This window comes from Callorhinus ursinus, unplaced genomic scaffold, assembly GCF_003265705.2.
Source record: "Callorhinus ursinus isolate GAN/ISIS: 27379988/994484 unplaced genomic scaffold, GSC_fseal_2.0 scaffold57, whole genome shotgun sequence".
Lineage (NCBI taxonomy): Eukaryota > Metazoa > Chordata > Mammalia > Carnivora > Otariidae > Callorhinus > Callorhinus ursinus.
In genome coordinates, this window is record NW_027397119.1 from 9,316,779 (window position 1) to 9,382,021 (window position 65,243).

General features: G+C 35.6%; 1 protein-coding gene across 4 annotated transcripts; it reads right to left on the bottom strand.

The window, feature by feature from the left end:
• Positions 1 to 548: 548 nt before the first annotated feature.
• Positions 549 to 58,185, bottom strand: LOC112811205 (complement factor H). 4 transcript variants are annotated; one of them, XM_025855186.2, is made up of 10 exons: positions 57,807 to 58,185; positions 38,631 to 38,816; positions 38,205 to 38,310; positions 34,161 to 34,237; positions 32,502 to 32,693; positions 30,704 to 30,874; positions 27,935 to 28,108; positions 15,798 to 15,992; positions 15,186 to 15,362; positions 549 to 754 (listed from the first exon to the last, which is right to left on the bottom strand). In XM_025855186.2, the coding sequence occupies exons 1-10, from the start codon at positions 57,862 to 57,864 to the stop codon at positions 564 to 566; spliced, it is 1,527 nt and encodes a 508-aa protein (XP_025710971.1). In that variant the 5' UTR covers positions 57,865 to 58,185; the 3' UTR covers positions 549 to 563. The 4 variants fall into 4 exon arrangements, with proteins under 4 accessions (XP_025710971.1, XP_073740635.1, XP_073740637.1 ...); XM_073884534.1 differs by lacking the exon at positions 57,807 to 58,185 and adding an exon at positions 56,130 to 56,260; XM_073884536.1 differs by lacking the exon at positions 57,807 to 58,185 and adding an exon at positions 55,042 to 55,178.
• Positions 58,186 to 65,243: the final 7,058 nt, after the last annotated feature.

Genomic DNA, 65,243 nt, shown 5'->3' on the forward strand with positions numbered 1-65,243 from the left:
CACAGCTGCATTTGGTACTATCTGGAAACATTTCTGTCTCCACTAATGAGATGTTTATGAAGATTTCCTAAGGGAGAGGGTTTTTTAGAAGTGGACCTACCCTGGATCATCAAACATGTAAATTCTACAGGTTAAATTAAAATTATGCACTATGGACCCTGATCTTGACTTAAAAACATAACTTTTATGTCTAGGAAAAAAGACTGACATAAAAGTTTAATCACCTAAAAGCAGGTACAATAGGGCACAAAGATGTCAGCCGAAAATAAATGAGTTTATAGGAGAACACACAGAAGGCTCCCTATCTAGTTTCCAAATCACAGGATGCTTTATTTAACTTAATTAATTAATTAAATCACAGGATGTTTTAAAGTGGAAGAAAACTTGAACTGAAAGATAGACTGATACTCCACCCTACAAGTGATTAATCTTAATAGTAAAAAAAAATTATATATTTTTTCATTTATCTTTTCAAATGGGAACCACGTCAGCCCCTCCCCCGAGAAAAGAATTAAGTTAAACTTTAAACAATGATCATGAGGATAATGAATATGAACATAAAATTACTCACTAATACATGTGGGTTGAGGTGACCATCCACTATGCAGACATGTAATTGATCCTGAAGTTTTACCATCTGGTGTTACATATCCTGATTTACACTGATATTGTGTTTCTTTATTCAAGGGATATGCAAATTCATATTCAGAAAAAAATCCATTTTCAATTGTTATATCTGATTTTGAACATCTTTCTGAAAGGGAGACAGTATAAGGAAAAGATAAGCGTGTAAATAAGCATTTTCATAAAGACTCAAATAATATAACATATAAAAAATAAGGAGTTACTTATAAATGAAAACCCAGAAAATCCAAATCACCCAAATTCTTGTGACAGGGAAAATAAGCTATGAATTTCCAAAGATATTAAATCAGGATAGTTCATTAAAAATTTTTTTTTTGGAATGAAGAAGCAAAATTTAGAATGCTCAGAATCCCTTCTAGGAGATTATTAGAAATTTGTTTGTCTAATGGATCTGGAATCCTACAGCATGCCAGAACGATACTGGCAATGGATCCTTTCCAGGCACTTGTTTTAAATATTGTGTACTCAGGATCTCTTTAGCAACCCCAGCATTCAGTTAACTAACTGGGGTATCTCAGATCAGGTGATGATCTCAGAGAATTTGCTACCATAGCTACCACAACTCTGAGAATTTGAAATGTCTGTCATCATAACTGGGTGCTTAAAACCATATGGATACATGGAGTTCAATGAGTCTGACACAGATCAACACATTACATTCATTTATCTTCTAAGACCAAAATGATGATCCTCAAATTATGTATAACTTAACTTGAAACAATAAAGAAGACTTTTGTCAGTTACCAGGTCTCTCCACAAAATTCAGCTTTATTTATTGACTAGTCCATGAATAAAGAAGAAATCAAAGGGGAAAGCATGAAGTATATATTTTTTCATAATTGGTAATTCTATTCCTTCATTTGGGGCACCCAGGAGACTGGACATGGGATACTTGGAATATTAAACACTCAGGATATGGAATTAAAGTATATAATCTTAAAAAAAAAAGACATTAAAGCAGCGCCTGGGTGTCTCAGTCAGTTGAGCATCTGACTCTTCTTCCCAGCTCAGGTCTTGATCTCAGGGCTGCAAGTTCAAGCCTGGTGTTGGGCTCCACGGTGGGCATGGAGCTTACTTAAAAAGTAAAAAAAAAAAAAGATATTAAGTCTTTTGAATTAAATGATAAAAAACATTTTAAATAAAATTTTGTGAGATGATACTAAAGTAGTGCTGAGGGGAAATTTTACCATTATATAGATATAATAGAAACGAATAGGGGTGCCTGGGTGGCTCAGTCGTTAAGCGACTGCGTTCGGCTCAGGTCATGATCCCAGGGTCCTGGGATAGAGCCTGAATTCGGATCCCTGCTCCAAGGGAAGCCGGCTTCTCCCTCTCCCACTCCCCGTGCTTGTGTTCCTGCTCTCGATGTGTCTCTCTCTGTCAAATAAATAAATAAATAAAATCTTAAAAAAAAAAAAAAGAAAATAGATTGCATACCAACTCATTGTTTTGCTTTAGGAAATTAAAAAAAGAAAACCCAACATGCGCATAAACTTGAAAAATAGATTGTTGTTAGTGAGATGGTGGAATAGGATGCTTTATTGTTCTCTATTTGATTTATTTCTGTTCTAATCTTTATTATTTCCTCCCTTCTAACTTTGGGTTTGGTTTGTTTTTCTAGTTCCTTGAGGTATAAAGTTAGGATATTTATATAAGATCCTCTATTTTAATGTAGGCACTTGCAACTAAAATCTTCCTTCTTCCCACTGCTTTTGCAGCATCTCTAAATTTTGTTACATTGTGTTTTTGTTTTCATTTGTCTCAAGATATTTTTAAAGATTCTCTTGCACTTTCTTCTTTGACCCAATTGTTTGAGAGTGTGCTGTTTTCTTTCCATGTATTTGTGAATTTTCCCATTCTTTTTGCTGTTACTGATTTCTAGTTTTACTCCACTGTGGTTGAGAAAGATACTGTTATAGAATCTTTCATGTGCCGTTGAGGAGAATGTACACTGCTGGGTGGAAAATTCTGTATATAACTATTAGGTCCATTTTGTTTATATTGTTGTTCAAATCTAGAGCTTCTTTCTTGAATTTCTGTCTGGGTGTTCTATCCATTATTCAAAGTGGGGTAATGAAGTCTCCTAATATTATTGTATTGCTGTCAATTTCTCCTCTTTAGAGTTGTGAATATTTGTTTTCTATATTTAGGAGTTCCAATGTTGGATCCACATATGTTGAAAATTGCTACATCTTCCTGTTGAATTGACTCTTTTATTATTATATAATGACCTTCTTTGTCTCCAGAGACAGTTTTAGACATAAAGTCCATTTTTTTTTCTGATAGAAGTATAGCCACTCCAACATTCTTTGGTTGCCATTCACATGAAATATCTTTTCCCATTCCTTCACTTTTAGCCTACTGTGTCTTTAAACCTAAAGTGAGTTCTTGTTTTTTACCTATTCAGGTACTGTATTCCTTTTAATAGTAAGTTTAATCCATCTACATTTAAAGGGATTATTGATAGGTGAACACTCACTATTCACATTTGGCTAATTGTCTTCTGTTTTGCAATTGTTTTTTCAATCTCTTCCACTTTTGATGACTTCCTTTGCTATTTGATTATGTTTTACAGTTTTTTACTTTGATTTTTATCTCCTTATCTTTTGTATGTCTATTATAGGTTTTCCTGCTTACTTTATTGAAGTATAATGGATAAAATTGTATATAGAAAGTGTACAATGAGATGACTTGGTACACATATACATTTGGTAATGATTTCAAAATCACATTAATCACCTCACATACTTTTTTTTTTTGTAGCTGGAATGCTTAAGATTTACTCTCTTAGCAAACTTGAGCTATACAATACATTATTGTTAACTACATAATATTACTAACTACATGTACATTAGATCTTCAGAATTATTCATCTTGTAACTGAAGGCTTACAGCCTTGGACCAGCATCTCTTCATCCCCCCCCTCATCTGCAAGCCCCTGATAATTACCATTCTACTCTCTGCTTCTATGAATTTGACCTTTTCTTTTTTTCTTTTTTGATTTTATATACAAGTTTAATCATGAAGTGTTTGTCTAACTCTGGCTTATTATGTTTAACATAATGTCCTCTAGGTTCAACAATGTTGTAAATAGCAAGATTTTCTTTTTTCTTGTGGTTGAATAATATTCCATTATATATATAGATATATATCTATATATATAATCTCACATCTTCCTTATCCATCAGTGGACACTTAGGTTGTTTCTGTATGTTGGCTATTGTGAATAAAGCTATAATGAACAGGAGGGTGCAGATATTTCTTCAAGATACTGATTTCATTTCCTTCAGATATATACCCAGAAATGGGATTGCTGTATCATATGGTAGTTCTGTTAAATTTTTGAGGAACTTGCATATTGTTTTCCATATGCCTATAACAAATTACATTCCCACCCAAAGTATACAAGAGTTTCCTTTTTCCACCTTCTCACCAACACTTGTTATCTCTTGTCTTTTTGATAAAAGCCATTTTAACAGGTATGAGGTGATAGTTCATTGTGGTTTTGATTTGCATATGCCTGATGATTAATGATTTTGAGTACCAATTGGCCATTTGCATGTATTCTTCGGAAAAATGTCTATTCAGATCTTTGCCCATTTTTAATTGGATTTGATTTTTTTTGCTACTGAGTTGTATAAGTTGATATATATATATATATCCAGATCTATGATTTGCAAATATTTTCTCCCATTCCATAGGTTGCCTTTTCATTTTGTTGATTTGTTGAATAGAAGCTTTTTCATTTGATATAGTTTTATTTACTTCAGCTTTTGCTGTCTGTGCTTTGCTGTCATATCCAAAAAATATCATTGCCGATATTTCCCTATGTATCTTCTAGGACTTCTATAGTTTCAAGTCATATTTAAGTCATCTAGAGTTAATTTTCATCAGTGGTTTAATATTGTGGTTTCATTTTTTTTTTTGCTTGTGCTGAAGACACTACTCTCCTCATGTGTATACTTGGCACCATTATCTAATTTTAATTAAGGATATATGTGTGACTTTATTTCTGGTTCCTAATTTTATTCCATTGATCTGCCAATATGATATTATTTTCATTTTAATCACTTTATAATATAGTTTGAAACCAGGAAGCATGATGCCTTCAGCTTTGCTCTTCTTTCTCAAGATTGCTTTGGCTCTTTGGGAGTCTTTGTGGTTCCATGTAAATTTTAGGAGTGTTTATTCTACTTCTGTGAAAAATGCCAGGGCTATCTTGACATGAATTGTGTCTATTGATCGCTTTGGGTAGTATGCACATTTTAACAATATTGATTCTTCCAATCCATGAACATAGGCTAACTTTCCATTTATTTATATCTTCTTCAATTTATTTTATCATTGTCTTATTGTTTTCAGGATACAAGTCTTTCATCTCTTTGGATAGACTTATTCCTAGGTATCTTATTATTTTTGATGCTATTGTAAATGGTATTGTTTTTTAAATTTCTCTTTCTGATAGTTCATTATTCATTACACAACAGATTTTTGTGTATTGATATTGTATCCTGCAACTTTACTGACTTCATTTATTAATTCTAACAGGTTTGTGTGTGTGTGTGTGTGTGTGTGTGTGTGTGCGTGTGTGGAGTCTTAGGGTTTTCTCTATATGTCATCTACAGACAGAGATAACTTTACTTCGTTATTTTTTATTTGGGTACCTTTTATTTCCTTTTGTTCAATAGTGGTGAAAGTGTGTATCCTTGTCTTTTTCCTGATCCTTGAGGAAAAGCTTTCCGCTTTTCACCATTATATATGATGTTAGTTATAGGCTTCTTATTCATGGCCTTTATTATGTTGAGGTATATTTCTTCAATACCTAATTGTTGAGAGTTTTTATCATAAATGGATTGTGAATTGTGTCAAATGCTTTTTCTCTATCTATTGGGATGATTATATGATTTTTAACCTTTGTATTTCTAATGGGGTTTATCACATTACTGATTTGCATCTGTTGAACCATCCTTGAGGCCCATGGATAAACCCAACTTCATTATGGTGTATGAATCTTTTAATATGCTGTTGAATTCCATTTGCTAATATTTTGTTAAGCATATCTGATCTATGTTTATCAGTGATACTGGCCTATAATTTCTTTTTTCTTGTAGTGTCTTTGTCTAGCTTTGATCTAATCATGCTGATCTTGTAAAGTGGTATTGGAAGTGTCCCCTGCCCTCAAATTTTTGGAATGGTTTGAGAAGAATTGGTATTAATTCTTCTTTAAATTACAATGAAAATTTCTGGTCCCAGACTTTTTTTTGTAAAGATATTTTAAATTAATGATTCAGTCTTGTTGCTTGTTATTGATTTGTTCAGATTTTCTATTTCTTAATGATTTTGTTTTGGCAAGTTTTGTATATCTAGGAATTTATCCATTTCTTCTAGGTTATCCAATTTGTTGGTGTGTAATTGTTTATGCTTGTCTCTTATGAACATTTGTATTTCTGTGGCATCAGTCGAATGTCTCCACTTTCATTTCTCATTTTGTTTATTTTATCTTCTCTTTTTTCTTAGTTTATCAGCATTAGGTTTGTCAATTTTGTTTATCTTTTCAAAAAGGTAGGTATTAATTTTGTTGATTTTTTGGGGTCTTTATTTCACGTATTTCTTCTCTGATTTCTGTTATTTCCTTGCTTCTGCTAATTTTAGGCTTAGTTTGTTCTTCTTTTTCTAGTTTTTTTGATGTATAAAGTTGGTTGTATATTTGAAATCATTTCTTTTTCTTATCACTATAAACACCTCTCACAGAACTGCTTTTGTATGTGAGGCATTTTTTCCTCTCTTGCTGCTTTCAAAATTCTCTCTTTGTCTTTGGTTTTAGCTAATTTTATTGTAAGGTGTCTTAGGGACGATTTCTTTAGGTTGAATCTGTTTGGGGACTTATGAGCTTCTTGATTTTGATAGTCCATATTTCTTCCTAGATTGATAAATTCTCAGCCATTATTTCTTTAAGTAAACTTTCTGCCCCTTTCTCCATTTCTTCTCCTTTTGGGACTTACACAATGCCTAAAATGTTTCCTCTGATAGTCTCCTATAATTCATATGGGCTTTCTCTACTCTTTAAGTCTTATGTTTTGTTCTCCTCTGACTAGAAAATTTCAAATGACCTCTCTACTTCACAGATTCTTTCTTCTGCTTCATAAATCTGCTGTTGATGCTCTTTGTTGTATTTTTCATTTCATTCATTGTATTCTTCAGTTCCAGAATTTCTGTTTGGTTCCTTTTATGATTTCTATCTCATTGTTTTCCTGATTTCTTTGAATTCTCTTTCTGTGACTTCTTATAGCTTGCAGAGCTTCCTTAAAACTACTGTTTGAATTCTTTATCAGGAAAATCATAGATCTTCATATTTGGGGGTAAGTTACTGGAATATTATTGAGTTCCTTCAGTGGTGCCATGTTTCCTTGATTTCTCATGTCCCTTAAAGTCTTGCATTGCTGCCTTCACCTTTGAAGAAGCTCTCACTTCCTCTAGTCTTTTCTGACTGACTTTGGGAGAGAAATACTTTCTGTCACACATGTTAGGGATTTTGAGGCTTTTTAAAGAACTTTTTAATGGATATACCTGCTCCCTATGTTTTGCTACTACTTGGGAGGGAATTCTTAGATTGTATGCCTTCTTTCAATCCTGCAAAGCCAGTCAGGTTCCTGACAGCTTCCTGTTTGCTGGGTGCAGTGCTGAATGCTCAGGTATGTGCTTTGTACCATTCCTATGGAGTCAGTTTGGCTTTCTAGGTATGCGCACTAGCCATCTAAAATTGCTGCATTCACTACCTTTGGGGCATACACAAGGAGCTGGCCAATGGGTAGCAGGTGTGCAGAATGTTGGGGGTGCCATTAGGTGAGGAGGATCTGCAGGCAAGTCATCCCCAGTGGTTAGTGGGTACATCAGGGTACTCCCTGATGTAGTTTGCAAAGTGCTTAATAGGATCTTTGTCCCTTGATGAATTGAGCCCTGATTGCTGTGCTCCAAGCTTTCTTCAATCCCTTCAGTCATGAAGATCAATCTTAGAATTCTGGATGTGGTGAGAAAGAAAAGGGCCTTTTGGTCAGAGACACACACCTGAGGAAGCCAGATGCTAACTCACACACTCTTTCCCTCAGTGGAGAAATGGCAGGCTGAGTGGGTCTCTCTTGGCACTGAACGGTGCCACTTTGTGGAAGGAGTGACTCAGATAATTGAAAGTGTTCCTCTCACCCACTTCAATGCACCCACTGTTGGATCTTTTTGCTCTAATGGTGTGCTGAAACACCATTAGATTCTTCTGCTAGATTCCCAGACTCCCAGAAAGATGCTCTTGTCTGTGGGTGATTGTAAAAATTGGTGTTCTTTGGCACGAAGAATAGAAACTTGTATTCTGCCATCTTGTTGGTGTCACTATTTTTTTCTTAAATTGAATGTAGGTATGCATGTATGCATTTAAGCTTTTATTTTAATACCAGTTGGTTAACATGCTCATCAAGACAAGTACAATCCTTAATCTCCATCACCTATTTCACCCATTCCCTTTCCCCTGTCACATCTCTCCCCTCTGGTAACTATCACATTGTTCTTTACAGTTAGAGTCGTTTTTTGCTTTTTGTTTTTTTGTTTTTGGTTTGTATCTTTCTCTCTCACTTTCCCCCCTTTACTCATTTGTTTTGTTTCTTAAATTCCACATATGAGTGAGATCGTATGGTATTTGTCTTTCTCTGACTTATTTCACTTAGCATTATATTATCTAGCATCATCCATGTTGTTACAAATGGTAAGATTTCATCCTTTTTATGGCTGAGTAATATTCCATTTTATACATATACCACCTCTTCTTTATCCATTCATCAGTCAATAGACAGACTGCTTCCGTATCTTGGCTATTCTATATAAGGCTTCTATAAACATAGGGGTGCATGGATCCCTTTGAATTGGTGTTTTTTTTCTTTGAGTAAATACTCAGTAGTGTGATTGATGGGTCATACAGAAATTTTATTTTTAACTTGTTGAGGAACCTCCGTACTGTTCTCCAGAGTGGTTGCACCAGTTTGCATTCCCACCAACAGTGCAAGAGGGTTCTCCTTTCTCCACATCCTTGTCAACACCTGTTGTTTCCTATGTTGTTGATTTTAGCCATTCTGACAGGTGTGAGGTGATATCGCATTGTAGTTTTGATTTGCATTTCCCTGATGATAAGTGATAATGGATATCTTTTCTTATGTCTGTGGGCCATCTGTGTGTCTTCTTTGGAGAAATGTCTGTTTATGTCTTCTGTCCATTTTTACACTGGATTATTTGGTTTTTGAGTGTTGAGTTTTATAAGTTCTTTATATATTTTGGATACTAATCCCTTACCAGGCATGTCACTTGCAAATGTCTTCTCCCATTCCAAAAGTTGCCTTTTAGTTTTGTTCATTGTTTCCTTTGCTGTCCAGAAGCTTTTTATTTTGATGTAGTCCCAATAGTTTTTGTTTTGTTTTGTTTTGTTTTTGCTTTTGTTTCCCTTGTCTCAGGGATCTATCTAGAAAGTTGCTGTGGCTGATGTCAGAGAAGTTACTGCTTGTGCTCTCTTCTAGGATTTTTATGGTGTCAGGTCTCACATTTAGGTCTTTTATCCATTTTGAATTTTTTTGGTATATGGTATAAGAAAGTGGTCCCGTTTCATTCTTTTGCATGTTGCTGTCCAGTTTTCCCAACACAATTTGTTGAAGAGACTGTCTTTTTCCTAATGGATTTTCTTTCCTGCTTTGTCAAAGATTATTTGACCGTATAATTGTGGGTTTATTTCTGGATTTTCTATTCTCTTCTATCAATCTATGTGTCTATTTTTATGCCAGTATCATATTGCCTTGATCACTACAGCTTTGTAATATAACTTGAAGTCTGGAATTGTCATGTCTCCAGGTTTGTTTTTCTTTTTCAAGTTTGCTTTGGCTATTCAGGGTCTTTTGTTGATCCATATAAATTTTAAGATTGTTTATTCTAGTTCTGTGAAAAATGCTCTTGGTATTTTGATAGGAATTGCATTGAATGTGTAGATTACTTTGAGTGGTGTAGACATTTTAACAATATTTATTCTTCCAATCCATGAGCAGAGAATGTCTTCCATTTCTTTGTGTCATCTTTAATTTCTTTCATCAGTATTTTATAGTTTTCAGAGTACAGATCCTTTACCTCTTTGGTTAGGTTTATTCTTAGGTACTTTATTATATTTTGTTCAATTGTAAATGGGACAGTTTTCTTAATTTTTCTTTCTGCTGCTTCATTACTGCTGTATAGAAAGGCAATAGATTTCTGTACTGTGATTTTGTAACCTACAACTTTACTGAATTCGTTGATCAGTTCTAGCAGGTTTTGATGGAGTCTTTTGGATTTTCTATATAGAATATAATGTCATCTGCAAACAGTGACAATTTTACTTCTTCCTTACTGATCTGAATGCATTTTATTCCTTTTTGTTGTCTGAATGCTGTGGCTAGGACTTGCAGTACTATGTTGAATAAAAGTGGTGAGACATCATTGTCTTGTTCCTGACCTTAGGGGAAAAGCACTCAGTTTTTCCCCATAATGGATGATGTTAGCTGTGGCTTTTTCATATGTGGCCTTTATTATGTTGAGGTATGTTCCCTCTAAACCTATTTTGTTAAAGGCTTTTATCATGAATGGATGTTGTACTTTGTCAAATGCTTTTCCGAAATCTGTTGAAATGATCATATAGTTCTTATCCTTTCTTTTACTGATGTGATGTATCATGTTGATTGATCTGTGAATATTGAACCACCCTTGAAACCCAGGAATAAATTCCACTTGACTGTGGTGAATATTTTTTTAAACGTATTGTTGGTTTCAGTTTGTTAGTATTTTATTATGGATTTTTGTGTCATCAGAAATATTGACCTGTAGTTCTCTTTTTTGTGGTGTCTTTATTGGTTTTGGTATCAGGGTAGTGCTGGCCTCATAAAATGGATTTGGAAGCTTTCCTTCCTTTTCTATTTTTTGGAAGAGTTTGTGAAGAATAGGTATTAACTCTTCCTTAAGTGTTTGGTAGAGGGCTGCCTGGGTGGCTCAGTCAGTTAAAAATCCGACTCTTGATTTCAGCTCAGGTTGTGATCTCAGGGTCATGAGATCCAGCCCTATGTCAGGCTCCGCACTCAGCAGGGAGTCTACTTGGATTCTCTCTCTGCTCCTCCCTCCCCACCCTCTCTCAAAATAAATAAATAAATCTTAAAAAAATGTTTGGTAGAGTTCATCTATGAAGCCATCTGATCTTGGACTTTGTTTATTGGGTTTTTTTGATTATTGATTCTTTTTCTTTTTTTTTTGCTTGTAATTGGTCTGTTCAAATTTTCTGTTTCTTCCTGTTTCGGTTTTGGTAGGTTTATGTTTCTAGGAATTTATCCATTTCTTCTGGCTGTCCAATTTGTGGGCATGCAGTTTTTCAGAATATTCTCTTATAATTGTTTGTGTTTTTGTGGTGTTGGTTGTTATTTCTCCTCTCTCATTTGTGATTTAATTTATTTGGTTCCTTTTTCTTTTTGATAAATCTGACTAGGGGTTTATCAAATTTATCAGTTCTTTCCAAGAACCAGCTCCTGGTTTCATTTATCTGTTCTATTGTTTTTCTATTTATCATTTACTTCTGCTCTAATCTTTATTATTTCCTTCCTTCTGCTGGTTTTAGGTTTTTTTCTTATTGTTTTTCTAGCTCTTTTCAGTGTAAGGTTAGGTTCTTTATTTGACATTTTTCTTGCTTCTTGAGCTAGGCCTGTATAGTATAAACTTTCCCCTTGTAACCATTTTTGCTGCATCCCAAAGATTTTGAACTGTTGTGTTTTCATTTTCATTTGTTTCCATGTACTTTTTAATCTCTTCTTTTATTTCCTCTTGACCCATTCATTGTTTAGTAGCATGTTACTTAACCTCCATGTATTTGTGATCTTTCAGATTTTTTTCTTGTGGTTGACTTCTAGTTTTATAGCGTTGTGGTCAGAAAAGATGCATAGTATGACTTTGATCTTTTTGAATCTGTTGAGGCTCGTTTTGTGGCTTAATATGTGTTCTATTCTATGTGCACTTGAAAAGAGTGTGTATTCTGTTGTTTTATGATAGAATGTTCTGAATGTATCTACTAAATCCATCTGGTTCAGTGTGTCATTCAAAGCCATTGTATCCTTGTTGATTTTCTGTTTAGATGATCCGTCCACTGATGTAAATGGGGTGTTAAAGTCCCCTATTATTGTATTATTATTGATTAGTTCCTTTATGTTTGTTATTAACAGTTTCATGTATTTGGGAGCTCCCATGTTGGTTGCCTACATATTTACCATTGTTGTATCTTCTTCTTGGATTATCCCCTTTATTAGTATATCTTGCCCTTCTTTGTCTTCTGTTATACTCTTTGTTTTAATGTCTATTTTGTCCAATATAAGGATTGCTATCCCAGCTTTCTTTTGACACCCATTTGCATGATAAATATTCTCCATCTCCTCACTTTCCATCTGCAGGTGACTTTTGTTCCAAAATGAGTTTTGTAGGCAGCATATAGATGGGTTTGTTTAACCATTCTGCCAACTTGTCTTTTGATTGGAGCATTTAGTCCATTTCCACTCAAAGGAATTATTGATATATATATATATTTATTTATTTATTGCCACTTTATTACCTGTTTTGTGGTTGTATTTATTGCCACTTTTTTACCTATTTTGTCGTTGTTCCTGAAGATTTTCTTAGATCTTTTCTTGTCATTCTCTCTTTTATGGTTTGCTGGTTTTCTTTAGTGACATATCGGATTTCTTTCCCTTTATTCTTTACATATTTATTAGTGGTTTTGATCTGTGGTTACCATTAGGTTTGTACATAATATCTTCTGCATATAGCGATCTATATTAATTTGATGGTCACTTAAGTTTGAACCCATTCTTACTCCTCTCTTCCCCAGGTATATTGTGTCATATTTTACACCCTTTTATTTTGTGAATTCCTTGACTGAATTTTTTTTACAGAAACATTCATTTTTACTGCTTTGGGTTTCCTACATTCATACTGTCACTTTTGGTCTCTTCTTTTCACTCGGGGTCCCCTTTAATATTTCTTGCAGGGCTGGTTTAGTGGTCATGAACTCCATTAATTTTTGTCTGGTAAATTCTTTATTATTTCTTCTATTCTGAATAATAGGATTTCTGGATAGAATATTCTTGGCTGCAGATTTTTCCCATTCAGCACTTTGAATTTATCATGCCACTCCCTTCTGACTTGGATATTTCTGCTGAAAATCCCCTGGTAGCCTTATGGGTTTTTCCTTATATTTTATTGTCTTTTTGTTTTGTTTTGTTTTTGTCTTGCTGCTTTTAAATTTTTTTTCTATATCACTATGTTTTGCCAATTTAATTATAATATGTCTTGGTATGGGCCTGCTTTTCTTGATTTTTGGGGGTTCTCTATGCTTCCTGGATCTGGATATCTGTTTCCTCCCCCAGATTAGGGAAGTTTTCTGCTATTATTTCTTCAAATAAATTTTCTGCCCCTCCCCTTTTTTTCTCTTTTTCTTCTGGGACTCCCATAATAGGAATGTTGTTGTGTTTGAGGAATCACTGAGTTCCCTATGTCTATTCTCATTTTGCATAATTTTTTTCCTCTCTTTTGTTCAGTGTGATTACTTTCTGTTACTCTGTCTTCTAGGTCATTAATTCCCATTCCTCTGCTTCTTCCAGCCTGCTGTTCATTCCATCAAGTGTGTTTCTCATTTTGTTTATAGAGCCCTTGATCTCTGCTATGTTATTCTTTATCTCTGTGTTAAAGGTCTCACTCATGTCTTTGACTTTTTTCTCAAGTCCAGTGAGTATCTTTGTAATATTATCTATCAGGCATATTGCTAATATATATTTTACTTACATCTCTGGCTGTGGCCTTGTATTGTTCTTTCATTTGGGACAAATTCTTCTGTTTTCTCATTTTGTCTAAATTTCTATGCATGCGTCTTTGTTCAGAAAGTTAGCTACTTCTTGGGGCGCCTGGGTGGCTCAGTTGGTTAAGCGACTGCCTTCGGCTCAGGTCATAATCCTGGAGTCCTGGGAACGAGTCCCACGTCAGGCTCCCTGCTCAGCAGGGAGTCTGCTTCTCCCTCTGACCCTCTTCCTTCTCGTGCTCTCTATCTCTCATTCTCTCTCTCTCAAATAAATAAATAAAATCTTTAAAAAAAATCTTAAAAGAAAGTTAGCTACTTCTCCTGTTCTTGAGGGTAATGGCCTTATGAAGAAGAGGTTCTATAGTGCTCTGCAGTGTTGTGACCACTGTCCCCCAGGGCCTGACACTTCAGGGAGTGTCTGCAGTGTGTGCTGTATGCACACTGCTGTTGTGTCCTGACTGCTTTATCCTTCGGGCCAATCATCTGCAGAGGCTCTCTTTGCCTGTTGTGGTCAGTATTTGGTCCCTGGCCTGACTGTGGTGAGTTTTAATTTTAGGTGTGCTCTGGTCTGCTTGTGAAATGAGACCTCTTATCACCACTGCTGGAATCAAGGCTTCCCAAAACTCCCAGGTCGGGAGAGATGGTGAGGGCAGGGGTTTGGCTTGGTCTTCTGGGGGAGAATGCTGGCTGCTCAGGGACTGAGGCAAGCATGACCGGGAAGGGTGGTTCCACTGGAGCACAGGGAGGTGGGACTTGGTGCAAGCAAGTTAAGTAGTGAGTGCTGGCCCTGTGCTGGTTCCCACAGGTGGCTCTGTGTTTATGCTGAAGGGTAGGGGAAGGCAATGGCACCTGCCAGTTCCTTTGTTCCCAAAGGGCTCTCTCTGTGAAAGCTGCCTTTCTGCAACATGCTCCTCACTGTGTGCCCTGCGTGCTCTTCAGATTGCTCTTTCCAGCTGTATGTTGACAGGCTGCTTGGTTGCCTTTTCTCCAAGCCCCAATGTCCTTTGAGCTGTCCCAGAGCCAAGCACACTGACCTTGAAAACCCCAGGCTTTAAACCCCACTGGTTATAAGAATTATGAAATTTGGCCTCTCTCACTTTCCAAGACAATTGCTATGGTAATTCATTTTTCCCATGTGCTCCCTTGTGTGTTAATCTGTCCCTTGCCTTTCTCTGTGACCATGGCTCTCTCCCCACCTCAGTGGCCACAATCCGTTTCTCTCAAACTGTGTACATCTTATTTCTTCAATGTGGCCTCTTCTTGACCTTTAGTTGTGGATTTTGTTCTGCCGGTCTTCAGGTTGATTTCTGGGGTACTTAGGATGGTTTGATGGTTATCTAGGTGTATTCATGGGACAAGGCGAGGCTAGGTTCCTCCTTCTCCACTGCCATCTTCTTCCCTCCACTGCTGGTATCACTCTATTATTACAGGTTTCTTCTTTGTGTTTTACTGTTTTCTTGACTAATACCTATCAGTAGACATCTATTTTGCTGCATATGTATCAAGAAATGTGTATATCCACTCATACATACTTGGAAAAAATAAAGCTAAGTATATCTATTGGCAGAAATAAGAAAGTTGATATAAAATTTTGCTACAGTTAATAAAGATGCGGGTTAGAAAACCATAAATATACTGGGATCTCAGACCATTTACTTACTGAGAGGGATGCATTCTGGAGGAGGGAACCAGCCATTCTCTGTACATGTCATTATAGTCTGCTCATTTTGAAGACTGTAACCAGAATTGCATTTAACTCTCACAGTTTCATCTTGGAGAAATGTTTGTTCATACCTTGGATAATCTCCATTTTTCAAATAATTGAAAATACATCGTCCTAAAAATCATAAAAATGATGAACAAAAAATTTTAAAAACCCATAAATTCAGGCAAAATCATAAGTTAAAAACTCTTTGTACAATATTAAAACTATAATGCATAAGTATCCAAAAACTTAAGAAAAACTAAAGCTATTACCAAATGTGTAGAAAGAAAAAAATCAATATTCAATATTATTTATCTTCAGTTTTTATAATTAAAATTTGTATGAATGATATAGGTGTTTTTGAAAAGCTTCTATCTTTATCTGTAATATGATTTTTATGTAGAACTCCTCATTAAAGGAAAAACCTATATTGGTCTTTTTGCTCATAAAACTCATCCCTTGGCCTCATTTTTGTCATACAAGGCTTAATTGTACTCACTTATGTGTTTTTCCCCCTCTACTATTTGAAATATGTACACATATACAATTATAAAAAGGTTTACTTACTGCGGCATGGTACTTCTGGTTCCCAACCTTTGTGTGTGCAAGTAATGTATTCCCACTGCTTTTGTGAAGGAGTCGCAAAATTGGAATCACAGGAATAGTAAAACTTTTGTCCTATAGCTGCTGGAAAGGATGATCTATGGTAGTTTTCCTTGTATAAACTTCCATATTTTATTTGTGGAAAATCACAGGGCCTCACTTGCAATACAAACAAAAGAAACAAAAACAGTATAAATAATATTTTACCTTAATAAAAAAATCAATTTAGAAATGAATTGTTTCATTGGTGAATTACATCCTCTTATTAGCATAATTTCGCTCATTGCAACAAGGTTTCTAGGACAAGAAAAGTTATAAAATTCAGATGACAGGGATATATAATGAAGTCATTGCTAATGAAGTTAAAATTATATCTGTGGGTCATATTATTATAAACTTGTACAAAGACTCTTGAGGAATAAGACTGTACAGACCTATTTAATGAATTCTCCTTGAGTATATACATCTTAGCCCTGGTTGATTAAATGAGCATCTTGGTTGAGAGATGAAAGTACTGATTTTATTGCTCAGATCATCTATTCTTTTCCTTTCTTTTCTGTTCTCAACAGAAATCAGAGCCCTGCCTTTTCTTCTCAAACCAACTCCATGTAGGGAGATAGTGGGATTTTTCTGTAGATTAACATTCATTAATTTATTTTTCTTCTTATTGTAAATAGTATAGGAAACATAGAGAAACACAAAAATTTTCCATTTGCCACATTATGCAGAAAAATAATATTCTTATTAATGCCTGAAATCAGTCATTGAGGCAAGTTTTCCTCTTTTTATTTAATCAAAGAAATGGACTAAAAATATTTCTTAATATCTAAATAGTTAATTAAGATTATGGTAAACATTTGATTGTTATTACTAATTTTAATTGGAGAATGAGGTATTTTAAAATATGTCATACATACATCATAATATATATAACATATTTCATACATAATATGTCATACTATATATGGTATATTTGACACATATATGTCACATATAATGTGACATATATGTCATAATATGTATATATCATGTATGTGAGGTGATTAAAATATGTCACATTTACATAATATGTCATGTATACCATATATAGGAGATTCTTCAAATATGTCATATAAGTCATAATATGTATATTTTAAAATAAAACTGAATATTTGATGCCATTATAGTTTGATTCTTTTTAAACACTAAAATGTCCTATTTTTATTGAGGTACAATATAATTGTATTTTATTGAGTTGTTCTTATAAATTGAATATTTTTGACATATATGTTCCAGTGTTCTGTTGTTTATAACACATTTATATATAATATTTTCTAGAAAAATTTCCCTTTTTGTTGGATGATTTAGAGATAATCTAGTGCTTTTAATACATATGCTGTTTTTCTTTAATAAAGATTTTTAAAAAGATTTGACTTATTTATTTGAGAGAGAGAGAGTGTGTGCACAAGGGGTGGGGAGGGACAGAGAGAGAAGCAGACTCCCCGCTGAGCTGGACCCAGGGATCATGACTTAAGCCAAGAGCAGAGGCTTAACCAACTAAGCCATCCAGGTGCCCCTTTAATAAAGATTTGTAAATGATGCCTTCTGTAGGTATAGATTTTTGGCCTCCATAGCTCTCATTGATAGATTTTCCCCCCCACTTTTTTTAAGCTTCCAATGTTGATATTAAAATGCTCATTTACTCTTATACCTTTTAAGCAAACTTCTAGGGTTTTTTTACCCCCTACTAATTTTTGAATATTTAGATTATTTTCTCTATCTCTTGAATGAATTTCATCATGATACATAAAGATGTGTGTCATTTAACAATAATTTTACCTTGGGCAAGGTTCAGTCTTTGGATTTGCAGGAACTGAGTCTTAAAGAACTCAATTAAATTAGCTGTGAAATTGTAAAGGAGAGATTTGAATCCTGGTGGTCTGATTTCAGAACAACTACGGTTATCCACCTATTATGGTGTTTCAGAGGATATGAATTAAAGAAAACAGCCTGCTGAGATTTCTTTTCAAAAGGTATGCAAAGGGGATAAAATTAAAAGTAGGTATTATTATTATGACAAGCTTGGATCCCTTTACTATCTTCCTCTTTCATCTGGGCACACTTAAATATGTTTTTATACTCTAACAAGATCATCTCTGAAGCAAATATAACATTTCACGTATGGTCTGATCAGCACTGAGATTGGCAAGACTTAGCAGAGCCTCATTTTACCTTAGACTTCTGTCAATGCAGGTTGTGGTCATACTAACAGTACTGGTGGTTCTATCATAGTTTTGACTCAAATTAATCTCAAAATTGATTAAAATATTCACTAATTTTTTTTAAGTAGGCTCCATACCCAGCATGGGGCCCAATGTGGGGTTTGAACTCATGACCCTGAGATCAAGACCTGAGCTGAAATTAAGAGTCAGATGCTTAACCAACTGAGGCCTCCAAGCATCTCAGATACTCAATAATTTAAAAAATATTTCTAATCTCTCTGTACTTGTACAGCTGATTCCTTTGACCTAAGCCCAGTATCTTATAGTTGTCACTACTAAATGTCATGTTATTAGATTCAACCTAGCACATAGGATTCTTTTTGAAGAATGAATCTGTGCTAATGCAGATTCACTATCACTATCCTGAGAAATTCCCCTTGTAAATTTGTACTATTTCCCCTAAACAAATTAAACTCTATGATAACAGAAATGAGTCATGAAAATAGTCCTGAGAACAAAGTCCTGAATCTGATACTTGGGTGAGGTTATTTAATGAAATTACCAACTATCTCATAAACCATCTAACTGGTCAATTTCCCCATCTTGTCCAAAAGAACTTCATAAGGTCCCTTGGGAATAACCTTGCAGGGGCCCACATACAGTTGAACTGATCCACCATTTCCATAAGCCAACCATAAACATGATTAAATATTTTCCTTATGGAAGTGGTTCAAGATGGATATGTACGAGATGCTGAACACATCTCTACCCTTGAACACACTGAATCTACAGTTACATATGGAATAATTTTTTTATTATGTTATGTTAAATCACCATACATTACATCATTAGTTTTTGATGTAGTGTTCCATGATTCATTGTTTGCGTATAACACCCAGTTCTCCATTCAGTATGTGCCCTACATATGGAATAATTTTGTCTGAACCCCCTCCCCCCCAAACTAGCTGAATGGTTTCTACACATTGGGCAAATGAGAAAAAAACTACATCAAAGTGGGTAGAAAAAATTGGGACACAATCTGACCATAAACCTCATCCCCAGCATGACGACACACAATTGGGAGGGAACTCCAAACCCCAAGCTTCTCCCTAAGGATTTGAACCTTACATCTGGAACCCCGATTTTAAGATTGGCACCTGACAGACAAGCCCCCAAAACATCTAGCTTTGAAAGCCAATGGGGCTTGTGTCCATAAGACCACAGGCCACAGCTAACCGAGAAATAGTTCTTAAAGGGTCCACATGCATGGACTCACCCACTCTAGGGCCCCACATAGGGGAAGCCATCTGAAAAGTGCCCAGACTTTCTGTGAAAGAGACTTATTTGCCTATCTTAAAGCATTGGCCTGAGGGGCAAGCATTTAATTTGATACACATATAGGGGCTTACTAAAACTCTCTTCAAAGACAGAGGCCAGCAGTCACCTTCTTTATGCTCTCCCTCTGCCTAATTCCAGCTCATTGGTATCTTCAGGAAAGGAGCTTGTATCCTCTTTAGACACCCCCTAATTTTTACAGCTGCCACCCAGGAGACACCTCTAGATCACATGGCTGTGGTGGCCAGTGCGTCCTGCAGGACTATAACAAATAAAGAGAGTTCTTAACAGGACACCACCCCCAGGGCACAGGAGAGAGTCACAGATTGAAGCAGCCATCTTTCTGTGGAAAAGGTTTATTAGATTAATCTTCACTGCTGGGGCCTGAGGGGCAGACTTCTAATTAAACAATTGAGGGCCAACTATAATCCTCTATAAAAACCTTGGAGGATAGGCACTATCTTCAGGTCCTCCTTCTGCTGCCCTTCAGAGCACTGGTAACTCTAAAGGGAAGTTTGTACAAGGATCTGGTGCCCCAGTTTTTATGTCTGGGGCACTGGATTTTGTGGCTGCCACCCAAGGGACATTACTTGACTGATGGCCAGTGGGGCTTGCATTCATAGGTCCCACAGGACTGCAACAAATGCAGACAGTTCAGGGCTGGCTTCCACCCCCAGGGCACACTATAGATAGAGACTGAACTATGAACTCAGTCTTCCTACAAAAGAGGACTGTTAACCTTTCCTGAAGTTTCAGCCTGAGGGACAGGCTTCTGGTTTGGCACACACGTAGGGGCCTACATAGGTGTTCTCTGGGGGATAGGCCAGTGGAGGCCAACTTTGTGATCTTCCTTTGCCTCACTCTAGGTCAATGGTATCTCCAGGAAAGAAGCTTGTTCTTTTCCATGGTGCCCTCGCTTTAGTGGCTCCCAGCTAGGGTATTCCTCTAGACTGCCTTCCTCTGGTGGCCAGCTGGGCTTATGATTGTGGTCCCATAGGACTGCAACAAATGGGGAAAGAATTCTAAACCGGCTACCACCCCAGGGCACAGCAGAGAGGCAGGAGACTAAGGAATCTATTTTTTCTTGCAAAAGAAGCCTGTTGGCCTGTCTTCATAACTGAATCCTGAGAGGCAGGCTTCTAATTAAACTAAGGGCCAACTGTAATCCTCCCAGAAACCTCTAGAGATCACAGCTCTCTCTTTGCTGCACTCCAGAGTGCTGGTATCTTCTAGAAGGGAGCTCATACACACATCTGCTGTCCAGCTTTTTCATATGGTGCCCTGGTTTTTGTGATTGCTGCCCAGGTATTGGCCTTTGATTGCCTGCCCTTGGTGGCCAGCGGGGTTTGTATTTGTGAATTCAAAGAGATGGTGGCAGAAAAAGAAACAGATCTTAACTGGCTATCACTCCATTGCTCAGTTCAGAAGGAGCAGACAGAAATGCCCATCTCCCAGTCTTCCTCTGAAAGAGGTATATTTGCATACATTAAACATTGCCGCCTGAGGACCTGGCTTCCTATAAGCCTGAACTAGGTGCTGACTGAGATCCTCCCCTTTGGGACACTGTCCAGGTCTTGGCACACTCTCAGCTATTGAGAGCTACTAAACATAAGTAGGGTGATGGACAATCACAAGGCTTGAGAGATAACCAAAAGTAGGGCAGGGTTAATGGTCATCTCCTAAGTGAGGCCATTCCTTCAAGACTAGGAGAGGTGGCTGTTTTATCTCATGCACAGAAATAAACAGAGAATGAAGGAAAATGAAGAAACAGAAGAACATATTCAAAGTGAATGAACAAGATAAAACCTCAGAAAAAGCCTTTGACAGAATGAAAATAAGTGGTTTACTTGATAAAGAGTTGAAAATAATGGTTATAAAGATGCTCACTAAGCTTGGGAGAAGAATGGATAAACATAGTAAGAATTCCAACAAAGAGATAGAAAATAGAAGAAAGTACCAAGTAGAAGTCACAGAGCTGGGGAATACAATAATTGTCCTGAAAAACAGAGTAAAAAGTTTCACTAGCAGACCAGAGAAAGCAGAAGAAAAGATTGGGAACAGGATAGTGGAAGGTCAACTTTGATCCTCCCCGAAAGGATCAGGAAGACAGGATAGTGGAACTCACTGAATCAAAGGAGCAAAAAGAAAAAGGAATACAAAAGAGTAAAGGTGGGGACTGATGGGACAACATCAGCAGACCAAATTCACACTATAAGAGTCCCAGAAGAAGAAGAGAGAAAGGGGCAGAAACTTATTTGAAGAAATAGGGACTGAAAATTTCCTTAACCTGGGGAAGGAAATAGACATACAGATCCAGGAAACTTACGGAGTTGTGTATAAGATGAACTCAAAGAAACCCACGCCAACACACATTATAGTTGAACTGTCAAAAGTTAAAGACAGGGAAAGAATCTCAAAAGCAGCAAGAGAAAAACAACTTGCTACATAGAGAGATTAAAATGTTTACAAGACAAGCAAAAGCTAAAGAAGTTAATCATCACTAGACCAACACTATAAGAACTGTTAAATGGGATTCTTTAGGTTGAGGTAAAAGGGTGCTAATTATTAACAGGAAAACATATATATGTATAAATCTCATTGGTAAAGGCAAATATATGGTAAAATTCAGAATAATCTAATATTGTAAGGGTTGATCACTTATAAAGTTAGGAAGAAGGTTAAAGAGACAAAAGAAGTAAAAATATGTATAACTATGATAATTTATTAAAGGATGCACAAACATGTAAACTGTGACATCAACAATATAAACATGGGGGGAGTAAAATGGTAGAGCTTTAGAACATAATCAACATTAAGTACAGTGTTATAAATATAAGTTGTTTTATGTAAGTCTTTTGGTAACCACAAAGCAAAAACCTTTGGTAGATGCACAGAAGTTAAAGAAAAAGGAATCTAAGCATACTCTACAGAAAATAATAAAATCACAAAGGAATAAAGCAAGAGAAGAAGAAAGGACCAGAGAAATTACAAGACAGTGGGAAAACAAATAACAAAGTGGCAATAAGTGCACACCTATCAATAATGACTTTAAATATAAATGTACTAAATCTTCTAATCAAAAGATATAACATGGCTGAATAGATTAAAAAAAAAAAAAAGACCCATCTATATGCTGCCTACAAGAGGCTCAGTTCAGATGTAAGGACACATAGACTGAAAGTGAAGGGATAGAAAAAGATATTCCATGCAAACAAAAACCAAAAAAAAAAAAAAAAAAAAGAAAAGAAAAACTAGTGTATTTACACTTAGACAAAATAGACTTTAAAGCAAAGCCTGAAATAAAAGACAAAGTGGTCATTACATAGAAGGGCTCATCCCACAAGAGGATATAATACTTGTAAATTTTAAGCAGTCAACATAGGAGCTCCTAAAATGTAAAGCAAATATGAACAGAAATAAAGGGAGAAATAGCAATACAATAAATTAATTCTCCCTCTTTCACCAATGGATAGATCATTCAGACAGAAAATCTATCAGGAGACACTGACATAAAGCAACATGTTAGACCAAATGGACTTAACAGACATACACAGAACATCCATCTAAAACTATCAGAATACAAACTCTTATCAAGTACACATGGAACATCCTTCAGGATAGACATATGTTATATCACAAAACAAGTCTTAATAATATTAAGAAGATTGAAATTGCATCAAATATCTTTTCTGATTATATTTATAATCAGATATATATATCAGAAATGATATATATATAATCAGAAATGAAAGAGGAGGCATACAACTGATATCAGAGAAATATAAAGGCTCATAAGAGACTACTATGAACAATTATACACCAATAAATTAGACAACATAGAAGAGATGGATAAATTCCTACAAATATGCAACCTACCAAGACTGAATCATGAAGAAATAGAAAATCTGAAAGACCAATTACTAGCAAGGAGATTAAATCAGTAATCAAAAACCTCCCAACAAACAAAAGTCCAAGACCAGATGGCTTCAGTGGTGAATTCTACCAACATTTAAAAAGGATTAATGCCAATCCTTTTCTAACTCTTCAAAAATATAGAAGAGGAGGGAACACTTCCAAAGTCATTTTATGAGGCCAGTGTTACTCTGATACCCAAACCAGAGAAAGACCCCAGAAGAAAAGACAATTACAGGCCAATACCTGAAAAACATAGGTGTAAAAATCTTCAACAAAATATTAGCAAACTGAATTCAACAATACATTAAAAGGATAATACACTTTGATCAAACAGGATTCATTCCAGGGATGCAAGGATGCTTCAATATCCACAAATCAATGTGATACACCACATTAACAAAATGAAGTATAAAAAGCATATGATCATCATCTCAATAGATGCACAAAATGCATTTGATAAAATTAAACAATTTTTATGATGAAACTTTTAACAAAGTGGGTGTAGAGGGAACATACCTCAATGTATAAAGCCTATATATGACCAGCTCACACCAACTTTTTACTCAATAGTGAAGAGCTTTTCCTCTAAGATCAGGAAAAAGATAAGAATGCTCACTCTCACGACTTTTACTGAGCATAGCATTAGAAGTCTTAGCTAGAGTAATTAGGCAAGAAAAAGAAATAAAAGACATCCACTCAGAAAGGAAGAAGTAAAACTTTCACTATTTTCAGATGATGTGATATTATACACAGAAAACCCTAAAAACGCCACCAAAACTTGTTGAATTAATAAATGAATTTGGTGAAGTTGCAGGATACAAATCAATGTACAAAAATCTGGTGTGTTTCTATACACTAATAATAAACTATCAGAAAGAGAAATTAAGAAAATAATCCCATTTACAATAGCATCAAAAAGGATAAAATATCTAGGAATAAATCTATCCAAGGAGGTGAAAAATCTGTACCCTGAAAACTATAAGACAATGATGAAATAAATCAAAGACACAAATAAATGAGAGATAGTCCATGTCCATGGATTGCAAGGGTTAATATTGTTAAAATGTCCATACCACCCAAACAAACTAGATTCAATACAATTCCAATCAAAATTCCAATGGCATTTTTCACAGAAATAGAACAAACAATCCTAAAATTTGTTTGGAGCCACAAAAGAATCCAAATAGTCAAAGAAATCTTGAAAATGAACAAAGCTGGAGGCATCATACTTCTAGGTTTTAAACTATATTACAAAGTTACAGTAATCAAAACAGTATGGTACTGGCATAATAACAGACACATAGTTCAATAGAACAGACAGCCTAGAAATAAACTCATGCATATAAGGTCAGATAGTTTATGACAAAGAAGCCAAGAATAGCAGTGGGTAGAGGACAGTCTCTTGAATAAATGGTGTTGAGAAAACTGGAGAGCCACATGCAAAAGAATGAATCTGGACCACTATGTACACCATATACCAAAACTAACACAGAATGGATTAAAGACTTGAATGTAAGACCTGAAACAATAGAACTCCTAGAAGAAAACATAGGGGATAAGCTCTTTGACATTGGTCTTGGCAATTATTTTTTAGATTTGACACCAAAAGCAAAGGCAACACAGGCAAAACTAAACAAGTGGGACTGCATTAAACTAAAAGCTTCTGCATAGCAAAGGAAACCATCAACAAACTGAAAAGGCAACCTACTGAATAGGAGAAAATATTTGCAAATCATATATCTGATAAAGGGTAAATATCCAAAATATACTTTAAAAACTCATACAATTCAATAACAACAACAACAACAAAAAGCCCAATCTGAATAAAACATGGGCAGAGGATCTGAATAGACAGTTTTCTAAAAAGGAAATATAGATGGGCAACAAGCATATGAAAAGATGCTCAACTTCACTTATCATCAGAGAAATGCAAATCGAAATCACAATAAGATATTACTTCACACTTGTTAAAATGGCTGTCATCAAAAAGAAAAAAATAACAAGTGTTGGTGAGGATGTAGAGAAAGGGAACATTTCTGCATTGTTAGTGGGAATGTAGATTGGTGCAGTCACTGTTTGAACAGTATGATTTCTCAAGAAATTAATAGAACTACCATATGATCCAGCAATTCCACTTCTGGGTATTTATCTGAAAGAAAGTAAAACACTAACTCGAAAAGCCATATGTACCCCATGTTCATTGCAGCATTATTTATAATAGCCAAGATATGGAAGCAATCTAACTGTCCATTGCTCGATGAGTGCATAAGGAAAATGTGACATATATATAAACTATTCAGTCAAAAAAGAAGGAAATATTGCCATTTGTGATGACATGGATGGACTTTGAAGGCACTATGCTAAGTGAAATAAATCAAAGAAAAATACCATATGAGCTATATTTGGAATCTGAATATACCAAAATCTTAGATAAAGAGAATAGATTGGTGGTTGCTAGAGGCAAGGCATGGGGGTGGGAGAAATGGGCAAAGGGGTCCAAAAGGTACAAATTTTCAGTAATAAAATAATTAAATTATAGGGATGTAATGTACAGCCTGGTGACTCTAGTTATTAATACTGCATTGTATATTTGAAACTTGTTAAGAGAGTAGATCTTAAAAGTTTATCTCACTGGAACTGGAGGGTGTTAGGCTGAGTGAAATAAGTCAATCAGAGAAAGACATGTATCATATGACCTCACTGATATGAGGAATTCTGAATCTCAGGAACAAACTGAGTGTTACTGGAGTGGTTGGGGGTGGGAGGGATGGGGTGGCTGGGTGATAGACATTGGGGAGGGTATGTGCTACGGTGAGCGCTGTGAATTGTGCAAGACTGTTGAATCACAGATCTGTACTTCTGAAACAAATAACACAACATATTTTAAGAAAAAAGAAAAAGAAGAAGATAGCAGGAGAGGAAGAATGAAGGGGAGTAAGTCAGAGGGGGAGACGAACCAGGAGAGATGATGGACTCTGAAAAACAAACTGAGGTTTCTGGAGGGGAGGAGGGTAGGGGGATGGGTTAGCCTGGTGATGGGTATTGAGGAGGGCACATTCTGCATGGAGCACTGGGTGTTATGAACAAACAATGAATCATGGAACACTACACCAAAACAAATTATGTAATATATGGTGATTAACATAATAAAAAAAATTAAAAAAAAAGTTTATCTCACAAGGAAAAAATTTATAACTATGTGTGGTGATGGATTTAACTAGAATTGTGTTTGTAATTATTTCACAGTACATACAAATATCAAATCGTGTTGCACACTTAAAACTAAGAATGTTATATGTCAATTACATCTCAATCAATCAATATTTTCATTATAATTGTTTTACACATTAAAGTCTGTTTCATACTGATGATGGGATCTTCTTTAGGGGTCTTTTGATTTGAAAATTCATTTTGGACTTATGCCTAGAATTAATATCAAGACCATTGGCCTATTATTTGTACCATTACATTTTTTATTCACGTATTATCCAGTTTAAATGTGGTATACCTTTACAACCAACTGCAATATGAAAAGAAAAGGAATATGATAATGGAGACAGACAGAAAAGGGCAGAGGAAACACTCCCCAGAAATAAAATACAGTACCTTGTTGAACTGAGTGGCATTTTGCTACATGGGATGGCTTTAGAAAATTCTACGGTGTCTTCTCCTCCCTCCAAAACGTGGAGCCTAATTCTCCTCCCCTTGAGTAGGCTGGACTTAAAGACTGACTTCTAAAGACTAGATATGGCTAAAGAGACAATGCGTGACTAGTTTGTAAGTGGGTTCCCTCTCTCTTTCTCAGATCACAAGCTCTGGAGAAAGTTAGCTGCTATATAAGTAGCCTATGGAGATGCCCATGCAGTAAGGTACTGAGGCTTCCTGCCAAAAACCTGATGAGTGAGCCATCTTAGAGGCAGATCCTCCAGCCCAGCCGAGCCATCAGGTGACTGTAGCCTAGGTCAACAGCCTGACTACAACACAGGAAGTGTCTGGCTCAGAACTAGCTAGCTAAGCCACTCCCAAATTCCCGACCCATAGAAACTCTGAGGTGATAAACGTTTGTTGTTTGAAGCCAATATATTTTGAGGGAAATTTGTTACACCTAAATAAATAACTAATACATTAGGTGTTAGATGACACTAGTCTTACCAAATGTTTTAGTTCAGATATTAGAATTAAATTAGAGAAATATATGTTCATACACATGCATATTTTACATTAAATAGCAAAAATTAAAGAATTTTCAGTATTCAAAACCATGTTTTTGATCCTGCTTAGAATTGTCTACTTTGGGGCGCCTGGTGGCTCAGTTGTTCAGCATCTGCCTTCGGCTCAGGTCATGGTCCCAGGGTACTGGGATCGAGCCCCGCATTGGGCTCCCTGCTCTGCTGGAGGCCTGCTGCTCCCTCTCCCACTCCCCCTGCTTGTGTTTCCCCTCTCGCTCTCTCTCTCTGTCATAAATAAATAAAATCTTAAAAAAAAAAAGAATTGTCTACTTTGAAGAGAAAAGAATGTCTTTGTAGCCTCTGCTTTACATACATGGTAAGGCAAATATTTGGATTTACTGTGTCCCCATTTTTGTTGTTGTTGTTTAAGAGACAGTAATTTCAGAATTAGGAAATATGTCAAAATATGAATGGAACTTACAAGTACATCTTGGCAGAGGTAGCCAGCCTGTACTGGTACATATTGCCGTATTTACATGGCTTGCAGGATGAAACCTATTTTTACAGTGATATGTGATTTCATCTCCCGTTCTGTATCGGATGGCTTCAGATGTGTAGTAACCATTTGGAATATGAGGAGAAGTACATGTGACTTCTGGGGAAAAAAAAGGACATGTGGATAACGTAGCCATTAAATATACCCATTAAAATAATCAAGTACATAAAAATAAAGGCAGTGGATGTTATTTTTTGTCCCTATCCCAGCACAAAAGGGGATTAAAATGAGTATAGTCTCATATCCTTCCCACCATATCACTCATGTCCTACCACTGTAAGTCTCATATGATATATCGGTGCACCCTGGACTATTGAATCCTCTTTCTCCAAAGCCATTGCATACATCATGATATCCCAAAAGTGGCAATAAATTCATGACATATCACTTCAACTATTCTTTCCAATGATTCTTCAACTTCCTTGGCATCTGTGGTTCTCATCGAAGTCTCTTCCTTCCAGACACTTGGTAGGATTGCATATCCCATTTGAAGTAGACATGGCCCCATGATTTGCATAAGACAATGAAATGAATGTAAAGTAACATGTTTCCCTTCAGGGAGGAAGTTATAAAAGCCATTTTGTGATTTTTTATGTTCTCTTCTCCCATAGCTGCAGTGATTAAGGAAAGCCATGGAAAGATGATGTCTCTAACCCTTGATTCTTACAGTTAATATAATGAACAGAGTCCCTTCAGACCTACATTGGAAGTGAGCATAAGCAGGAAATAAACTTTAACTTATGTCAAAGCAAAATTGAATTCAGATTCCGAGGTCTTACCTTGAAGTAGGTAACTTCATTGAAACCTAGAACGATGATTTATTCTAACGTTCATTGACACTTGGAATGATGATTTATTCTAATGTTTATACAGGACAAGGGGACTGATACAAGGTAAGTGGTTTATAAGTTATATTTTGATGACTGGATGGATAATTTAACTATCTAAATATTTAAGTGGGGCTCTGGAAGTAAAACATATGGCAGAAGTTAACGTCAGAGGACTTGTGCACCCACGTTCTTTGTGTAAGAACTGTGAATGCCATGAAGACAAACAGCTGAATTCTACACATCATCAGCTGAATATGGATCTAATGTGAGTGATCACTGTTCTGTGTTCATAACCTCTTTGTAAAATATTTTCTTAATAATGTCTGAAAGTGAAGGTCATTCAATTGTAGGAGGATATATTTTCCAAGGAGCTCTTGAGTTTGTGGACTCAACTAATTTTTTTTTTTTTTGTTGGAGGGAGTGCCTGTCTGGATCAGTCAGTAGAGCATGTGACACTTGATCTCAGGGTTGTGAGTTCAAGCCCCATGTTGGGTATAGAGCTTACTTAAAATTAAAAAAAGTCAACCAAATTTTTTTTGTATTTTTTATTATGTTATGTTAATCACCATACATTACATCATTAGTTTTTGATGTAGTGTTCCATGATGCATTGTTTGCGTATAACACCCCAGTGCTCCATTCAGTATGTGCCCTCTTTAATACCCATCACCAGGCTAACCCATCCCCCACTTCCCTCTAGAACCTTCAGTTTTTTTTCTCAGAGTCCATAATCTCTCATGGTTCATTTCCCCCTCCGATCCCCCCCCCTTCACTTTTCCCTTCCTGCTATCTTCCTTTTTTTTTTTTTTAACATATAACTCAACCAAATTTTTTTTAAAAAGAATAAAATCAACTCAAAAGCTAACTCTAGTTATTATAAAAGAGGATCATTAAACAAAGTTTATACATGTAATTATGAATCATATGATTAAAAGTTCAGAGTTCAACTCTTCTCACCATTTCCCACCACCCTGGCCCACAGTATGACAATATCTGTAAAACTCACCCTTTTAGAAAGGCACTTGACCTCTGATTTCATGTATGATAGCACTTGTTACTTGTTTCACTCACTGCTGCAGCCCTCAACAGAAGTTGACTCACTCTTTTCCATAAATGTTTGCAAATATCTCAACACAGTTGTTACCATGTTATAGCTGTATCCTCTTGCTATTCTTCTCAGGATATGATTTCTTAAACTCAACTATCTACATTCTCTCTTTTAGGTCACAATAGTTTGAAACCATCTCTTTTAAAATGAGGTGGGCTAAGTAGAACACAATGTTCCAGACTTTTGGTGGGCACCTAACACAGGTGAGATGGATTCTAGCTCTGTACAACATCCTATTCTGAAGCCTAAAAGAGTTTTTGTTTTTTTCCCAGCATCATCATCACTGTTGATTCATATTAGGTCTGTGGTTAATGAAATCTCCAGTTATTTCCACTTAATTCCATTGTCAATGGAGGGTTTCCTCATCTGGTATTAATATAATTTACTTTTTATAGCTAAATGCTAAGCTTTACAAGAGCAATCTGGGAAGTGTATATACCTGGGAATTAGGAAGCCTATTACAACCCTGGCTCTGCTCTAGACTTGCTTTTTGACCACAGACTAACTGTTTAATGAGCTATTGAACGCTTTTGGTCCTTTTATGTCTATCTTCAGAATGAGAGAATTATACTAATTGCTCTCAAAATGGACCTTGCACACAAAATGTTAAGTATATTGTCTTTATAATAGTTGATCCCTGTAAACATTAATACTCCATTGTGAGAAAAAATAAACTGCTTAACTCTAAGGAGTATATGAATGAAAACAATTTATAAAATATACAGCAAAATGTATAGAAAAGAAATATAATGTTACCTCTACATGAAGGACTTGGAGTCCATCCAGATTTAGTACATACAGCATCTCCTCTATCACTGTATTCATAACCCTTGTTACATTTATATTGAAGTCGTTCATTTTCTTTGTAAATTTTCTTCTGAGATGTAGACCGTCCATTTACGATTTCTGGCTCTTGGCAGGAAATTTCTAAATATAAGGGATTAAATTCCAAAATGTTTGTTATATATTAAAGGGCCTTGTCTAAGACATAGTTATATTAAAGACACAAATTCTGTTTCCATTAGGTAAATCAGTCAACCAAGCAAAAGTTCTAACACCTTTGAAAAGTAACTGATTGGTTTTTGCAGCATCACTATCCATTCAAATTTTCTAAAAAAACAAAAGCAAAAACTGTCCATCATCTTTGACCCCATCTTCTCTCAAACATTTCCCCCTGGGATTACAGCAACAATAACTAATTTCCCAAATCCAATTCTCCCATCTTTCTAATCTGTTTTTCTGTTTGTAACTTAATGGCCTTTTTTCTTGTCCCTTCATTGCTCCATTTAAAATCCCCCATTGATTCCCAATTCAGTCTGAGTAAAAGCCAAACTCTTCAGCACGACATGCAGCACCTTAGAACTTTGTGCTGGCCTATCTTCAATCTGTCACTGACTTACCCCTACTTGCATCCTACACAAGGGCCCCCAAGCACATGAGAACAGGGGAGCCTCATATTCATGGAAGTGGCCTTGTATTTGTATTCCCTTCCATATGTTTCTGTGACTAGTATGCTTTCCCCCTCCTCAACTTCATTTGAAACATATGCATTAGTTATTCCAGGAACATTTCACTAACCACAGAAATTTAGTTTTAAGAAGGAAACCCCCTCTGTGAACCTCTAGAACATACAGTATTTGCTGTGTTGAATATAAATATGTTTACCATTACTGACTTGGGGAACTAGTTTTGTTAGAAAGAGTTTTTAAGCAGAGGAATGCTTTTCTCTGCATCTCACTGTTGGATAGACTAGACTAGGAAAGTGAAAATAATCAAGAGATTTTAGGTATGTTAAAAAATAAATAAGGCAGAAATTTCTGCTGCACAAGTACTGGTAATATGAAGTATGGCACTTTTAAATAAATTGACCATAATGTTTCATTACAAAAGCCCCAATCATCAGACTGGTCACAGCAGTATTATAACTAAAGAAATCTTAACTTACAATTTACTATAGAACTTTTTTTAAAGGCAAAAATTTATTTAGTGGATGCAGTTCAGTTCCACATACTTATCTAAACTCACTGTGTATATATAAAACAGGACCCTTTTCTAAAAGTATTATTCAAGCACAGAAGGTCCTCATGATTCATCAGTGGAAATAAACAATGAATTATTCACTTTTTAAATTAAAAGAAAGCCTATTCTACAGGCCAATATTAAAACTTGCAGCAAAAATGCTTACTTGTCTATTTGAGCCATGAAAACCAATCATAATTTAATTATGGTTAAGACCATGGACTTTGGTTTCAGATGATCGAGGTTTGAATCTTAACTCTACCATCTATGCCATGATAGCCTTGGGCATGAGATTTAACTTTTTTGCACCACAGTTTCCTTTACAATAAAATAGAGCATAAGTAACACATTTTGAAGGTAAAATGGAATGACACATGTGAAGAACTTGGATCAATTGCTGGCAAATAGTAAGTGTTCAGTAAATGTTAGTTATTAGTATTATTCATATTCTTTAGGATGCACAACATTTGAAAATGCATATTTTCATGAGAAAAACCAAAATCATTCAATCACATGAATGGTAAGTTTATCTTACCCACACATTTCGGTGTTTCTCCACTCCAAACACCATTTGTTGAGCAATGGATTTCTGCAGGCCCATCCAGCTTGAAGCCTGAATTACACTGAAATCGTACTACTTGTCCAAAAGTATGGTCTTGGTCCAGTTCCAACGCAGTACTGGTAAGTCTCCCATTCTCTGGTTCTGTCACTGGTAAACACTTAACAACTGAAAAAATAAATATGACTTTTCCTAATAGAATTTGACAACTTTATTATGAAAAGTATGTATATATTCACATATATGGATAAAATCATCAGCAAAGTAAGATTGGGGGAAATTACTTAATTTTTTTAAAGAAGTATTTGATAAAACTGTTGGATACCAAGACTAGTAAGTTAAAAAAAAAACAACAATAAGCTTATCTCTCATTCTTTTCTATGAGAATGGACAAAGAAAATTACTTCTTTGAATGACAGTTTACATTGTTTTAGTAACAAACAAGTGGTTCTTAAATAACTGAAAAATATAAAGCTTGGGATAATTAAATAAAAATTTTCATTTAAGCCCTAGAATAATATAACGCTGTATTCCTAAAAGGTATAAAAGCAAACTTTCTGATTCTATTTACTTCAATAGACAAATTGTCCTTAATTTTCCTTCTTTTTCCATGTTGGTGCTCAAAATAATTTAAGTACTCCTTTTGATTTTACTTAATATTTTCCCAATATCTCTTAGGTTATGCCATTTTAACTTTATTTTATAGTAGAATCATCCAGGATAGAATTAAAATGGAAGTTCTATGGCTTTCTCCCTGCCCTATTACCCAAGCGATACGGGTTTAGTAGGTTTTTAGTAACCAAAATTTTCAGCGTTAAATAAACACTTTAGGTGATTCCAGAGTAGATGTTTCTTAAAGCATTTAGACCTTCACCCCCCATTTCCATAGATGAAAGCTCTCCTCCTCCCCCCTTCTTCTCCTCCTTCCCCCACTTCCTTGCTCTTCCTCCTTCCTCCCTCTCTCCCTTCTTCTGCCCCTCCTCTTTTCCTCTCCCCCTCTACTTATTCCTCACCATGGAATTAAGACTATTCTGACTCATTTCTCTTATTTCTATGATGACTAGAGATTGGGATTATTAACTCAAAATTTGGAAATGGGATCTACGTTTTCTTATTCTTATGCTTTGCTTTATGGATCAGTAAGAAAAAGCAGAGCTCTCCCTTACTTCCTGTCTCTTTTCAGTAGGACTAAGACCACAGGAAAATCTCCCTTGCCACACAAGAGGGGAGGAATGTCTAAATCATGTTCTTCACTTCAGCTGTTACCAGAGATCCTTGCATTTGGGTGGTTATTGGGTGAGAATATCTTCATGAATAAAGCTGAAATTCTGATGCTTGTTTTTTCTAGTGTTTAGAATCCAAAAGGAAAGGAAAATAGGTTTTAGATTTCCTAATCTCTAATACTTTGAATATTAGGTCAGATGAGTCTATATTCATATTTGGTTAATGAAACACAAAATAATGTAGTAATAAAAAGCTTAGATATCCATTCTGTACTATATTAGAAGCTACAAAAATACTTTAAGTAAAAAATATTTAATTACAAATTTTATGGATATTTTAATGTAAGACATCTCAAAAACTCTTAGATATTTTAAATATTTGAATATATTGGTAAATCAATTTTACATATACCTTCACAAAGAGGAACATCATTGGTCCATCCATCTGGTTCACACTCACGGAAATTAATCCTACCTAGCAACTGATACCTGAAAACCAAAAATAACAGAGTGGTGAGCTAATGTGTATTTATATGCAATTTTGATACCATTCTGAATGTCCAGAAACTCCATTTCAGAGAAAATTAACAGCATATGCATTTCCTGTCTTCCTTTCTCCTTCCCTTCCTCCCTCCCTCCCTCCCTCCCTCCTTTCCATCTTCCCTCTCTCCCTCCCCTCCTCTTTCTTTTCCTTTTCTTTCTTTTCTCTTTCTTTTTCTTAAATTTCTTTCTCTCTTTCTTAAATTTCTTTTCTTTCTTTCTTAAGCTTCTTTCTTACTTAAGAAAGGCCCTCAAGTCCTCAGGCACATGGACTTGGAATAGTCATAATCTTTGGTTCACAACACGAATTCATTGTGATTTTGTACTTAATATACTTTTATCTTTTCATTGAGTCAGTCAGTTAGTTACACTTAACAATGTTATAACCTCTTTGAACCCAAACCAAAATCCAAAAACATGGTAGTAATCAAGAGCTAACAATATGTTACCTTTCCTCCAGTCTTGTTCCATACTCCTACCCTCCACAATTATGATATTTTTGGAACATTTTGGACTTTTTACATAATCAAGGATAGCACTAGTCCAAATTTCTTAGCATGTGGTTTATTTTAAATTTTTAAAATTATTTTTAATTAATTAATTTTTCCAGAGTGTAGTCATTGAGTCAGGTCTGCATATATAACCCATTCAATGTCAAATATATCTAACTGTGGTAACCCATTAAGCCCATCCTTAAAATCTAAAATGCTCTACTTGAATGGGAGTTCCTTGGGGCAGATGTAAAATGTGCAATCATTATCCGAGGCTTTAGATCAAGGCAAAGCATCCTTCTTAATATTACAGTGAACAGCTAGAGGTAAAAAGCTTTTTCTCAAAAACAAAATAATGGGCAGCATTTTGATAACCACAAGAGAGATAATTTTGAGAACAGAACTTTTATAAACTTCTAAATAATTCTACCTAGACAAATATTTCCTTCATCTGCAAATAAGGATTATTTCACCTATTATACAAGAAAAGAAAAACTTATTGATTTGTTCTTAATTCTCTAAAAGAAGAAAACATTTCAATTGATTCAATGAGAGTCACAAAACTTGAAGTTAAACATTTACTCTATGTCTCTGTCATATAAAGGAACAAAATAATTGGCTATTAAAATTCCTTCTCTGTCTCCTCTATTTGTACCCCCTTCCACCATAGAAAGTAGATTTCCTGGTTAACATTTTCCATCTACACCAGACACCCACCCGTTCCCCCAAAGCTCTTTCAGGAATTCTGCAAAATGCTACACAAAACTGCCTAAGGCCCATATATATAAGGAAAGGGGGAAGAAAAAGAGATTGTCCAAATGTTGGTGGTTGGGGAAAAGTAACAGCATGTTTCCGCAACCCCAGCCAGGCAAAATACCAGAAAAACTTTTTGCAGAATGATTCGTTAAAACTACCTATCTATAGGATACTGAAACTGGATATGCATATTGAATATCCTGATAAGTAGCTAGTATTCAGCTAAATTGGTATTCAGAAGAGAAAAGGTAGATAGGGACAAGGGATCAAAAGAGGGTCAGTTGACTGGCAGAACCATAGGCATAGTAAACCCATTCTACACTGATTCCACAACTGGGTCAAAAGAGTTACATTCCTTCAGATAGGTAAAATAATCCCTCAAAAAATTTAAAAATAGCATAAAATATTGATGATTGCTTATTTTGCAAGGTCCAAGGACTTTTAATTCACTGATGAATATCTAGTCCTTGTTGGAGGCCCATGCTGAATGGTGGAGATAGTTACTCTTATAGAGTCTCTAGCAGAGGTTGCCCATAATTTATACAAGCAGAAGGAAGCAAAGATGAATTAAGCAGAGGCAGAGTCAGAGGTGAAGTATGTGGCAAATTTCTTTACCAAATTATAAATATTTTTTATTACTGAGATTTAGGGAATCTAGTAGAAGGAGCCTATGGGTTTTGATTCCCCCCCCCCTTTTTTTGAAGATTTTATTTATTTATTTACCAGAGAGAGAGAGTGTGTGAGAGCACAAGCAGAGGGTGCAGCAGGCAGAGGGGAAGCAGGCTCCTTGCTGAGCAGGGAGCCTGATGTGGAACTCAATCCCAGGACCCTGGGATCATAACCTGAGCCGAAGGCAGATGTTTAACTGACTGAGCCACCCAGATGTCCCGAGTTTTGATCCCTTTTGCCAGGTCAAATGTGGAACCTACAGGGGCCAGACTAGCCTGGATTGAAAGAGACATTTCAGAGGTGAGGAATGAGGCGGTTGAAAAGTGTAGGCCCAGATGGTCTTCATCTATTTGGTCATGTGTAATTAAAGTCAGAAGTAATGATTGAAAGTTGGGCTAAAAATGTCTTTGAAATATCTCCCTCAGGTAGTGGCCAAAGAGAGCCTAAATTCATAAGAACTAAGACTTATTGGATGTCAATATCTTAGGAACTCTTCAAAGGGCTTCAGTGTGTATCTTATTTATTTCTTCCACCAATCCTATGATGCACCTGCTGTGTTTCTATTTCTAGAATTGAGGAAATGGGAGTTAAGAGTCATTAAAATGATAATACAGTTACTGAGTTGTGGAGTTTTGGGATGCAGGCTTATTCCAAAGCCTAAGCTTTAAAATACTATATTTTTTGCTTCAAATCAAGAAATAAATGAGAAGAGAATAATAAGAATCAATTTGTAATTTCTTATTTTAAAAAGATTATTTATTTATTTGACAGAGAGAGAGAGTGAGAGAGTGGGTGGGCAGGGAGAAGAGAGGGAAGGAGAAGCCGACTCCCCACTGAGCAGGGAGACTGACTTGGGGCTCCATCCCAGGACCCTGGGATCATGACCTGAGCTGAAGGCAGACACTTTATTAACTGACTAAGCCACCCAGGAGCCCCCAATTTATAATTTCTTGATCCTATTTATATTTATGTAGCATAAAATTGTAATGATATTGGTTTTCTCATGTATGAAACTTTCTTCAAAACAATTTTTTGAGCTGGCTGGGAATAACAGAAATAAAGAACACTGAAGAGGTATCATAGTGTTAAGATTAGCCATGGAAATCCAGTAGGTGGTTAGAGAACAAAAAGTCAATCACGATGAACATAGTAGCATTTTTGGTTCATGTGATAAGAATAATTTGCAGACCACGGAAACTTAAAGAATGGTAGTTACTATTATGTCAGTGTAAAATATTTGCTTCTCCTAAATTTTATAAGCTTTTATCAAAGGAGGTGCCATGTAATCTGATTCTGTTAACATTCCCACTGTCCCTGACATATTGAACTCCCATGTATTCTGCACATAATAGAATGTAGTCAGGACTTGTTGGAATAAACCCTTATTTATATGTATACTATTTTTCAGCCCTCCTATAACTACACTCTACCAGAGTAATTATAATCATTTTAATTTTTCAATGTTAGGGAGATAATTTGTTATCCAAATATAATCATTTCCATTATAGTTTAATTTTTCAGACTACTTGTATGGTACTTATAAGCGCTGTGAATTGTGCAAGACTGTTGAATCACAGATCTGTACCTCTGAAACAAATAATACATTATATGTTAAAAAAAAAAGAAGAAGATAGCAGGAGGGGAAGAATGAAGGGGGGAAATCAGAGGGGGAGACGAACCATGAAAGACTATGGACTCTGAAAAACAAACTGAGGGTTCTAGAGGGGAGAGGGGTGGGAGGATGGGTTAGCCTGGTGATGGGTATTAAAGAGGGCACGTTCTGCCTGGAGCACTGGGTGTTATGCACAAACAATGAATCGTGGAACACTACATCAAAAACTAATGATGTAATGTATGGTGATTAACATAACATAATAATAAAAAAAAGAAAGCAAGTTGAAAAAAATGCTCATAGAAAAATACTAATTAGTAAAGTTCCTATTTACTACCTAAATTATAACTGCCCCAACTATAAACCTCTTTTAATATTAACTACATACCCCTCATGACATGTGTAAACAACCTTTGCACCATATACAAACTCATTTCCTCTTTCAAGATGAAAAGAACCAAAAGGAGTATCTCCAGGATGTCCACAGGGCCTTTCTAAAATGAAAAAAATAATGATATTATTATGTAGCACAGGGAAACACATTTTATGTAGGAGTTCAAGGAAAATGACATTTGATATTAAATCAGAGGACATAATTGAAGATGTGCAAAAGTGAAAAATGTCAATTATCATTTTAAAATTAAACTTATCTGAATGGTTGGGTTTTTTTTATTTTAAGAAGATTACAACACCTTATGATTTTGTATTTAAATGACAGTTATGATATAATTCAGCTAATATTGCTATAATATCAAATATTAAGTATTTTAATAATTAAGTTTTCATAAATTTCACAAATATATGAATTATTTACCCCGACATATCCTCAATGGATTAAGAGACTCCCATTCTCCATTCTTGCATTCCATTATAATAGCTCCAAGAGTTCTAAATCCAGGTCGGCATTTATATGTAGCCCGCATGCCCTCTGGATATGTTTGTTCAGGCCAGGCACCAAACAAAACTTCAGTCTCTTTTCTTGGAGGAGGTCCTTTGCAATCTATAAACAATAAGAACAAAGTAAGTGCTTGAAGTGCTTATTTAAATTTACAATATGTCTAGGTTATTTTTGCTTTTAAAAATACCTGTGCTGTTACAGGTCCATCCAAAAGTATGTCTTAACATATATAAAATATATTTTTTACCTTACAGAAATTGAATCAACATAAATTTGTAAAAATAGCTTTCCATAGAAATAGTTTTCCTTTACTATATATATTTTTTAACATGTAATGTATTATTTGTTTCAGAGGTACAGGTCTGTGATTCATCAGTATTACACAATTCAGAGCACTCACCATAGCACCTACCCTCCCTCCTTTACTGTATTTTTTAATCAAAATAATGATTCTCTTTATTACTTTATCACTACATTAGACATAAAAATAAATTGAGAAGCTGCAAGTGCATGCCACTTCATGAAGATTATGGAATAATAGAGACAGCCACTGTAGAAAGCTAAAAGTGACTTATCCTTTGGGAATGCAAGTACAGCACACACAAAAGTCATCAAAGGTGAGGTTATTGATAATATCTGCCAGCTGGAATTTATGTACAAATGGAAAGTTTTAAAGTGAACATAAGGGAACATTTGCTATCTCTGACCTCTTAGGCAGGGAGTATGGGGGATATATTATATACATTATTCTTAACTGCTGTGCCGCATTCTACTATTCATTCATTGATTTGGAAAATACTGGGCACTAATCTAAGTGCTGAAGAAAAAACAATAAATTTTAAAAGAGACAAAGTACCTGTTCTCAAGTATTTCCATTCTACTAGGGAAGTTAGTTATTAAATAAGTAATTAAATAGATGTATCATATGCATTACAGGTAGATAAATTCTATTTAGAAAAATAAAGCATGCCAAGATGATACAAACTTGAAAGGGAACATTCCAAATACGATGGAATAGGATGGAACAGAACAACATTCCTGCTGCAAATTGGAAAAACAACAAACTCCTGTGTGTGCGCGTGCGCGCGTGTGCGTGTTGAAAGGAACTGGAAACTGTGAGAAGAAAAAGGATTAAATGAATTAAACCAAAGTGGGAAGGGCCTGTTTTATGCAAACATATAGTTTTTGGACATTTCTTATCTGGTCGTGTTTGCCAACTCTGGGTATGGATTGAAGATCAGGCTTTGCCTGAATGGAGGATTGTGATGAGGAAAAGAAAAATGAGACAAACTTTTGGAGGCACGTCTAACATGAAAAATTCTGAGTCCCTGCAGAATGTGTGCTCTGCTGGAGCCTAAGTAATTTCTTTTCTTTTCTTTTTAAAGCAGTTTTTTTTTTTTTAAAGATTTTATTTATTTAATTGACACAGAGAGAGAGACAGCATGAGAGGGAACGCAAGCAGGGGGAGTGGCAGAGGGAGAAGCAGGCTTCCAGCTGAGCAGGGAGCCTGATGCGGGGCTCGATCCCAGGACCCCAAGATCATGACCGGAGCCGAGGGCAGTCGCTTAACCAACTGAGCCACCCAGGTGCCCCGGAGCCTAAGTAATTTCTTAAGGGTGGAGTGAAAGTTCCTATAGTCTCATAGAAAAAGTTCCAATAAGAAAAGGATCTTGTTTCAAATATACAACTGTATCCTCACCAAGACAGCTGACATATTTGAGTCACTCAGGGTAAGATTTGAGAGCAGAGGTCAAAACATCAGAAAAGCAGGATAAATCTCTCAGAGTGTTCTGGGATGGAGGAAGAAGAGACCAACCAGGTACTTGATAAAAAGCCAAGAAGGTATTTACCTGGAGACTTTTGAAACCAGAAGTGGACTGACTCAAAATAGAAGTGCAACTCAGACGCATCTGAGTTCACTTCTTGATTAGATCAAGAATGAGCAAACACTTGTCAATGGGAGGTAAATAATATAAACATTATTATTACATTTATTTCATGTGAAATGTATGGCTTTGGATAAAAAATTAAAAGACACATAAAGAAGCAAAAAATGTGATCAAGAAATGAAGCAAAAATAAATGGCTCACAGAAGTAGACAGTCAGATCCAGATGTCAGAATTAGTGTCAAGTTTCTTTAAGATGGCTGCTTTAAGTATGCTAAAGGAAATACAGGAAAATAATAGATAATGTGAGTAAAAAGACAAAGATATTTAAAAGAAAACTGATGCTATAAAAATAATCATGTGTTATACTAAAATTACAAAATAAATATCCAAAATAAGGATGCATTGGATGGTCTTAAGAGCCAATGGAGATAGCAGAAGACAAATCTGAAGAAGTTTGATGTAGAAATATCCAAGTTGAATATAGAAAAACTGTAGAAAACACCAATAACAAATAAAAGAGAGTACAAGAAATGTATGGAGCAGAATCAAGTGATATGTGTATGTCTAAATAAAATTCCAAAACTAGAGAAGAGGAAAGACAGAAATACTTGAAGAAAGAATAGCTCAAAGGTTTCCAGAATTGATGAAAAAAAATCAACTCTCAGATTCAAAAGCTCAAAAAACAAAACAAAACAAGAAAAACAAAAAACAAAAAAACCACAACAAACCAAAAGGGTAAATACAAAGAAAAACCATACTGAGGCTTTGCTGAAAATCAAAGATAAAAGCAAAATCTTAAAAGCAGACAGAGAAAAGAACACACATTTCTTTTAGGAGAACAATAAAAATAACAGTATGTTTGTAACAGTAACAACTGAGGCATGAAAACAATGTGCCGGCATTTCTAAAGTGCTGAAAAATAAATGGCAACAGAGAACTCTGAACCCAGGGAAAACGTACTGCAAAATGAAGGAGAATACAAATACATTCTCAAAAAATCCAAAAGCAGAGAGAATTCAACAATAGCAGACTGACACTATGAAAAACCCCACTAAAGCTCTCTAGGCTGAAGGAAAATGATTCCGTATATAAACAAGAAAGGATAATATTAAATGAACAGAACTGAAGAAAATAAATATATGGGTTAATAAAAAGACTACTGAAAAATAATAAATAACGTGCTACGTATATTTTAGCAAAATTTTAAAAAGACTTTATTTAAAATCAGTAACAATGTCTTATAGTGTTTGCAAAAAATTCAGAAGTATAATATGTAAAAATAATAACAAAAATGTCAAGAGATAATAAATGAAATTAAACCGTTTTAATGTTTACATAGTTTAGAATGTAGTGAAAGTATTGATTAAGGGTAGACTGTAATAGTTTGAGTATGCTTATTGTAAAACAATATTAGGAGATATATAACTAATAGAAATGAGATAGTGAGGTAGTAAAGAATATTTGATTAATATTTTGAAAAGTCGGGAAAGGAGGAATAGAAGGACAAAGAAGAGATGACACAAAAAATAAATAGCAATATGTTAGACTTGAGCTTAACTGTATCAGTAATTACAATAAATGTAAATGGATTCACCACTCCAATTAAAGTATAAACACTGACTGGAGAAAAACAGAAAATAAAATTGAAGTATACTTTTGATTACTTTTGATAAAATGGGACCCAAGATTACTTTTGATAAAATGGGACCCAAGTGCCTGGATGGCTCAGTTGGTTAAGCGTCTGACTCTTGGATTCAGCTCAAGACCTGATCTCATGGCTCCTGGATTGAGTTCCCTGCTGGGCTCCTTGCTCAGCAGGAGTCTGCTTAGATATTCTCTCCCTCTGCCCCTTCCCCCACTTGGGTTCTCTCTCTCAAATAAATAAATAAATCTTTAAAAAATGGGACAGATAAGTTGAAAGTAAATGATGAAAACTAATACACTATGAAAATATTAGCCAAAAAAGATAGGGTTAATATGTTAATATCAGGCAAATAATAATTTAAGGCAGAAAGTATTGCTAGATAAAAGAGGGCCATTTCACAATAATAAAAGAACTACTTGAACAGAAAGATGTAATAATTCCAAATGTGCATGAACATTTAGAATGACTGCTGGAGTTGGCTCATACCAACTCACAGGAGATAATTATAAACATCTCTTCCCAATACAGTATTCAGTGGTGTCACATTGGTAACTTAAAATTGACCATATCATGAGTATTTACACCATGGGTATTGGCAAAATCTACAAACCAAGACTCTTTCTTTTCCTTTTTTTTAAAAATAGTTGATTGTTATACATTTGCCAGCATACCACTGTCCATAAACCTAATAGTATGTCTCAAGATATAACAGAAGTAAAAGAAGTAAACAAATCCATCCTCATAGCTTGAGATTTAAATACACTTCTCCAAGCATTTGATAGAAAAGCAGATAGACAAATAAGGATATAGGATATATGAACATTATTTTTTTTAAGAGAGAGAGAGAGAAGGAGGGATAGCGAGGGGAGGGAGGAGGAGAGAGGGAGAAAGAATCCTAAGCAAGAATCTTAAGGAAGCTGCACACTCAGCATGGAACCCGACATGGAGCTCGATCTCATCACCCTGAGATCATGACCTGAGCTGAAATCAAGAGTCAAATGCTTAACCAACTAAGCCACCCAGGCACCCCAAATATATGAACATTATTAACAAAATCAACATTTTTTATTGTCATAGAATGCAACCTTCAGCAGCTGAAGCTACAGATTCATTCCAAGTACCCACGGAATAGTCACCAAAATAGACTGTAAGCAAGGCTCAACAAATTTCAAAAGATTGAAAATCACTGTAAGTACACACCTTGACCGCTAGACATTGTTAAGAAAAAATAACTGGAAAAATCTCAAAAGTTTTGAAGTTAAGTAACACTTCTAAATCACTCATGGGTTAAGAAGAAATCACAATACATATTAGAATACAACTTGAACTAAACAATAATGAAAATATGCTATATATCAAAATTTGTGGGATGATACTGAAGCAGAATTCCTAAACTTTACGTCTGGGAGCCCTGTCCACAAAAGCCCTGCACTGTGACTTCAAGTAGTGCAGGAAGGTATCTGGCTCTGGAGAAATTTTCAGCTCTTCTCCTTGGTGGGTAGACCCAGCATGATTCAGGAGGCAGGATCTTGCTATCAAGAGATTTTTAAAAACCTCAAGAGTCCTGGGGTGCCTGGCTGGTTCAGTTGGTAGAGCATATGACTCTTGATCTCGGGGTAGTGAGTTTGAGCTCTACATTGTGTGTAGAGATTACTTAAAAAATAAAATCTTTAGAACAAAATAAAACAAACCTCAACAGCCCGATAACAAAAATATGTTAAAAACCCCTCTAGCCTCGGTTTGTAGAACTAGTTGGCTTCACCAGCCACTTCCGCAAAACATGCAAGGAGAAACAACTTTGCTGTTAATACCTGAAAAAGCTAGTGAGAAGAAAAGATAATTTTGAAGGATCTAAACAAATATTCTCTAACGAGAAAAAGCAAGTGATCAATAAACTGATGGAAAATTACTCAAACTGAAAATGAAAACCATAATAAACCATGAATAAAATAACATGACATTGGCAAAAATTTAGAAAGTCTAAAAATCCCACTATTTGGAAATAATGTGGAGCATTAGGAACTGCTGGTACAAAGGAAAATGGGAACCACCACAACAGGAAAGAGTTTAGCAACTTGTAGTGAAGTTGAAAATATGCATTACTTATTACTTAGCAGTTTTACTCTGAGAAATAGGTCACTGAGAAACTAACACACATGTGAACCAGGTTTCATGTGTGGTAATATTTATAGCATAGGATTTTTTAATAGCCAAAAATAGAAACAACTTCACAATACCCATCAGTGGTTGACTGGGTAAAAAATTGTGGTATATTCGTGCAATGGAATAATACACCAATGCTACAAAATGACATGAAAAGATAAAATAATAATTGCATGAAGTAAAAAGACACAAAGGTACATTGGTATTACAGGATGATTTCAGCTATATAAAATTCAAGAACAAACATAGATATTAGGGATGTGTACATAGGCTGTGAAGTTATTAAGGAAGAGCAAAACTGTAATTACCAGAAATATTAAGATAACGTTTTCTTCTAGAGGAAAGGTAGGGGTATTGACATAATAGAAACCCACTGGGATTTTCTGGGATGCTGGGAATGTTTTACTTGTTGACATGGGTGATTTATTATATTTGTAACACAGTACATTCATATTTTACTCTTACATATTATATCTCACAATAAAATGTATTAAAGTAACAGAATCTGCATATAGAGTATGATGCTTATTTTGCAAAAAATCAACCAAATGACATATAAAGAGATCACAGGATGTTACTATGAAGCTCATGCCTACTGATTATAATTGCTAATATTTTTAATACTGCCTGCTGCTTAATTTAGGCATAAATACCCTTGATATTAGAACGACTACAGGAGGAGCTAAGATGGGAGGGTGGTAGGAGGACCCTAGGCTTGCCTCATCCCTTAAACACAGCTAGATGAATATCAAGTCATTCTGAACACCCACAAAATCGATCTGAGGACTGACAGAACAAACTGCACAACTAGAGGGAGAGAAGGGGTCACATCGTGGAAGGTAGGAGGTGTGGAGATGTGATTTAGGGGAGAAATGGATCACAGGTGCTGTGGAGGGGAGCCCTGGTCATGGAGAGAGGCAAGAGAAAGAGAGAGGGAATGAGAGAAAGAGAGAGAGAGGAACGCACAGGGGATTGCACAAGGAAACACTTCCCCAAAGACATTGACTGGGAAAATGAGAAGGGCTGATTTTTGTGAGTTTTTACAACCAGTGGGCTCAAAGACTAGAGTTTTAGAAGTCTGCAGCATGGTCCGTATGGAGCCCTGAGGGCGCTGCAGTGTTGCTGTGGAGAAGGAGGGCAGATAGCCTGGGGACAGAAGATGTAATCTGAGGATCCCCTGGGATGTCCTGGGAGAGACAGTTCCCTCTTCTTGATGCACATCTGGGAGAGGTGGCATTGCCCAGAGGGGGAAGAAAAGAGCTGACAGGCACCATTACCAGAGACACCTGCTGAGGGCGGCTAACCCAAACACCCATTCTTTGATGCACTTTGCTCCAAACTCCATGCTAAAACTTCAAAGAAAAATTACTGTATATGAAATCCCACACAGGTGTTATTTACTACACAAAAATATGGTTTTATATGGAGCTTCTATGAAATGTAAAACATTTTCATGATGGGTATGTTCCATGATGGGATTCCCCTAGCACTTTGGTGTGACAGCCCTACTGGGACAAACCTGTGTCAGTCCCAGCATGGCGAGACCCTCCTGCAGAGGACCAGCATGGGTCTGCACCATGCCAGGTCCCTAAAGTTTGGAGTTCTAAAACTCAGCTGGCCTGCCTGGGATAGAACACAGGTGCACCGTGCTGCTGGGCAGGCCGATGGCCCAGACACAGTCAGGGTGAAGGCAGGGATCTGAGGGACATCTGGGACACACGAGGGGAGATTCTTCCCTCTTTTTTGAGGGCTTCCCAGGCAGCAGTGGGCATGAACTCCCCCTTCCAGGGACAGGGAGAAGGTTTCCCTCCCCTGTGACCTTTTCTTGTTCTTTCTTTTGGGATGAATTCCTCGGTTTTGGCATTTGGTCTAAGAATAAGCATTTGACAAAGTACAGTATCCATTCTTGATAAAAACGCTTAACAAAGTAGGGATAGAGAGGGTGTATCTCAACATCATAAAGTCTGCCTATGAAAAACCCACAGGTAATATAATTCTCAATGGGGAAAAACTGAGAGCTTTTCTTCTACCACCAGGAATAAGACAGGGATGTCCACTCTCACCATTGTTATTCAACATAGTACTAGAAGTCCTAGCCTTAGCAATCGGAAAGCAAAAGGAAATAAAAGGCATTCAAATTGGGAAGGAAGAAGTCAAACTTTTACTATTTGCAGATGACATGGTACTCTATGTAGAAAATCCTTAACAATCCTCTAAAAAAATTGCTAGAAATGATACATGATGTCAGCAAAGATGCAGGATATAAAATCAACATACAGAAATCTCTTGCATTTCAATACACCAATAATGAAGTAGCAGAAAGAGAAATCAAAGAATCAGTCCCATTTATAATTGCACCCAAACCCATCTGATACCTAAGAATAAACCTAACCAAAGAGGTAAAACATCTTACTCTGAAAACTATAGAATGCTGCTGAAAGAACCTAAAGATGACACAAAAAATTGGAAAAACATTCCATGCTCATGGATTGGAAAAACAAATATTGTTAAGATGTGTATACTACCCAAGCAATGTACACATTTAAGGCAATCCCTATCAAAAAGCCACCAGCATTTTTTACAGAGCTAGAACAACCTATCCTAAAATTTGTATGGAACCACAAAAGACCCCAAAAAGCCAAAGGAATGTTGAAAAAGAAAAGCAAAGCTGGAGGCATCATGATTCTGGACTTCAAGCTATATTACAAACCTGTAGTCATCCATACAGTTTAGTACTCTTACAAAAACAGATACATAGATCAATCAATGGAACAAAATAGAAAACTCAGAAATCGACCCACAACTATATGGTCAACTAATCTTTGACAAAGCAGAAAAGAATATCCAGTGGAAAAAAGACAGTCTTTTCAACAAATGGTGTTGGGAAAACTGGACAGCCACATGCGAAAGAATGGAACCGGACCACTTTCTTACACTTTACTCAAAAAATAAATTCAAAATGGATGAAAGACCTAAATGTGAGACAGGAAACCACCAAAATCCTAACAGAGAAAACAGGCAGCAACCTCTCTGACCTAGCAACTTCTTACTAGACACATCTCTGGAGGCAAGGGAAACAAAAGAAAATATGAAATATTGGAATTGGGCCTTCATCAAGATTAAAAGCTTCTGCACAGTGAAGAAAATAATCAACAGAACTGAAAGCAACCTCCAGAAAAGGTATTTGCAAATAACATATCTGATAAAGGGTTAGCATCCAAAATATATAAAAAAAACTTATCAAACTCAACACCCAAAGAACAAATAATCTAGTTAAGAAATGGGCAGAAGACACGAATAGACATTTTTCTGAAGAAGACGTACAGATGGCTGCCAGACACCTAAAAAGATGCTCAACATCACTCATCATCAGGGAAACAGAAATCAAAACCACAATGAAATATCACCTCACACCTGTCAAATGGCTAAAATGAACAACACGGGAAACAGCATGTGTTGGTGTGGATGTGGAGAATGGGGACCCCTCTTACACTGTTGGTGGGAATGCAAAGTGGTACAGCCACTCTGGAAAACAGTATGGAAGTTCCTCAAAAAGTTAAAAGAGAACTACCCTCAACCCGGCAATTGCACTCCTGGGTATTTACCCCAAAGACACAGATGTAGTGAAAAAAAGGGCCATATGCACCCCAGTGTTCATAGCAGTAATGTCCACAATAGCCAAACTGTGGAAAGAGCCGAGATGTCCTTCAACAGATGAATGGATAAAGAAGATGTGGTTCATATATACAATTTGGAATATTACTCAGCCCTCAGAAAGGATGAATACCTAAGATTTACATAGACCTGGATGGAACTGGAAGGTATTACACTAAGTGAAATAAGTTAATCAGAGAAAGACAATTATCATATGGTTTCACTCATATGTAGAGTATAAGAAATAGTGCAGAGGACCATAGGGGAAGGGAGGGAAAACTGAATGGGAAAGAATCAGAAGGGAGACAGACCATGAGAGACTCTTGACTCTGGGAAACAAATTGAAGGTTACAGAAAGCAGATGGGTGGGGGGATGGGGCAACAGGGTGATGGGCATTAAGAAGGGCACGTGATGTGATGAGCACTGGATATTATACGCAACTGATGAATCATTGAACACTACATCTGAAACTAATAATGTACTATATGTTGGCTAATTGAATTTAAATTAAAAAAAATAAAAATGGCAAATTCAAAGATACTTATCACCATACATATTTATTAGTTTTACTTTCATTGCTAAACTCCTTCTTTACTTGGTTTTATGACAACATAAACCAATGTCATAAACATTCCATTCCAGAATTTCTTTTTAAAAGGCAAGCGGCGAATAATCAACTGAGCTGAATCCCATCATGGAACATACCCGTCATGAAAACGTTTTACATTTTGTAGAAGCTCCATATAAAATCACATTTTTGTGTAGTAAATAACACCTGTGTGGGATATCATATACAGTAATTTTTCTTTGAAGTTTTAGTAAATTTTTAGCACATTTATGTTAGGGAACTTTTAATAAATGATTCCACAGGATAGTTTTGATTTTTAGAATTTAAGTAAACATACTTTTTCTCCACTAGATGGGGCTGATGCCCTATCATAAAACAACACAAACCCCATCTCCCTGCATTTCTGCCCCTCCAAAAGCCAGATTTTTTTGTAGTTGTTGGTTTTTAAATTTAGTGTTCATGTTTTCATATGAAAATTTTATGCTTAATTATAGGCTAATATGTGTGTTTTTCAGTTTAGAAATTCAGATCCACTTCATGGCATTCAGATTCCTGGATAAATAAATTAGTTAAATTTCAAACATAGATGCCATATTGTGAATACAGAACTGTTTTTCATTAGTGTATTAACATTTTGATAGAGTTAGTTCCTATCCTATTAAGTTAATGCAAGGGAAGAGTAATAAAGTTTTTTATCAATTAATTTACTCAATTTAAATAATAATTGTTTTTTAAAGGATTTATTTATTTGAGAGAAAGAGCACAGGAACACAAGCTTGCATGGGGGGAGGGGAGGGATGGGGAGGGGGAGGGGCAGAGGAAGAGGAAGTGAGAGTTTTAAGCTGACTCTGCGCTGAGCTCTGAACCCCACACAGGGCTTGATCTCAGGACCTGAGATCATGACCTGAGCCCAAACCAAGACTAAGGCGCTTAACCAGCTGTGCCAACCAGGTTCCTCTAAATTATTTTTTTAAAAGTAACTTATCTACCAAAAGAGTAATCCATCCACAAAACATTAATCAATACACACACACATACACATAAGTTCAGCCCATTAGCTAGTCTGAGGCAAATGCTTTTCTCTTGGTTATATTTCAAGATAATTCTTGATTTTTCAAATTTAGTTAATTGCTTTTAACAACCAGACACAAAAGACAAGGATCTATCTCTTTGACATTATCTTCCTACCACCTTCTCACAATATTTACTGTGTATATATGTTTACTATAGAATAAGAGTTCTCATATCGATTACCCTTTTTACTTTAAGTAATTCTTAAGATTCTGGTGCTTTTCCCTTGAACTTTAAATGCATCTGCTGACTGCAAGAAAACGGTATCACCCCCCCCCCCCCCCGACTCCATCTGTGCATCTTTCTACTGCCATCTCCAAAATCTTAGTTGTGATTGTTATCATTCGCCACCTTGACGATGAAACAGCCTGCTAACTAGTCTCTGAGACTCCATCCTCCACAGGGCTACACAGGAGTTTTTGCAAAATTGGTCATGCCACTCCTGTGTTTAAACTTCTTCGGTGACTTTCCCTTTAACTTGTAAGACATTCCAAACTCCTTACCTTGCCCTTGGAACTCCTATCTGGCTCTTGCCATTCTCGCTGATAATCATCTTGTCTCCTCTACCACGTACTCATTGTGCCAAAGCCACCCTGGTTTGTTCATATTTTGTTGAGCATCTCAAATGTATTTTTTTCCTTTAGGTCTTTTGGTGTTTTCTCTCCTGGAACACTTGCACCAGAGATTTTGGTGGTTGCCTTTGTCTCATCTTTCAGGCTCTGCTCAAATATTATTTCCTGAAAGTGACCCACGTAAGACCAGCCCAGCTAAAGGCTCTGTACCACACTACCCCATCTCTGTTATTTTCCCTCAGCCCCTACTTTACTTCCTTCCCAACACAGTTCACGATTCATAATTATTTTTATGTTTATAAAGATTTCATCTATCCACCATCAAAATGTAAACTCCCTGAGAATAATGACCATCTCCGTCCTGTTTCACAGAATGGAGTGATTTTCATCAGTACTCAGATCCTCCAACCTCAAATTCACCTCCTGTCTACTTTGGTTCTAATCTTCAATATGCTGAGCATTATCAGCTCATGTCATAACCAAATATTTAAATGATTCACTATCTTGTGTTCTAACAGGAAATAGGCATATCTTACAAAACATGACTTTTGTTTGAATTGACCAAAAAAAGGTCAAGTTTGTTTAAACCGCATTCTCAAAAATTTTTTTTAATTAGACAAAAAGAGTTATTTCAGCCCATGTAGTCAAACTGTTGGCATGAATGTACAGCAATCACAGTTGCTTGAATTAAATTGGCAGTTGTTGAAGAAAGAGGGCAGAGGGTTTATTAAATAGGTAACATAAACATGTTTCAAAAGCATACAAACATTTTAAGGGAAGACTTAGCTGATGATTCTATTTTTTTTAATAGGATCTCTCCTCAAGTTCTAAGTTAATGAGTGAACTAAGCTTTCTTATGTCTTAGTTATTATTTAGGTTTAAACAATAAATATTTCATCTTATGTGTTTATGTAGTCATGTAAATGCCAGTTACATTTTTAAAAAAATTTTTATAAAACACTACCTGGGTGAACTTTTTATTCTCTTGGCCTGATTTTCTAATTTAAAATTATTCTGTCCATAAATAAGTGTGAATGGATTTGGCTATTGGATAGGAATAGGATTCATTTTGCTTTTATTTGGGGGACATAGTTACAAAAAACTGGTTAAAGTTGAAAACAAATATCCTTGATAATTTAATAATCATCATTTACTTAATTTTTCCAATTTCCAATTTTAAAGGGGTATTACTAACGTATAACAGAGAGCTAATGACTTGTTTTTAAAGTCAGTATGTCTATAAACTGTTATTTGAAAAGTATTCTCAATTAAATGAAATAAATCATGATAAAATTATATATTTAAGAAAACCTTAATCAAATGTGTACCAGATTGCTTTGGTAGACTAAAGTTGGTCTCTTCATACAATTACTCCATTTTTCTAGAATTATTTTGGGAAAAAAAGGCCAGGAGATACTACCTTTAAGCTAGCCTAATTTTAAATTAGTAGATATTACAAAATATCATAAAGCAAAACTAAAAATTGATTTAGAAAAAATAAATCAAATGGACAAAATGGACCTAGCAAAAGTGGATATTTTATGTTAAATTTCTTTCCTAGCTTCTTCTTAGTAAATATGCATATTAGTTACATGTGCATATATATGATTTGATCCAATTAGCTTTTCACAATAAAACATATTCAGAGTATTTTACAAATAACATGAGAATAATTAAAGATATTTGGCAAATAATATATATACCCATATAAAGAAAATATCAGTGGCAATGAAGTTTTTATTTTTTATTTTAATCTTTAAAAAAGATTTTATTTATTTATTTATTTATTTATTTATTTATTTATTTAGAGTGAGAGAGCACGCAGGTGTGTGCACACACGAGCAGGGGCTCGGGGCAGAGAGAGGAGAGAATCTCAAGCTCTCTGTGCTGACTGCATAGCCCTATGCAGGGCTTGATCCCATGACCCTGAGGTCATGACCTAAGCTGAAATCAAGAGGTGGTTGCTTCACTGACAGCCACCCAGGGGCCCGAAGTGAAGTTTAAAATAGATAATAGAAGAGTTAAAAAAATAACTCTAGAAAAAACAGATAGAGATTATATTGCATCACTAAAGCATTTCAAAAATAAAATTATATTTAAAAAATTTTAAAGTATGATTATGCAATTTCTTTTGATATTTTAACAGTGTAAAGACCATGAAGATAATTCCAGGAATATGAAAAGCAAATGGGAGAACAGGTAATAGCTATAAGAAAATCAGGCAGAATACAAGTATGCCATAATTAGGGTCGAAACAAGTTACTCTCAGGGTACAGCTTAAATACATCACTGAAATCAAGTTTCTTGGAATGTGTAGTGTTTGGATTGCTAATACCTAATGCCAATTATTGTTCAAGTCAAAATGGTAGCTTCTTAAAATTAGTTGTTAGTATATACTGACTGGTTGCTATAAAAAGGAGCTGAGTCAGAGGATGACTTTAATGGGGGACCTTTGAAAACTCTGTAGCAGGAATGATTTAGCATCTGAATAATTCTCGCGACAATCTTGAGGATAAGAATTAAAAAAGAAAAAGAAGAAAAACAACACACACTATACCCAATTTCACCTGTAGCACTTGTGGAAATGCCATTGATGGAAGATTTAGAAATGTGGGGCTGATTTCAAACCTCCATTTTTACCGATCTACTGAGAGTCTTGTGTATACCAACTGATGCTTCCTCGGTCTTAAATGTCCTCCTCCCTGTCATCCTTATCTGGTTAACTCCTATTCAACCTTCAAAGCCTCTCCAAGATGCCACCGTGACCCTGACCTATTTCCCTCTCTTCGTTCCAGCTCTTACAAATCAACTCCTCAACCCTAGCCCACTCCAGGCTCTCATTCCTATTTGGGTTTCTTGCCTCCTCTAAATGATCCTATACTCTCTCTTTTGCTTATCTCCATCGCAGTGCTTTATATGATAAAATTCAATATGGTAATAAAATACAGTAATCATTCCTTTTGTTTTCCCCACTAAATGAATGGCCTTTTGGAAAATGCTAGTCGTAGGGCCTGGCACTTAAGAGTCACTCAAAAAATGATCATTGGATGAACAAAGAAATGAATGAAAAAAATGAACGGATGACTAGGGAACTCTCCTGGAACCTTTCCATTATACCTGCAGATTATAGGCAACCTCTGGAAAGAGCATAGTGGATGGTAGCAAATGTAAAAGGTAAGACTTGGGAACAAATGTTTCGTGATCTTAAAGCTCCATTGCATGAACCCCAGACACTCTGATACCTGTAATTCCATTGTACATCTAGTCCACGTATCCAAAGTTTGAATTTATGTTATAATTTTGAAGTCAGGAATCATTTTAGTTTAGTTCAAAAAATAACTTTTGGGAGCCTATGAAGTGAACGTTTCAGTAACCACTATTCTCTCTATTACATTTTTGGTCAACAAGATTTGAGAAACATGGTGCTCTCAGTTAAAATGTCAAAAGAAGAGTGCTTTGTCAAATCTTTTTACCCCTTCCCTTCTGTTATTTTTGTGATTCTTTTTCTGTTCTATTACTTTAATTTCTCTGAGTCATTTTTATAATGTTTCCTTATAATTTTAAGCTGAAATGTTAACACTCCCCCCCATTATTTCATGTTCTTTTTACGTACCATATTCTGAAACTAGTAAAAGTTGTTAAATGGGTGAAGTGAGCACAGGAGAGATTGGTTGGCAAGAATCTCACAGGCCCGGGCAGGTGGGGGATGGTGTGGGGGGTGTGGAGGGGGGAGGCTTTGCTGGGAAGAAGGAAAAGTGCAAAGGCTGTTGAACAATCAGGGATTGAGCAAAGAAAAGTGGATCGATTTAGACTTTGGCTCAAGCCCTAGCAATCAAAGGCCAAAAATGAAGACTCTACTAAATTGTGTGTGGGGAACTTACTTTTGGGAACTTTTGGGAACTTACTTCTAGCTAAGAATAATTTCACCAATCCTTAATAATTCAGTTCTAGGTGAACATTACATGCAGGCAGAAGAGTAGCTTGTTTATTTTCCGGATATGCCTACACTTAAAATAAACAAGGCTTGCTTTGGCAGACCTCTCCCTCTCATGACATTCCGGGGGCATCTCCTCTGACCCTTCTTATGGGGCTCACCGGCGTGCTTCCCCATCGGATCTCCCCTCCCCAGGAATACCCCAGGTCCCAGACTTGCTTAGTCCAGTTCTTCACCCTCATCATCCCATTCTACCTTTCCTGACTTAAAATGGCTACAGAGGAGCTATCAGCTTACAATAATTCACAGCGAATTGCAGTGAATAATACTAGCTTTAACTCTTCTAAAGTATTTAGAGTATTTGTCATTCCACATTAACCTCAGGTTTGTTGAATCTGGTGATATTGACGCGTAAAACATTTTTGAAGAGAGGATATTGAAAGTGGTTGGGTCATTGCACAACTTTAAATCACACCATATAGGCAAACACCACAGAACTATCTCTGAAAATGTGGGGTTTGGGTGAAGGGAGAAGGAGAATTCTTATTTATGATATTGGAATTGGAACATAGAATTTGGGATTAAAAACCACTACCTCAGGTTTTCTGGATTAGATAACTGTGTATTACATTCACATATATCCTCATAAAATACATTTTATAATTAATTTTTATGATTTATAATATCAATTATTGTTTCCATTTGGGGTTAACTGAAAATTTGAAACCATCTTATACTTGAAACAATAAATAAAAACTTTTTCTTCCTTTTTCTGATAGAAGAGCATCTCTCTAGTTTTGATCTATGATATATTTTAAGTCCGGGGGCGCCTGGGTGGCTCAGTCCTTAAGCGTCTCCCTTCGGCTCAGGTCATGGTCCCAGGGTCCTGGGATCGAGCCCCACATCGGCTCCCTGCTCGGCGGGGAGGTCTGTTTCTCCCTCTCCCACTACCCCTGCTGTGTTCCCTCTCTCGCTGTGTCTCTCTCTGTCAAATAAATAAATAAAAATTTTAAAAAACATATATATTTTAAGTCCAAAAGAACTTTTTTGCCCTTTTAACATCCAGAATTAGATAACACGTATATCTCTCCACACAAAAAGAGCCAGTATGTACTTGGACATGTTTCAGTAGGTTTTAATTTATTCACAGGAATTTCTGGGTTTTCTCTGTTTGTCAAATAAATAAATTTAAGCCAGGAATTTCTGGGCTATGGCTAATTTCAAAGAGCATGTGGTATGTTTGAGGGACTGTTACTCTCAACTTTGTCCTCTAAATCTGACCAGATTCTTAGCAGCCTAGGGGGACTCTTGCAAACATGATGTTTTATAAGGAAGCAACTCATGTTTCTATACAAATGGAATGGGAATGCAGAGAACCCATCGCATTGAAAAGGTACTAGTTGGTCTCCGAGAGACTTGGGCCAATAAATTCTTCCTATCGGCTGTTATGCCTATTTAGTGGTGAGTAACATTTTTTGAGGGATGTTCACTTTAAACAGAGCAGAGGCCATTTATGAAATGCTACAACGTCAAGCCTGGTTGAATAAAGCAGATTGTGAAAATATTCAAACCAGTATTCAACCAGAAGAAACTGATAACACATTTAAACACATTTTGATGAAATATAAAATACAGATGAAATGAGTCAGCTGGATCAATTATGTAAGGAGTTTAAATGGTTATGATTTAATTTTTATTACATAATTTGTAGCACCCAATTTTAATACTTCAAATTCCACTTTGTAAGCACTTAAACGGTTTAATTAAACTTGGCCTCAATTCTTGAGTTTTAAACATGAACTAGAAATAAATCTTCCTTACATGACAAATGATATCTACATAAAGCCTCAGCAAACAATATGTAAAATTTTGAGACACTGAAACTATTCCTGTTAAAGAAAAGACAAAAAACACTTACAGAAAGAAAAAGATGTTTGTGGGGCACCTGGATGGCTCAGTTGGTTAGGTGTCTGCCTTTGGCTCAGGTCATGATCCCAAGGTCCTGGGACTGAGTCCCGCATAGGGCTCCCTGCTCAGCGGGGAGCCTGCTTTTCCCTCTGCCACCCCTCCCCCCTTGTGCTCTCTCTCTCTCTGTTTGTCAAATAAATAAATAAAATCTAAAAAAAAAAAGAAAAAGATGTTTGCTACAAGTGGTAACATTAACAGGGTTCTGGAACTCTTTGCCAATACAGTAATATTTTACTTTTGAATATGAACTGTAATATTTATGTGTGCAGGGAAATGATGGAATACCTAGTTTAAAAGGTGGCTGGATATAAGGTTTCCAAGCTAAAAATCAAGCAGTAGCACATTAGAATGCAAAACTGAAAAAAGGCTCTATCCTAGAAAAAAATTAAATGCATTTGAACAAACCTTGAAGGATATAATTAAACAGATATCTACTTTTATTTTGTAGATTGAGAGATGCTCAAGGAGAGAGATTTTATGTTATTTGCTAACATTTCTCAATGCTTAGCGGCTGACATAAAGTAAGCCTTCAATCAAAACTTGTTGACTTAGTGAAAAGTTTTGGAAATTTAAGAATGGTAGGTAACTAACCGATTTGGTTTAAAAAATGTCAGTCAAATATTATCACATAACTAGTTACCTATCATGAATTAGAAACCACATTTCCTCCAAAGAAACTTTTTAATCTATTGAGAAGTAGTGTTAGAATTAAATTTAATATAAATCTAGTAATTGTCTTACTGATACCAGAAAGAAAACTTATACATGCATATTTGCTACTCCTAAAGAATGCTCTTCTAGAATAACTTAGATGTTACAAACATTGCATGTTCAATTTTTTCAAATTTATGTGATATTTTCATTCTAATGATACAAGTAGTGCTTGCTTCTCGACAAGACTTCTAAGACTGTGGCAATATCATTTGTAAACGATAAATGGAATTTTCTTTAGAGAGAGGTAACATCTATATCTGAAATAAATTCAATCATTAGATGATTTGAAGGCTTCTATTCTGTAATTTCTGTTCTGGTTCTATACATGTTCATATGCTTCTTAATACTTTCACACAAAACATTTTGGTGAAAATTCTAAGCAAAAAAATAGATTATGATAATTTCAAGGGAAATTATTACGATATATTACAGTTTTCAAAATGTTTATTAAAACATTTTTTGAGGGGCACCTGGGTGGCTCAGATGGTTAAGCGTCTGCCTTTGGCTTAGGTCATGAGATCCAGGTCCTGGGATGGAGCCCCAGGGGGTGGGGGTGGGGTTGGGGAGGGGTGCTCCAGCTCAGCAGGGAGTCTGCTTCTCCGTCTCCCTCTGCCTCTCCCCTGCTTGTGCTCTCTCTCTCTCTCTGTTTCTCTCTCAAATGAATAAATAAAATCTTTAAAAAACCCCATTTTTAAAATTTTTACGTTAAATAAAACCATGATAAATAATCATATCATTTAAATAAGATACTTACATTTTTAAAAACTTAACAATGTCAAAAACCACTCACACACGAAGCTACAGAACAGTAATTAAATCACATTTTCTAGACCAAATTCCTATTACCACTGCGAAAAGCATATTAACAAATGTTTTATAATATAGAAAAAAGTCTTCCTTTTTTTACTCTTACCTTCAGCCATACAAACAGTCCACAATATAAGCCAAACGATTTCCCCTGGAAATCTCATTTTGAGGGTCTTTTAGGAGTACATTTAACAGCTGACAGCGCTCACACTATGTCAAGTTCTCTTCCTCTAAAAATTGTGATTAGTGCAGGAAAGCACTTGCTCAAAAGGAAATTGAAACACAGCTCGGGAATTAAAGGGAGTACTAGATGCTCCGCCCATCAGAAACTTTTGCAAAGTAAAAGGGAAAAATCAACCTCAAGTCCCAGCATTGCCAGAGTTTGGATCTGATTCTCCCTGCATTCCCACTGAATGTTAATGCTGTGACCTGCTTTTGATTTGTTTTTATAAACTCAGGCATGTCCGCCGCTGGAGCACGTTCAAGTTCTTGGAATGTGCAAAGCAGTAACTGGTGATATCCTTTGGATTTCATAAACCCTCAAAAGAGAAAATAATAGAAGCTCTTTTAAAAATCATTTACAGAAGTTGAAGTGAGTCAATGCTTTCACAAACAAGACCCAGACAATGTGAGTAAACCTTGCCAAGAATGTAGTGCTGGCTTGCTTTTCCCACAGTCCAGGAAATTATTCCTTTAAGGGATTGTTATATACGTGTGTGAAGCAACAGGATCACTCTCCTTGGTCATAAATGCGTTTAGTAATTCAAAAATCAAGAAATTTGAACACTGAGTTTTTAAACTTTATATTGAAATTTAATATGCATAAAGAGCATATAAGCAAATGGGTTGATGACTATTGAGAAGGTGGAGACAGGTATCCAACCCGCGCCAAGCTGAGGACATTGAACAGCACTATCTCTCTGGGAAGCCCCAGTTGTCCCTTTCGGTCAGCCCCTCCCAACCTCTCCCTCACCACACAGAGGGGGACCACTGTCCTGATCTCTAAGAACATGGAATCCATTTGTCTGTTTTGTACTTTACATAAATTGAAAGATATTTATTTTTTACTGTGTAGAGCCTTTCACTAAAAATTATGTGTGTTATTCAACCGCACTGTTGGGTTTAATTACAGATTACTAATTCTTACTGCTGTGTAATATTCAATTATGTGAATATACCACATTTTTATTGTGTGCCTGTTAGTGGGCATCTGAGTAGATTCTAGTTAGGAGGTAATAGAAATAGGGCTGCTGTTATGAGGTTTTTGACAAAGACATGTCCTCATTTCTGAGGAGTACATACCTAGGGGTGGAATGGTAGGACCGAATGGATGAATATGTTTATGTGTAACGTGGTAGCATCAGAGAGTTTTCTGAAAGGATTAAGCTAATTGGTGTTCCCATCAGTGTGTAAATTGCTCCAAATCCTCAACACACTTGATGTTTTCAATCTGTGTAATTTTAGCCATTCTATTGAACACAGAGCAGTAATTCTCTGGGGTTTTAATCTGCATTTTCTTGAGGACAAATGAAGTTGAGCGACTTTCACGTAGCGATTGGTCATTTAGATGTCCTCTTTGGTGAATTGTCCATTCAAGTCTTTTGCGTGTATATATATTTTCTATTGAGCTATCTGTCTTCTACTTATCTCATTGTAGGAATTCTTTTTATATTCTTTAGATAATCTTGGACATATTTATTGTAAACATCTTCTCTCAGTCCGTGGGTTGTCATTTTGCCTAGTGTTTTTTAATGGGCAGAATTTCTGCATTTTAAATTGAACAATTAAATGTTTTGTTTACATAATTATGCGTGACTCTCATTTTTTCAAACATATTCTTGAAGAGTCCAACTGACAAAGGTAACCTGCTTTAGAAGCTGGACACTTTTCAAGAGGGTTCAAATCACAAATTCATGCTGAATTCAGTGACACGTTTAAACAGAAAAGAATCCTGGGTCACCAAGTCCCCTTGCATGTTTATTGCTCTAGCTACAACAGAATCCATCCTTATAAATGTCACAGGATATAACAATTGCAGTGGAAAAAAAGAAAATGTTTGGAGCTTAAGAAGAAAAGACATTTTTTCAATTTTTTTTTTCTACTTGGGTTAGTGCATTTTGTGTCCTATTTAAGGATTCCTTGCCTACTCCTAGGACACAATGATGCTTTCCTCTAAAAGCATTATTTTGTCTTTCACATTTAAGACTGCATTTGACTTTTGTGTATGGTATAATAAAGGGCAACAGATACATTTTTTAAAATATGGCAATCCAACTGTTCTGGCACTGTTTACTGAAAATACCATCTCTTTCCTACCGTACTGCTCTACTCTGACTTTTGTCATAAATCATGCAACTGGATATATGTGAGTCCATCTCCTAATCTCTTCTACTAAGCTTAGTGAATTCACACTGAAATGGCTACAAGTCCCACTTTAGTTTTTAAAATAAAATATCTGAGGAAGTGTCAATTTCTGGGAACTTGGGGTTTTCTAGTTATCTTTTAAATTGATTTCTTATAAAGACAAACACCATATGATTTCATTTATATGAGGAATTTAAGAAATGTAACAGATGAACATAGGGGGAGAAAAGAGAGAGGAAAACTCTAAAACAGACTTGTAACTATAGAGAACAAACTGAGAGTGGCTGGAGGGGCAGTGGGTAGGTGGATGGGTTAAATGGGTGACGAGTATGAAGGAGGGCACTTGTGATGAGCACTGGGTGTTGTATGTAAGTGATGAACCACGAAATCCTACACCTGAAACTAATATTACATGGTATGTTAACTAGCATTGAAATAAGAACTTGGAAGAAAAAAATTTCAAAAAAGTTGTTTTCTTGTTTAATTTTATTGTGATCTAAAGATGTACTCTCAATAATTTTATGCTTTGAAAATTTGATGAAATTAGTATCCAAAATACATAAAGAACTTATCAAACTCAACACCCCAAAAAGGAATAATTCAATTTAAAAATAGGCAGAAGGCATGTATAGACATTTTTCTGAGGAAGACATGTAGATGGCCGACAGACACATGAAAAGATGCTTAACACCATGATCAGGGAAATACAAATCAAAACAATGAGATATCACCTCACACCTGTCAGAATGACTAAAACCAACAACACAAGAAACAACTGGTGTTGACATGGATGCAGAGAAAAGGGGAACCCTTTTGCACTGGTGGTGGGAATGTAAAGTGGTATAACCACTCTGGAAAACAGTATAGAGGTTCCTCAAAAAGTTAAAAATAGAACTACCCTATGATCCAGCAACTGTACTACTAGGTATTTACCTGAAGAATGCAAAAATACTAATTCAAAGGGTTACATATGCCCCAGGATTTATAGCAGCATTATCAACGATAGCCAAATTATGGAAACAGCCCAAATGTCCATTGATTGAGGAATGGATAAAGAAAAGGTGGTGTATATATACAAAGGAATATTGCTCAGCTGTTGGCTGAGTTGGCTGAGAATGAAATCTTGCCAACTGCAATGACATGGATGGAGCTAGAGAATAATGCTAAGTGTAATAAATCAGTCAGAGAAAGACAAATACCATATGATTTCACTCATATGTGGAATTTAAGAAACAAAACAAACAAGCAAAGGGGAAAAAAAAGAGGGAGAGAAGCAAACCAAGAAACAGACTCTTAACTATAGAGAACAAACTGATGGTTACCAAGGGGGAGGTGGGTGGAGGGATGGGTTAAATAAGCGAGGGGGATTAAGAAGTGCACTTGTGATGAGCACCGGGTGTTGTATGGAAGTATTGATTACTATATTCCACACTTGAAACTAATATTACACTGTATGCTAACTGGTATGTAAATAAAAATTTATAAAAGTAATGAAAAAAAGTGATGAGATTTTCTTTATGGCCCATTATATGCTCATTATTCTACCCATGTCACGTAGGTCAAATTTATGATTCTATTGTTCAAATCTTTTATATTTTTACTATGTCTTAATCTGCTTATTCTATTAGATATTGGAAGGATGTGTTAAATATTCTATTGTGATTGTGGATTTGTCTATTTTTTGGCTTATATCAATCTTTTAAAATATATTTTAAAAGCTATGATGATGCTTACATACATACTGAGAATTGTTATATCCTTCTTTTGCATTGGTCACTTTATCATAAAATGTCCCTCCTGACCTTTAATTTTGCTTCCAGTATGGTTTTCCATCTGTTTTATTTCTTTTCTTTTTGTTTGTGTTTCCAAAAAATTTGATACACAAAACCAAACTTGTCTTTTGTTTTGAGAAAAATAAGAAATAAAAGAGTATATGTGAAAAATCAAGCAAATATGAATTTTCAGCTATCATTCTGAAGTTGAATTTTAACTGGTGGCACACAAATTAATGGCATAGATACCTCTTTATTTTTTCCTTGGTTTTATGTTTCTGACTACGAATCTAAATATCTTGCTTTATTTAGAATTCTAATAGTAGTTCTTGCCTAATAACAATACTTAGGGAGTATTCTAACTAACTAGTCATTAACACTTAGGGAGTACGCTAGAATGTTATCATGATTAACACTAGTGAATTCCAACTGTATACCAAACACAGACCTATGCACATTTGGCAACACTGTACTTATAACAATATAATTAAATAGGAGACTATTACTATCTTCAATGTATAGATGAGTGAACTGAACTGCAGAACATTAAAGCAACTTTGTCAAGGTCACAAGATTTCAATAGGACCAGGTATCAAACCTGAGATGATCTCCTGAATCTCACTTTTTAACTTACACAGATCTGCCTCTCAAATGATTTGCTTCTGATGCTACTAAGTTTACATAAATTTAGCTGTGAATAAATAATTCCTTTATATAATTAAAAATACTATAAAATATTTACATATGTATTCTAATAGATGCTTCATAGTTACCTATGTATTTTGTAGTTATACATGCATATTACTATAAAGATTTTTAATATATACACACATTTATGAGGAATTTAAAGTATGCCTAGGGGTGAATTTACTATACAATTTTTATTTTACCTGCAATTGTTGAATGTCAGATGCCACTCCATTATTGAAGTGAAAATAATTGAATTAATTTCAACAATATCTTTCAGAAGCATCATTTTTACTGCTTTTTTTTCCTCTTCAATGTGATTTCAAAGATCAATAGATAAGGCATTAATTGGAGTGCCTGGGTGGTGCAGTTGGTTAAGTATCTGACTTGGTTTCGGTTCAGACTGTGGTCTCAGCGTGGTGAAATGGAGCCCAGCGTCAGGCTATGAGCTCAGAGTGGAGTCTGCTTAAGATTCTCTCCCTCTCCTTCTGCCCCCTACCCCCTGTGCTCTGTATCTAAAGTAAATAAGTAAACCTTTTTTAAAAAAGATAAGACATTAGTTGAATGCTATTGTTGCATTTTCATTCTTCATCAATACTTTAAAAAACCAAATGTTTATTTAAAAGAGATTTAGAAGAACATAAGAAAAGTACCAACAAGTTATTATTTAATAACATAAAGTTGTTATGTAGTATTAGATTACCATTAGCAATTACAGACAACAAATAGTTACCTATTAATACTAAAAGAGTTATAAACTTGTGTTAGAGAAAAATCTCATATTGTTCAAACTGTACGTAACATTTACGCTTAGTGAAAAATGACTGGTGTGGTCAACACATACAATAGGAATTAGGAGGAAGGAGAAATTACTTTCCTAAAAGGCTTGATTTGGGATGGTCTCCAGAATATTGGGTTATTAAATTGAAGTTTAAGGGACAAGTACACCTGAGCAAAGATTCTATGGTAAAGGAAAGCAAAGAGAGTGTTCTAGGATTAATGAGAAGACTAACACTGGAGCAGTGGTTTTGCACAAGGAAGTTGTGGAAGAAGGAAGAGGAGCTTTGAATGAGAAGGTTTGAATTTCACACAAAAGATTTATAAATTATTTTATAAGCAGTATGAAATCTTTAACAGATCTAATCAAGGAAAAGGAATGCAGAATATGCAGTATTGTAACGTTACTTCGGCAGTTGCATTAGAATGGATGGAGGGAAAAGGACTTAGAAGATGGATACAAGTTAAGCAGATGACTGAATGAATTCATCATGCAACATTTATATGGAAGCCCACTGAGAAGAACAGGGCAAAAAACTGAAGAATACAGTCAGAGCTTGATTTCCTTTGAAGCCAATAAAGTTTGAGCTTCAGGCCTTTTCATTTGAACAAAACCATCAAGGATATGAGAGAGACCTTAGTGATGCTTTTTTGTGGTCATTTTTTTTAGTTGAAAAGATATCTTAATTGCAAGGAATAAACTATTTTCTTCTATTCTGATTTCCCTTTCATCATACTTCCACTGAGCTAGTGACATTAGAAAATCACAAGCATTTGGAGGACTCAACCAAGAAGTCAAGGAGAGAATACATTTAGTTTGATATCAGTGAGATATATTCTGCAGCCACAATTGTATATAATTCGGTCACTGATGGCCATCTAAGTGTAAGAATGGCTTCTAGGAATACTCCTATCATCCCTGTGCCAAATCGATTGGCATCATGACACAAAGAAGCCGGATGGAAGACACAGCACACATGGATGTCTATGTGGCATAATGCCTGGCACCAGAAGGATATAGGTCATGAGGGAGAAACATTTTTAAAAGTGTGGAGACAATCATTGGATGTGTAAATAGATGATTCAGTTCTCACTGATGCCTAATGAGAATGGAAGTTTGCTTCTGCCACACATGATATAGTAATATCAATAGACATACCATAACACTTATGTCTCTACAATGAGGACATTGAGAGCAAACTAATTTACAATACCTCACTCAATTCAAGTAGTATTTAATATTAATTACAGCACAAAAATCCATTTAATGCCCTGAAATCTTGTAGTTCATTATATCAAGGAAACTTGACAGAGGTTTTCCAAAATTTGACAACAATCCTAAAAATTTATAGAACAGTACAAATCATGAGTTGTGAACCCGAAAGAATTTTTCTAATATTTCAATAACAAGTGACAAATTTAAATCAAACACACTAAAGGAAAGACTGAATTATTATTCTATTTTCTCTATATTGAAAATATTAGAAAATTGTGGTATTCTGGGAGAATAAAATTCCATGCACAGAGTATTTCTCAAAAGAATTTTCAAGTAATCATCTCCAAAATTTAATTTTATAGAAATACTATAATTTAAAAATCAACCCATAGCAGTTTCAATAAATGGTAAGATGGAACATACTTTCAATTCCTCGGGATCCTCTTGAATGGTATCCCAGTTTTTATTTTTCTCTGTCAAGAAATGATTAGAAATAAATTCAGATGATTAGAAATAAATTTGAATGGCAAGGTTATGAAGATCCCTTTAGACTGCATATAAAAATCTATTTTTTAATTGTTCACAGATTAAAACTGTCATTTCCTGAAGGGGGCAACTCTGGGGTCTTATATATCAAAAATAATTGAACTGCTGAATAAAATAGCCAACCGTATTCGTCTCATTTGTTATCTTTAGTCCTGTTATCTTCAGTTGTGGTGTAAACTGA

Excerpts from the sequence above, each read along its gene's own strand:
- LOC112811205 (XM_073884534.1), bottom strand. The coding sequence starts at position 56,232 with ATGCGGGACTCAGTCCCAGGACCTTGGGATCATGACCTGAGCCAAAGG. Across the intron at positions 15,363-15,797 it reads ACCAGAAGTACCATGCCGCA|GACGATGTATTTTCAATTAT; the intron begins GTAAGTAAACCT and ends TATGATTTTTAG. Across the intron at positions 755-15,185 it reads TCCAGAATGCATCCCTCTCA|AAAGATGTTCAAAATCAGAT; the intron begins GTAAGTAAATGG and ends TCTCCCTTTCAG.